Consider the following 72,089-nt stretch of genomic DNA (forward strand, 5'->3'; position numbering starts at 1 on the left):
TTTATGTGCTCTCCAGTTGCTTTTAGACATCCCGAAACCATCAAAAAATTCCTGTGCTTTAGGACCCCAGTCCTGTTAAAAACAGCAGGATTCCATATACATAACAATCCCCTGAATTACCCATAGCCCCAACAGTCTCGAACTCAAGACTCGATCTCCCCCAAAACCTGCTCCACCTGAAATTAGAACTTTCCCCCATTTTCGTTTCCTGCACTGCTAAAAAGTGTACCCCGTGTGACGTTTTCAGACCCCTCACCCAATCTACCTTTCTCGAGTCTCTGACTCCGCGTAGGTTTATTGTTAGAAAATTCATTGGACCACCTGGTTGTCACCCTCACCAGAAATTAAAACACTGACCTCTTTATGGAACCCATCAAGTTGGAATCCCACAGAAGATCCGACCTCGATTGTGGCACCAGTCTCTTTTTCTTCTGTATACATCGTTGCTGGAGCACTCGGAGGGGTCGATTGCACCCCACCCGACGCTGGCGGAATCTTTTGACCTATATCCCCACCTTCCATGCCCTGGTACCCAAAATCACAGTCGGCCATCTGATTATCTTGAGCGGCTTCGCTTCCAGCGACTGCTGGAGTATTTAAATCTAAAGAATCATCACTGTTAATAAAAACTTCACCCCCTTCCGGCTTATTATTTCCAACAACAGGCCGGTCGGGTGTTGGGCTAGGACTAGAGGATACCCTGGGCCTTTTCCTTGATTTATTTGCACTTATTGGGCCCGAGCCCATCACAGACCCCACTTTAAATTTTCAATTAGTTTTATCAGGGCCCACCCAGTGGTCTCCACCATCTGGCGCATGAGTTTCCCCCATGGGGTTTCGCGCTTCTGTCTTCCCCACATCCTCACGCAACCTAGTCCCTTCCCCATGCGAATGACGTGACTCTTCGTTTTCCGACGGAATTCGAATCCTCTCCGGCATGTTCCGGTCACAACTCATCGGTGACTCTTCATCATCCTCCCTAATCTCCCCCTCCTCCACTTCGAAGACCCCTATGTTAACCGAACTCCTAGATTTTACCGGCGAGCCCAATGCGGTTGACGAGAGGCATTCAAGAGCCAAGCCGAAGTTTGGATTCTTAAACTTAGTCACCCATGCTTTGTAATAGTTTCCCTGCCATACCACTTCAACCTCTTCCTCCACCCGCCTACCGGAGGTAACGAGGATACAACAACGCCCGCCCGAATTATCAGATTGTAGCCATGAAAACTCTGACTTTTTCACTACTTTCCCAATCGTCCCGACGATCTTATCGAACAAGGTATTGTCCCTAATCTGCATCGGAACCCCCAAGATGTGAACCCAAGCTAGCCGGTCAAAACTGACGATTTGACCTTCCCATAATACTGCCGAGGAACAAATTTCCTCCCACACTTCCTCCTTTCTTCTAATGAAATCAACCGCCACACGTTTTTCTTTAAACACGACCAGAAACTTCAGTCCTCCAATATAGCAAACTGGGCTTTCCACATACCCGGCTTTTTCCAACATCAGTTTTATAATATGGATTGAATGAGTGTCCTTTATCTCCACCACCACTGATCTCATCTTACAGTGGTCCGGATATAAGTCGCCCTTGTCTTCTGCTACCACTTTCTTTACCCCAGACGTCCCTGCCACTGCATCCAAAAAGGTTTTACCACCTGAGACATATCCACTACTCACTCCATGCATTCCTTTTCTAGCTGGATCAACATAACTAGGTTCCACCCTTCTATACCCTTTCTTCACATTCTGTTGAAAATCTTCACATGCTGGTTGATTCACAAACTTCTGATGATTCTTATCGAATTTTGCCAAAGCTACACTTAGCTTTGCTTCATAAATCTTTACCGTGTTCATACTCTTTAGCACCTCTCCCGTATTAGTCACCCCTTCGTATCGTATGAAACCAAAGAAATTTCCACGGGAATCCTTCTTTTTCGCCACGTATGCATCTTTGATTTTGCCGTACGTGTCACACCCCTAATTTCCACGTGTCACCGGTGGGCCCGGTGGGGGATTTCGTGACGTAGTTGATATCATCATATGTCAAACAACACAAATTAAATTTTGCACAGCGGAAGCAAATGAAAATAGATTTATTTCAACTATTAATTGTAATATCAAGTATCACAACCAGTCAAAATAGATCCACAGGCGGATCGAAGAAAAAGAAAGAAATTGTTCAACAGATATATGCATCCCAAAAGCTTGCGAGACTCTACGATGCTAAGGAGAAACCAACCTATTGCGCATAGCACCTGCACTTAATCTTTTTGGGGAAAATACGTCAGTTTGCACTGGTAAATACAATTTAACTGACTCATTTTGAAAATATTTAAAAATTGGTTTTAAATGCACAAGGCACAAAACATTTTATAACTTGGGAATATTTAATCAGAGTTAAACTTGTAAAAGATTTACATGTTTGTTAACCGTTCAGTCGCCCGAGTCGTATCGGGTTTAAGGTTAAATGACACACCACATGGTATAAGTCCGCGGCGGGAAGCCAACGTTAATACCTTAAAAATAATGGACATAATACCGGGTGTACGCCTACACCCGGGTGTCAAGGTCGTGGCCAAAAATGATGCCAAGGATATCCGGGACATGGTCATTAAGCTCCCAAAGGCATAAAAACAAACAACACCAAGTTTTTTAAACGGGTCCCATTGATAATATCCAACTACTAATGAGATGGGGTCAATCGCCCGACCAAGCGGTATTTTATATACCGTACCCCCAAGCCCGTATAAGGGAAACTAAGTTAAAAGTATTTACCTGAGCAAGTATAACCACAATTTCAAAAATGCACGTGTCTTTTACTGGGCTCCTATTCTGGAACAAAGGTTATAATAACCTATTAGAATCCTAACGGGTCTTTTAACATAGCCTAAGCTTAGACCGGTTAGTTCCGAAGAATAAATATGGTTTAATCGCGAGGAATGCGAAAACCGGGAAGGAATGTGATTTAGACCCTACAAGCTTGGATACTTGTATAATATGGGTAAACTAAACACATTCTGAATTTTGAGACTTAGATGATATGGTTTGACCCGTTTCGGCTAATATGCGTGAACTAGTCACACAAGCCGATCCGAACGCGAAAGTGCGTAACGAGTAACCATATAAGTCATATGCAAGTTTCCTGAGGTTTTATGCACCAAATATATTGTAATATCAGTAAGGTATGTCCAAATACGCCCCAAATGTTTTTAAACGCCATTTACGCCTCATAAGGGCATTTTGGTAATTTTACATAAGCTAAAAGGGTAAAAACGGAAAATCTGAGTTCCCAACTTTAGTCTACTGTTATAATATATATTTTTATAAAATATATCAGTAGGTATTATACCTTTTATATATAAACTCGTTTTGACATATACTATGTCGTAAAAATGCCTAAAAAGGCGATTTGGAGCCATTTCCGGGTTTTAAAAGGAAAGCTGATATTTTTATATTTCCAGAAGGCTCAAAATATCATATTTAATATAACAAATCAGTAGAAAAAGGTTTGGGTCAGAAGGTTATGTAAAACTCATTTTATGACCGTAAAGGGTAAAACCGGCATAAGCCGAAATAAGCTTAGAACCTCTAGTTATGCTCAGCCTAAAAATGAATAAAAATCTTTAAAATTCCCAAAATATTATTATATAACAGTGAGTATAAAGTTTTGGTATAAAATTTGGGTTTAGATAGGTTATGTGCTAAATACGCTACTTATTTATTAAGAAAGCTTCTAATTACGCTAACGGGCATAACTCTTAATCTAGACCTCAAACTGATGTCAAATTTTGGGGACAACTTTATATTTCAGTAACTAAGGTGTCTACCCCTTTACATTTTCAAAATTTATAATTTTTGACATTCGGGCATAATGGTCAACATATGGGCATTTAACGGAGACATGCATATGAACAAGATATCTAATGAACCACATTGTACAATCACAGGAGGATATACTAACATGTTAATAGGTTCAAAAGAAGCTCTAAGGTATTTTTAATCTTGACTAAAACGGATCAGAACTGAAAGTCAAAGCGAAAGTCAAACTATGCGACTTTCGGTTCCGAACCGGGTCTAAACAGAAAATTGTCGAGTTGAACATGTTGGAACATGTTCTTATACTTATTACCAAGTTATATTAATGTTCAAACAGGTTACATACAACCTACATTGCTAATTATGCGTTAATCCGAAATTAAGCATTCTGTTGACTTTTTATAATTAGCTTTGACTCGACAATTGACATGCTTAGAGTGGGAATCTGGAAATACCCTTTCAAGGGTTTGTTACCCACTTAATTACCTTCCTAAAGGTATCTTTAATTCGTGATTAGACAAAGCACATTATGCTTAATCACGAAGTCAAACCTTAATTACGACGGTTTGACTTTTACTTAATTAACTAAGCTAGAAAGGATTAAAGATGGTTAAGGACACTTACAAGAGTCCTAAGATGGATTAGAGAGCCTAAGAAAATGTGTTGGTGACCAGAGGAGTTCCAGAGAGCTTTTAGCCAAAGTTCCAAATGAGCAAGTTCATATGGTCACACTTCAAGCTCTTTATATAGTGAACTAGAAGCTCCAAGATCTTGACAAGCAAGTCTAGGGTAGTTACAAGATCAACCCAAATGTCCCTAAGGGTCTATATACTGCCTAGGAAGCCCATAGAATTAGAATTTTACGTTTTAAGTCGGTTAAAGGGCTGGACAGGCAGCTGTCCAAAACATACTGCCAGCAACGGTCTTACGGACCGTAAGCTTGAGGCCTTACGGTCCGTAAGGACCTCTTGCGGACCGTATGCTACATGATTTGCGGTCCGTAACAGACTTTACTGAAACATGGTTCAGGTGCCCACCTTACGGACCGTAAGCCTAGGGCTTTGCGGTCCGTAACCGATCCATGAGGAACATTCCCAGGTACCCTGCTTACAGACCGTAAGCCAAGGGCCTTGCGGTCCGTAAGCGATGGCCAGAAGGCAAAAGTTTGCAAACTTTTAAATCTTGACCATGCAACCACAATACCCGAAACATGCTGTCTCTTTTCAGATGTGGGGCCTTCAAGACCAGCCATTGCATGCCTTACTTCTTCTTACATGTTCCCCATTCATATCAACCTATTAAGGGACTTGTATTTTAACGGAGATTCAAAGAAGTGAGTCTTGGACTTTCATAGGAGTTGGCCAAGCTTATAACAATTCCTATTCATAAGAATCTTATTTAATTTATGAGTAGTAACAACCTATAATTCCATAGCCCTTAATAAAGATGGAACTTTATTTATTTGAGGCCAACCGGTTATCGAATGAGATGATCATCAATTGATTTAAGGATCTTGGGATTTATAAAAATTTCGGGTCGCTCAGAGGTGATTTAACAACGTGTCGCCCTTGGGTCGTTCAGAGGTATTTTAAATAACATGACGCCCCTTTTTATTAGAAATCCTACCACATATCTCTTTATTAAATCCGGTTTTTCTGACATGTCTGTCACGGAGGACACGTGTCTTTATTCAATTGGACAGGAATTTTCGAGGTGTTACATCCTCACCCCCTTAAAAGAAATCTCGACCTCGAGATTTATTGAAACAATTGAGGATATTTCTCCTTCATCGTGGATTCTAATTCCCACGTATAATCAGGACCTCTGTGGCCCTCCCATTTGACCTTGACAATGGGTACGTGCTTCCTCCGAAGCTTCTTTACCTGTCGGTCCTCAATCGACACAGGTTTTTCTATAAACTTCAAGCTTTCATCAATATGCACATCTGTACGCGGTATGACTAGCGATTCATCAGCCAGACATTTCTTCAAATTGCAGATGTGGAACACATTGTGAATACCACTAAGCTCTTCTGGTAAGTTCAACTTATAAGCCACTGATCCTACACATTCGATGATCTCGAATGGTCCAATGTATCTTGGGCTTAACTTACCTTTCTTGCCAAATCTCATTACCCCTTTCCAAGGTGATACCTTGAGCAAAACTTTATCGCCAACCTCAAACTTGAGGGACTTTCGCTTACCATCGGCATAGCTTCTTTGCCTATCATGGGCAGCTTTTAGGTGCTCAGTGATTTGGGTAACTTTGTCAGTCGTCTCCAGGACTAATTCGGGTCCTGATACTTGAATGTCTCCTACCTCTGCCCAACAAATGGGTGTTCTGCACTTCCTACCGTATAGTGCCTCAAAAGGCGCAGCCTTAATGCTGGTGTGGTAGCTATTAATGTATGAGAACTCGATCAGAGGCAGGTGTCTATCCCAACTTCCTCCTAGGTCTATCACATATGCACGAAGCATGTCCTCTAGGGTTTGAATAGTACGCTCGCTTTGTCCATCCGTCTGAGGATGATAGGCTGTACTAAAATTCAGTTGCGTACCCAGAGACCTTTGGAAACTTTTCCAGAAGTGTGATGTATATCTGGTATCCCTATCAGAGATGATGGATACTGGTACGCCATGCAGGGCTACTATCTTATCCACGTACAGTTGGGCTAGCATGTCAGAACTGAAAGTTTCTCTAATGGGTAGGAAATGAGCTGACTTAGTCAGTCGATCAACTATCACCCAAATAGTGTCATTTCCCTTCGGCGTTTTAGGTAACTTGGTAATGAAATCCATTGTTACCATTTCCCATTTCCAAGTGGGAATCTCAGGCTGTTGCAGTAAACCTGACGGTTTTTGATGCTCAGCTTTAACTTGAGCGCACGTCAGACATTTAGCCACATGGGTGGCTATAGACTTCTTCAAGCCTATCCACCAGTACTTTGCCTTTACATCCTGATACATCTTGTCCGCTCCAGGATGGACGAAATATTTGGAACTGTGGGCTTCCTTTAGGATGACATCACGAAGACCTCCAAAAATAGGAACCCATATTCTTCCATTCAACCTCAGGATTCCGTCTTTGCCATAGGATAACTGTTCTTCAGTCACTCCTAGCTTCTCATTAGGGTAGTTAGCTTCTAGCACTGCTTCCTTCTGTGCAGCTAACAACTTTTCATGCAGACTATTCCTGACCTTAATGCTCTTGGCATTGATTCTGATTGGCTTTATTCTTTCCTTCCTGCTTAGGGCATCTGCGACTACATTAGCCTTGCCTGGATGGTATCTTATTTCACAATCATAGTCATTTAGAGTTTCCATCCAACGTCGCTGCCTCATGTTCAATTCTTTCTGGTTGAACAGGTGCTGAAGGCTTTTGTGATCAGAATAGATCACACATTTGGTGCCATACAAATAGTGCCTCCACAATTTTAGTGCAAATACAACGGCACCCAATTCCAAATCATGAGTGGTGTAATTCTTCTCGTTCACTTTCAATTGTCGCGAAGCGTAGGCAATGCTTTCTGCATCAACACACAACCCATCCCGGTGTGTGATGCATCACAATATACTACAAATTCATCAATCCCATCAGGTAACGTCAACACGGGAGCGTTACTTAATTTCTGCTTCAACGTATCGAATGACTCTTGCTGCTTAGGCCCCCAATTGAATTTGCTATTCTTGCGAGTCAGCAAAGTTAGGGGTGTTGCAATTCTTGAGAAATTTTCGATGAATCTCCTGTAGTATCCAGCTAAACCTAGGAAACTGCGGATTTCCGTAGGTGTCTTTGGCTCTTGCCAATTCATGCCCGCTTCAACTTTAGCGGGATCCACTTGAATACCACGCTCACTGACCATATGTCCAAGAAATTGGACTTCTCTCAACCAAAACTCACATTTGGAAAACTTCGCATATAGCTTTTCTTGATGAAGCAGTTTCAGAATACAACGGAGGTGTTTCTCGTGATCAGCTTTACTCTTGGAATAAATGAGAATGTCGTCAATGAAGACGATGACGAATTTATCCAAGTAAGGTTTGCAAACGCGATTCATGAGATCCATGAATGCGGCAGGTGCGTTTGTGAGCCCGAAAGGCATCACTAGGAACTCGTAGTGGCCATAACGAGTCCTGAACGCAGTCTTGTGCACGTCTTCTTCCTTAACCTTCAACTGATGATATCCCGATCTCAGGTCTATCTTGGAGAAGTAGCTTGCCCCTTGAAGTTGATCGAATAGATCGTCGATCCTGGGTAGAGGATACCTATTCTTTATGGTAACCTTGTTGAGCTCTCGGTAATCGATACATAGACGCATCGAACCATCTTTCTTCTTGACAAATAGAATTGGTGCTCCCCAAGGAGACGAACTAGGTCTAATGAAACCTTTAGCTAGCAAATCGTCTAGCTGCGTTCTTAATTCCTTCATCTCCGTTGGCGCTAGCCTATAAGGCGCTCGAGCAATAGGTGCAGCTCCAGGAACGATATCGATTTTGAACTCTACTTGTCTGTCTGGCGGCAAACCAGGCAGTTCTTCTGGAAAGACTTCAGGGTATTCGGATATAACGGGAATATCTTCAATCTTGGGCTTTTGCTCATCAATGGTTACTTGTGCCATATAGATGACACAACCATTCTTCAAACATTGGGATGCTTTGAGCATAGACATCTGCTTAGGCAATCCATGACGCGTATCTCCTTGAATGGTGAGAGACTTACCAGATGGAGTCTTGATTATTACTTGCCTTCTACTGCATACTATCTGGGCTTGGTTATGCGATAACCAATCCATGCCCAATACTACGTCGAAACCGGCTAATTTGAGGGTAATAGGGATAGAGGAAAAGAGTGGTTCCTAATGGATATAGCACATCCATCTAGCACAGTCGAGACTGTTTCTAAGGTACCATCTGCTAACTCTACCTCATACTTAGCACTAAGGGCTTTAACAGGCAATCCTAACAGCTCACAGAATTTACTATCCACAAAAGACTTATCTGCCCCAGAATCAAACAATACTCTTGCGAAAACGTCATTAATGAGAAACGTACCAGTTATGACGTTATCGTTCTGGATGGCTTCTTGAACATTCATTTGAAAGACCCTGGCGTTGGTCTTCTTTCCATCCTCCGTCTTCTTGGCATTCTTTGGGCAGTTGGTCTTTATGTGCCCTTTCTCATTGCAACTGAAACAAGTTGCATCTTTTAACTTCTTGCATTCAAGAGTCCGGTGTTCAGAAGACTTGCATATCCCGCACATCTTAGACTGGGATTTCTGTTCAAACCTGCACCTCCCAAAATGGTGCTTTTGACAGGTCTTGCACTTGGGCTTATCGCCCGACCGATGCTCGTTCCTTCTGGCCTCAGAGCCCTTCTTACCGTCATGGTTTCCCTTATGTTTCTTGTTTGATCGACGTGAATTATCATCTTCACGTTTTCTCTTGTCAGATTCCGAACTTCTTAGAGCTCTCTGTCTCGCTGCATCCTGAGTGAGAGACAGAGATAAGTCGGTGACAGATCGGAATGTAACAGGTCGCGAGGCTTTCACACTGGCCTTGATTTCTGGGGCCAAACCCCCAATAAAACGCGCGATCCTTTTTGGTTCAGGGGTTACCAGATAAGGAACCAATCTGGATAGGGTGTTGAAACTGGTGAGGTATGCTTGGCAATCAAGGTTCTTCATAACCAAGGATAGGAAATCGGATTCAATACGCTCAACCTCATGCTGAGGGCAGTAGTTTTCCTTGATAAGAGCAACAAACTGCTCCCAAGACATACTGTACAGGGTAGCTTTTCCAGAAGCCTGGATCAATGCTCCCCACCAGGCTAGAGCCTCACCTTTGAAAGACTGGGATGCAAACTTAACCATATCCCTCTCAGCACATCCACTGATGTCTACCACTGTCTCAATCTCATCAAGCCATGTCATACAGTCAACTGCCCCTTTCTCCCCTGTAAACTCTCGAGGTTTACATGACACAAAATACTTATACGTGCAACCCTTAGCACGTGGGGCTTCATCAACCACAAGCTTCTTGGGGTGAACACTGTTTTCATTTGAGGAATGACGATCCTCATCTTTCTTAGGTTTGGGAGGAGTAGGTGGCGGCTTGTTGCGAATCTCAGAATGATTCTTTGGTTTCGCATGTGGTGCAGACAGAGTTCTACTGCGGGTTTCACTATACTCACTGTACTGTCGCGCTAAGGCTTTCTCAACCGCTTCATTCACAATCGCTTTCAACTCGGCACTAGTTACTAGGAACTTTGCATCATCACGGTTCTCAACCGGATGGCTATTGGCTTCCTCTGATCTGGTCATGTAGCTTCAACGCTACATATAATTAATAGACAAAGTTTTCACTTGAAGGCTCTTTATAGTATTTTATGTTTTATTAACCAAGGTTTTAAATTGCCATTTTAGGTTAATTTATTAAAACATTAGGATGTTGTTATTATCCTATAATACTTTATTATTAGCACATAAGGCCTAGTCACAAGGACAATTAGGATATTTAATAACCAAGATTTTACAGTATCTAGGTGTTTTAGGTCGAATCATAATTCTCTACCATTAATTAACAGGGAGTCATAAGCTACCACTGTCCTTAGTCACGGAGGACATTTAATTATTGCCCACAGGCACTTCACTTTCAAAGAAGTGGTTCAATAATTTTAAGGGAATTTAGAAATTAACCCAAATATACATAGCCTGTGTGACTTTACTGATTCACAGTTTGCCAAGAGCATTAACATACTAGATGTTAATAATTGGAATCTATTATGTGGGTTATACCATCTTGGCCAGGTTTGAATAACACAAAGGCTAGGTTTTACCTCTAAGATTCTTTTAGTAATTAACGCAGAATAGTCCTAAATTGAGATGTTAATTATGGATCTTAACCTAATTATGGAACTACCATCTTGGCCTTGTTTTATAAATTATAAGGCTAGGTCTTGGTTCACTTTAGATTTTACCAATTAATTATAATGGAAGATCCTTTTAAATATTTCATTTATTTTCATATTTTATGCATGCAATTAATAAAATGAAAACTTAATTAAATCATCTCACGATATTGTCTTAAACCAGTACAACAATTGCCCAAACGGGACTTCTACTAAAAATAAATGGAAATGCCCACGCAGGGGCGGGAAACAAGAACAAAACCCACGCAGGGGTTAACTAACCAAACTTGCTCACGCAGGAGCAGAATACAAACCACAAGCTCACGCAGGAGCTGAATACTGGAATAACAAGTCCACGCAGGGACTGAATTACAATACAAATAAATAACAAGGGTTTTCAATGACCCCTCCTTTTCGACTTCCCCTTAAGCAAATCTGATAGCCCTTTGAAGAAACCTTGCCGCTCTCTGCGGTCTTCACGAACTTCTTGTTCAACTTGGTTTAGCCTCTCAAGGACTTCCTGCTGAATCTGTGGCTGTGGCGGCTGATACACCGGTGGAGGAGGTGGCTGATGCTGGTACCCATAAGTCGGGTAACCAGTAGTCCATGGCCCTCCATATGGTCCTTCAGGATGAAGGGCATTGTAGTCCCGAGCTACTTGATACGGATCTACCTCCGCATAACCATAGTTGTAGTTGTAGTGGGTGTGCGCCGGATGCTCGAATGGGTTGTATGCTGCTGACCCAGCATACGCAGGAATGGGGTTATCGAAACCCAAAGGTGGTACCACAGGTACTGAGTTAACATCTGGTATAGGGCTTGACGGACCACCATCATATGGGTCCTCTTCCTCCTGAAGTGGCGGATAATGGCTGCCACTTGATGGCTGGGGAGTACTGATTCGAACTCCACCTCGCACAGACATCCGTGCATTAGACCTTCTCCGCCTTGGTGGCTCCGGAGGCGGCTGCTGCTCCACTGGCGGTGGTGGCGGCGGCGTGACTGCCACAAACTGTTGACCCACCGAAGGATCCTGTTGCTGCTGATGATGCGAGTGTTCAGACGGGGTGAAATACCAGTCAATGTTTCGGAACCTCTCCTCGTAGCTGTCTGGACCACGATAAGGCGATCCGTGGAAAGACGATCCGTCAGATATCTCTATCGGGTGGTTGGGCGTCCCCGTAGCAGGCTCCATAGGGTCAGTATCCTCGTCCATATTGTTATCCCCGGAGAAGTGGTCTTCCGGCCCAAGTGGGTTAAAACCCACGGGTTCTGGCAAAAGGTTAGCCGGGTTAAATCGGCTTTGGAAAACGGGTGTTGGGTCGCCAAAAGAATGGTGAGAATTGGATCTCTGAAGAGGTATGAAAGCTGGCGGCTGGTTGTTGGGCTCGTTTTTAGAATGGGGCCCAAATGAGTGTTGGTACGAAGGAGAGGAGCTAAGGGATACTGATCGCCTTCCTGGTTCGACATAGAGCCTCCATGGCTCTTGCGGGCTGGTGCTCATGGTGATGGAAGGAGTACGTCGATGCGACGGCCCGGCCTCGTGATCATGTCCTGACATGGGTCCTTTGCCTCTACCGCGAAGAAATCTGGGTGGCATGATGACCTGCATACGATAATCAGACAACAACAACAATATAATAAAAGACTCAAAAAAAATAAAACAATTCAGAGTTTGTCCTATGTTCAATGTCTAGACTTGGAACTCGAAGAATGCGCAATTTGTGCACTGAGATTAAACACAAAAGGCTAGTGTTTAATTCACTCAGTGTTGGCTCTGATACCAACCTGTCACACCCCTAATTTCCACGTGTCACCGGTGGGCCCGGTGGGGGATTTCGTGACGTAGTTGATATCATCATATGTCAAACAACACAAATTAAATTTTGCACAGCGGAAGCAAATGAAAATAGATTTATTTCAACTATTAATTGTAATATCAAGTATCACAACCAGTCAAAATAGATCCACATGGCGGATCGAAGAAAAAGAAAGAAATTGTTCAACAGATATATGCATCCCAAAAGCTTGCGAGACTCTACGATGCTAAGGAGAAACCAGCCTATTGCGCATAGCACCTGCACTTAATCTTTTTGGGGAAAATACGTCAGTTTGCACTGGTAAATACAATTTAACTGACTCATTTTGAAAATATTTAAAAATTGGTTTTAAATGCACAAGGCACAAAACATTTTATAACTTGGGAATATTTAATCAGAGTTAAACTTGTAAAAGATTTACATGTTTGTTAACCGTTCAGTCGCCCGAGTCGTATCGGGTTTAAGGTTAAATGACACACCACATGGTATAAGTTCGCGGCGGGAAGCCAACGTTAATACCTTAAAAATAATGGACATAATACCGGGTGTACGCCTACACCCGGGTGTCAAGGTCGTGGCCAAAAATCATGCCAAGGATATCCGGGACATGGTCATTAAGCTCCCAAAGGCATAAAAACAAACAACACCAAGTTTTTTAAACGGGTCCCATTGATAATACCCAACTACTAATGAGATGGGGTCAATCGCCCGACCAAGCGGTATTTTATATACCGTACCCCCAAGCCCGTATAAGGGAAAATAAGTTAAAAGTATTTACCTGAGCAAGTATAACCACAATTTCAAAAATGCACGTGTCTTTTACTGGGCTCCTATTCTGGAAAGAAGGTTATAATAACCTATTAGAATCCTAACGGGTCTTTTAACATAGCCTAAGCTTAGACCGGTTAGTTCCGAAGAATAAATATGGTTTAATCGCGAGGAATGCGAAAACCGGGAAGGAATGTGATTTAGACCCTACAAGCTTGGATACTTGTATAATATGGGTAAACTAAACACATTCTGAATTTTGAGACTTAGATGATATGGTTTGACCCGTTTCGGCTAATATGCGTGAACTAGTCACATAAGCCGATCCGAACGCGAAAGTGCGTAACGAGTAACCATATAAGTCATATGCAAGTTTTCTGAGGTTTTATGCACCAAACATATTGTAATATCAGTAAGGTATGTCCAAATACGCCCCAAATGTTTTTAAACGCCATTTACGCCTCATAAGGGCATTTTGGTAATTTTACATAAGCTAAAAGGGTAAAAACGGAAAATCTGAGTTCCCAACTTTAGTCTACTGTTATAATATATATTTTTATAAAATATATCAGTAGGTATTAGACCTTTTATATATAAACTCGTTTTGACATATACTATGTCGTAAAAATGCCTAAAAAGGCGATTTGGAGCCATTTCCGGGTTTTAAAAGGAAAGCTGATATTTTTATATTTCCAGAAGGCTCAAAATATCATATTTAATATAACAAATCAGTAGAAAAAGGTTTGGGTCAGAAGGTTATGTAAAACTCATTTTATGACCGTAAAGGGTAAAACCGGCATAAGCCGAAATAAGCTTAGAACCTCTAGTTATGCTCAGCTTAAAAATGAATAAAAATCTTTAAAATTCCCAAAATATTATTATATAACAGTGAGTATAAAGTTTTGGTATAAAATTTGGGTTTAGATAGGTTATGTGCTAAATACGCTAATTATTTATTAAGAAAGCTTCTAATTACGCTAACGGGCATAACTCTTAATCTAGACCTCAAACTGATGTCAAATTTTGGGGACAACTTTATATTTCAGTAACTAAGGTGTCTACCCCTTTACATTTTCAAAATTTATAATTTTTGGACATTCGGGCATAATGGTCAACATATGGGCATTTAACGGAGACATGCATATGAACAAGATATCTAATGAACCACATTGTACAATCACAGGAGGATATACTAACATGTTAATAGGTTCAAAAGAAGCTCTAAGGTATTTTTAATCTTGACTAAAATGGGTCAGAACTGAAAGTCAAAGCGAAAGTCAAACTATGCGACTTTCGGTTCCGAACCGGGTCTAAACAGAAAATTGTCGAGTTGAACATGTTGGAACATGTTCTTATACTTATTACCAAGTTATATTAATGTTCAAACAGGTTACATACAACCTACATTGCTAATTATGCGTTAATCCGAAATTAAGCATTCTGTTGACTTTTTATAATTAGCTTTGACTCGACAATTGACATGCTTAGAGTGGGAATCTGGAAATACCCTTTCAAGGGTTTGTTACCCACTTAATTACCTTCCTAAAGGTATCTTTAATTCGTGATTAGACAAAGCACATTATGCTTAATCACGAAGTCAAACCTTAATTACGACGGTTTGACTTTTACTTAATTAACTAAGCTATAAAGGATTAAAGATGGTTAAGGACACTTACAAGAGTCCTAAGATGGATTAGAGAGCCTAAGAAAATGTGTTGGTGACCAGAGGAGTTCCAGAGAGCTTTTAGCCAAAGTTACAAATGAGCAAGTTCATATGGTCACACTTCAAGCTCTTTATATAGTGAACTAGAAGCTCCAAGATCTTGACAAGCAAGTCTAGGGTAGTTACAAGATCAACCCAAATGTCCCTAAGGGTCTATATTCTGCCTAGGAAGCCCATAGAATCAGAATTTTACGTTTTAAGTCGGTTAAAGGGCTGGACAGGCAGCTGTCCAAAACATACTGCCAGCGACGGTCTTACGGACCGTAAGCTTGAGGCCTTACGGTCCGTAAGGACCTCTTGCGGACCGTATGCTACATGATTTGCGGTCCGTAACAGACTTTACTGAAACATGGTTCAGGTGCCCACCTTACGGACCGTAAGCCTAGGGCTTTGCGGTCCGTAACCGATCCATGCGGAACATTCCCAGGTACCCTGCTTACGGACCGTAAGCCAAGGGCCTTGCGGTCCGTAAGCGATGGCCAGAAGGCAAAAGTTTGCAAACTTTTAAGTCTTGACCATGCAACCACAATACCCGAAACATGCTGTCTCTTTTCAGATGTGGGGCCTTCAAGACCAGCCATTGCATGCCTTACTTCTTCTTACATGTTCCCCATTCATATCAACCTATTAAGGGACTTGTATTTTGACGGAGATTCAAAGAAGTGAGTCTTGGACTTTCATAGGAGTTGGCCAAGCTTATAACAATTCTTATTCATAAGAATTTTATTTAATTTATGAGTAGTAACAACCTATAATTCCATAGCCCTTAATAAAGATGGAACTTTATTTATTTGAGGGCAACCGGTTATCAAATGAGATGATCATCAATTGATTTAAGGATCTTGGGATTTATAAAAATTTCGGGTCGCTCAGAGGTGATTTAATAACGTGTCGCCCTTGGGTCGTTCAGAGGTATTTTAAATAACATGACGCCCCTTTTTATTAGAAATCCTACCACATATCTCTTTATTAAATCCGGTTTTTCTGACATGTCTGTCACGGAGGACACGTGTCTTTATTCAATTGGACAGGAATTTTCGAGGTGTTACAGTACGGTTGAAACGCCGTCCACAGAAGTGACCGCGTTACGCCTCCAGGAATATTTGTCACGAAAAAAGTTGTCACCGGCCTGCCGCCTAATGATTTAGGGTTTAGGGTTAAGAGATCCTAGTTAGGATTCGACGAGCCGGTTATAACGCCGCTAGAAGGAGTCCAATCGAAGTTCGTTTAAGTCAATTCCCCACTATTCCTCATTTTTTTAGTGTTCCCCAATAAACCTCACACTATTTTTATATATGTCATCGTAGTGTGATTTTGAATTATGTATGCAGATAGCATGAAATGTATTGTAAAGCAATGTACTAAGTACGCACACAATGGGCATACATAGCATGAAATGTAGTGAAATCATGTACTAATATGTACTAACGAACGTAGCAGGTATATGATGTGAAAACATGGAAAACATGAAAGTAACAGGTAGGCACATGTGTTTCACCCCAAAACAGTTTGGAAAACAGTAAAAGAGGGGTTCAATGTAAACCTAAAGCTAACCCTAAAGCGTCCCTAAAGGTAAACCTTAAACGCTACAGCTAAAGCTAAACCCTAAAAGGCAAACCCTAATATATTTAGGTTTATGGGTTATGATTTAGGGTTTAGGGTTAAGAGATCCTAGTTAGGGTTCGACGAGCCGGTTCCAACGCCGCTGGAATGAGTTCAATCAAAGTTCATTTGAGTCGGTTTCTCGCTGTTCCCCGTTTTTTTAGTGTTCCCCAATGAACCTTCCCCTATAAAAATATATACAATTAATGCATCAAAAGTTACAGTTAAAAAAAGGAAAACCGTAAACCAGACGCTTAAAAACCTAAATTAAAGTAGCAAACCATTTATTTAATCTACATGCAAAGTCATGAAATTCTTGCAGGTTCTGAAAGCACCATGATATGCATACATACACCACTAATATATTTACGTATACATATGCACATATATATATCACGTGTTGTTCACCTTGGCCACCCAAATATTTTCCTTCTATCACGCTAATCACGCAACATCACCACCCGTTTTCTTTCTCTCTCTAGATAATAAGTACCCCTTTTGAAATCGAAAAGAAGACAAATTTTTATGATTGCCTAATAATACTTATTTCAAGATCACATCATGCAAAATTATGATCATTAATTCACTCCTGGAGTTGATGGAGACCAGACATTCAGACTTCACATAAACCGGTCAATAGTTAAAAATAATAAATTTTTTGTTTGTTTGATCATATACATACTTCAAAGCTATCAATATATCTAGTTCGGATCTTATATGTATATATTGGTGAATGTTTTGTTGGGATATAAATTTATAATATGCATGCATGCATGCAACGTTATAACGGGAAAGGATCAATAATGGGAAAGGTTCACTTTTTTACGTTCATGAGGATTATAATAAGTTAATAACGCCTCATACAAGTATTATTGTTAATGGGTTATTGGATTTTATTATCGGCCATTGGTCGCTGCCACCCCCCAACTATCACTTTGACGCCTACCACCCTCAGCTTCACACTTATTGTGTTCTGTCACCAGATCACTAACTTTTGATCCTGTTACTATACTTTTGGTGGTGTCTTAAGATCCCTAAAACCTTCCTAAGATCCCTATGACACCCCAAAAAGTGTAGTAACATGATCAAAAGTTAGTGATCGGTTAACGACGTGGTGACAGAACACACTAAGTGTTAAGTTGGGGGTGATGGACGTCAAAGTGTTAGTTGGGGGTGGCAGCGGCCAATAGCCAATAGTTGAGGGTGATAAAATCTAATAATCCTTTGTTAATTAGCATCCTTTGCAATCGTTCTTATATCTTGGAAAACAATTGTATTTTTAGGAAACCCCTAAACGTACAGAAAATCACCGGAGTAACCCGTTACTTAAAAAAAAAAAAAGATGCAATAAGCTATGTATAAACTTTTTCATTTTGTGTCAGGTCACATGATAAAAAGATGAAATCAAATTAAACTTAGAAAATAACAAAAATATGTCAATTGTCAATAGAAATGCATAAATTAAAAAAATACAAATGAAGATTGTTTGGTAAATATATTCGGATGTTTTAGATGAAGGATAAAGAAAAAAACCCTCTTGGTCGCAATTCTATGGGGGTCGTTTATTAGTTTCCAATTTTTATTGGGGTTGTTAGATCGAAAACTCGTTTTTGTTATTGTAAGATCCTTACCGTATAATCAGATGAATCTAGATCAGCAGATTCTATTTGTAATACCCCAAAAAATTTTCTTCGAATTATATAATGACACGTGTCTCGAATCTCCAACTAATCCCGACTATGTGGAAGGAGAGAGGGACCCATACTGAATATACTAATTAACACATGTCTCAAATCTTCAACTAATCCCAACTATATGAAAGGAAAGAGGCCAATATTGCATATATTAAAGTTGAATATAAGTTGAGGGGGCTAAATCTGCCACTAAGGCAAAATTCATGGTATGACGAGGGTCCTTATGGACTATATGGTTATACCCTTCAGGTCCACACCGTGTTATAAAATAACCTATGCGTCCTAGGCCCATTTGATCAAACAGTTTAGACTTTTGCTTTGACTTTCGATTCTGACCCATTTGGTCTACTTTAGAACCCAATTAAGGCATGTTATATGTCACACCCCAACCGATGGCGGAATCATCGGGGCGCGACACTGAGCAAAACAGATTGTCCAGAAGTTTCCATAACAATTATCATTACTATTCAATTTAAATAATACGTCCCATACCGTATCTCAAACAGTAAACAAATTATTACAGACAAAATCCAAGCAAATGTTTCTGTTCTGACAACTCAGATTTTAATACAGCAATTGTTTATCTGCTTCTAGAGACCCAAAATTTGACTACTACAGACAACTACTTGTTGGGCTCTAGAGCTTTATTCTAGCCTCGCTTTCCTAGCAGATAAGCATCTTAAACACCTGTCACATACGTTAAAATAAAGTCAATACATAAAATGTAAAGGTGAGCATACAAGTTTGATAATAGCGTAATAGAGTTCGAAATAGTTTACGCATAACCAGCACGTACACAGAGGAAAACAAAGCATGTTAATTATCGACATGGATCTATCCATACCAATGACTGCGGGTTGACTGCCCGGGGCAGTTCGCAATACATGATTACCACCGTAATCCATGCAAGTAATTGTCCTTAACAACCCCCGTGTGAACGGGTGCTGAGTCCAAACTATAGTACTATCGTCGTTAAGGCAGGTAGACACCATTCCACGTGTAAACATAACAACAAGCATTCATTTAGTCACGTAATACATGCGATAACGGTTAGCGTTTAAAGTATTGCGTAGTGTGTTCGATTGTGATTTAGAATAAGTAACGTATGTAACACCCAAAAGTGCGAAAGCAAAAAGGGTTCGAGTATACTCACAGCGATTGATGGATTGAAGGGAGCGCTTGAGAGTAGCGTTAGCCTGAATAGTTCGATAGTATAATGATAAGCAACGCGTAAAACGGAAACAAGTGTTGATGGATCGGACAGCTGGTCGATCGGACGGTAGTCCGATCGGACGGCTGACCATTCGGTTGACAGTCCGTTCGGACAGTTGTCCGGTCAGACGGGAGCCCGATCGGATGGCTGTTCAAGTGGATTGTTTCTTCCTTTGAGAAAGATGTGTTTGTGTATGATGGTTTGACTTTTGAAGTTTTCGTTGTAGCATTTGAAAACATTGAAGTATCTTTACCTATCAGGTCGGTCGATCGAACGGTCGTTCGATCGGCCGGCAACCCGATAGGCTAGGTACTCCATCAAAACAAGTTCTCAGAAGGGTGTCACCTGGTCGGACGGCTGTTCGATCGGGTGGCACTCCTAGTGCGTCGAACATGTGAAAAATCGATTAAGTGTTGAAGTCAAGTATCTCATGATCCGAAGAGTAATCCAATCGGACGGTAGTTCGATCGGATAACAGTTCATTCAATACTCAAGCTTCAATGAATTGGTTAAGCGTGGGACCATGTGCTAGCCGATCGGCTGGCCAGTCGATCGGCTGACTGTCCGATCGGCTGGCTGTCCGTTCGGACAGCAGTCCAATCGGTCAGCACCCTGACCTGGTCGGCCTGTTCGTCTAACACTTGGTTGTTCTGATTGTTTGTCGATTTATCGAGGTATTTTGACAACGAGTCAAACAACAGAAACCTCGTCTTTACTTGGTTCTCCTGTTCGGACAGGAATCACCCAAATCCGGTTGGTGAACGGTTCGAGGCGGCGTTTAACGTTTAACCCGAAATCGGTGAACCTCGTGGATAGATTCCGGATCTTGAGTCACGCAACCACCGAAATGGTTAGTAAGTCGGCACAAGCTCCGTTCCTATCGGTTTTGGAGGTATTGAGTGTAAAAGAGTTGAAAGAAAGTTGGAAAACCATCTTTCAATCCCTTTTTACCGTGAATATGTTTAGATCCATGAAGGATCTTTGTTTGTTTATGTGGAAATCGGTTAGATCCAAGCTATTCTTGGTGGATTGAGGCCAAAGCATGAAGTTCTTCAAGAACCCATGATGACATCATCCTAGAACACTTGAATCTTGATGATTTCACGGTTTAAAGTTAAGATTTGAAAGATAGAAAGGTGTAGGAGTGCGTGTAGATCAAGAAAGTACAAGATTTAGGACGAAATCTTACCGGAATTGAGAGAAATCTGAGAAAAAGTGAGCTGAGCCTGCTGGTCGGACAAAGGTTTCCAAAAGTAGAAAGTTTAACAATGACAGGGGTATTTATAGGATGCCAAAAGAGGTAAAGGCTGGCCGATCGGTCGGTCAGCACGATCGGACAGCCTGTCCGATCGGCTGGCTGTTCGATCGGCTGGTAGCCTGATTGATCAGCTGCCTGATTCGAGTGTTTGGTGCGATGATTTTTGATATTTCGATCTCGATTGCGATTGATGAGAATTCGATAGAGTTTCCTATTCAAATTACTTTTAATCCCAATTACTATATCTAACATACAAGAATCTATATTTCGCGCTGTCTTTTCGCCACCAATTATCATAATTCGATTTCGATTGAGTTTGATTGAGTTTCGATTGCGATTCGATTGATTACTACACATAACATAAAGTAAACATGCAAAAGTAACACATAAGGCACACACACACACACATATTATTGGTGCATCCGTTTGTCGCCTAAGTCTTGTATCGAGTCTTATGTAGAATAGGCTAGAATAGGGCATGGAATCCAAGATACTGGATTTGAAGGTGATTCTGCTCCAAATGACATATTGACATTTGGAGTGAAACCACTTAACATGATGATTCTGCCCGTAATGTCTCTAGACTGATTCCGCCCGAAAGGTTAACATCTGATTCCGCTCGTAATGTGATTCCGCTTGTATGTGTTCGAGCAGAATCAGGCCGACTATATATAGGTGTTCCTTGAAGCGAAATCATAACGATTGTCTTCTGGTTAGCCACGAAGTGCTGCCGAAGTGTTGTCAGGCTTGTAAAACGTTTGCAGATCAATAAAAACAACAGTTTAAAGTGAATACGGCTGAGATTGCACCGAAACATTAGTTTCCGCCTCTTGTTTTGGGTAAAAACTCTTCTGATCGAGTCGTTCGGGTCGGAACACGATCCTACAAGTGGTATCAGAGCTCAGGAGGAAGAGTTCTTGCCATTTCAGCTGTGTTTATTCTGATTTTCTACTCCTTCTTCTAAAAACTGAAATTTTTTTACGGTAAAACAGGCTAAAATTTTCTCAGAACATGCGTAATCATGATTTGATAAACCCTTGAAACTTTCAGAGTTAAAATCAATCCAAAACTAAAAATTCTTGAGGTTCCGCTCGAAATTGATCGTGCACAGGATGACGTCAGCAACACTTTTGGCTGATTCCGCTCGGATTGGATTTTGATTCCGCTCGAAGATTTCAGTTGATTCCGCTCAGAACAGTGATTTCGCTCCAAAAATTCAAGTGATTTCGCTGCAAAGATAGTTGGTAATTCCGCTCCAAAGTTTGTTCTTGATTCCGCTCCAGCAGGTCATCAAAAGAGATTCCGCTTGAACTAACTTCGTGATTCCGCTTCAAAGTTTTAAAACAGAGATTCCGCTTGAATCAACTTGATTGTTGATTCCGCTCGAACGGCACTTGGTGATTTCGCTCCAGATTTTGATTTCGCTCGAACTTGAAATTTTGTGAACTTTTGAAAAATTTAAAACATGGACAACGAATTTTATAATGCCTTTGCTGGACCAATGAACATTACTCAGAGTGCTTTACTTGAAAATGAAACCGGGACTTCACAGAAACCGCCTAAGCTCTTGAATATTGATGATTATAATGCATGGTCCGAACGTTTTGGAAATTGGGTTGAAGCTTATCACTTAGATGCATGGGAACATACTGAAGAACCATATGTAAGGCCCACAAGGAATGGTATTCAACAAACAATCAGAGATATGAGTGCTGATGAGAAAAAGAAGTATAGAGATGAAAAATTGATGGTGAGTTTGCTTCAGCAAGCAATTAAAGAGGACATTTTAATCTTGCTTCAACATGATGGAAGTGCATATTCGATCTGGACTGAATTGGAAGCAAAATTTGTAGGAAGTGATGATATGCTTAAAAACAAGATGTCTCTCCTGAAGAAAGAATTTGATCTTTTTCGGGGTTTAAAATCTGAAAACACCAAGCAAATTATTGAAAGATATTGTAACTTGGTGAGAAATATGTCGAAACTTGGCATTAAAAAGGATACTGATGAATTGATTGAAAAACTTGCAGATGCACTACCACATGAAATCTGGGGAACTTTTCTGATGATGCTGAGAAACAACAGAAAAGAATATAAAAAGCTAACACTGGGAGAGTTCATCAAACACCTGGAAGCTCAAGAGATGGAGCAGCGAAAGATTGCCAGGATGAAGAACTACGATGGAGAACAGGACATTAGTCTGTATTTCAAAAATGGAATTAGTGAAAAGACAAATCTATCTCCAAAGGTTGAAACAGCTTACAATGCAAAAGGTTCTTCTGAAAAATCATCTCAGGGTTCAAGCAGCACAACAGGATTCTCTTCATTTCCAACATATGATCCTCAGTTCACTACAACAAAAAGTGGCAAAGTTCTTCAATGCAACATTGCCTTAAAGCTTGAAAATGATTAGAACTATACAGAGGAAGTTGCTAAAAGCCACATGTCTTTGTTGTTTACAGTGCTTGAATCCTATGGAGGATTAGTTGCAGGAAGGATCGGTAATCCAATGCTCACGAAAGAGGATTATGATCAAATCGATGTCGAGGAAATGGAATTGATGGATATTAAATGGTGCATGGCTAGTGTGTTGCGACGGGCTAAAAAGTTCAAACAAATTACAGGCAGAGATGATTTTCGCGAAGCTCATGTGTCAACTTTAGGTTTTGATAAGTCTAAAGTTACTTGTTTTCGTTGCAGGGAAAAGGGGCACTTCAAGAGGGAATACACAAATCGAGAAGCGAGTGGAGCTCAAAACCCTTTCGGAAACAACGACTACCACAAAAAGGCGATTTATCATCAAGTCACACCATAGCCGTATCAACAACAACAACAAGCACCACATCAGGCACAAACTGCACATGGGAGATGTGTGATTGAATATTTAAAAAGAGCGTGTCTAGTTAATCAAGGAAAAGATGGTGATTTTAGTTGGGATAAGTATATTCCAATGGAAAGCAAAGTGTGTTTGACAGATCAAGAAGATGAAAAGTTGGCTGAAGGTTTCAGTTGGGACAATTTTTGCCCAGACAAAGAATTCATGGCCAAAGAGAAGTCAAATGTTAAAGCTTTTATTGCTAATGCTTACGATATGAAATGGGCAGAAAAATGCAGAAAAGTCAGAGAAGCTGAAGAAGAAAAATAGAGAAAGATTGAAGAAGAGGAAGAAGAAGAAAGATTAAAAGCTGAAGCTGAAGCTGAGAAAAAGAGAAGAGCTGAGATGTTTCAATTGAGCAGAACAGTCAAAGAAGTTCCGGAATTTGAAATCAAAGTTGATACTAAAGCAGTCAAAGTTCCTGAAAAATGTTTAAATTGTGATTCTTTGATCAAACAAAACAACGAATTGCTACACAACATTAAAAGATTGAAAGAATCATATGATACTTTGAACAGAGAAATCAACAAGTACACTGAGTCGAACAGTGAACAAGCTGTAGCATTGAACACACTTAAAGGAGCTTACATGAGACAGCTTGATGATGTCAGTTTCTACACAAAGAAGTGTGCCGAGTTAGAATTGAAATTGGCAACACAAAGAATTGAAACTGAATGCGTTAACAGTTTATTAAAAAGTTACTCATGTTCTACTTTTGTTGTTGACAGGATTTATCCGATTGTAGAAGAATTGAAGACATTTGAAGAAGTAAAGACTTCGGAAGAAAAGAAATCTGTGACAGAAGACAAAGATGAAGTGAAAATTTCTGGTAAGAAACCAAGTGTGGTCTACAATAGATGTCCGCCCCCGGTCGAAAATGGATATTCGCCTCGAAATCCAAATTCCGAAAGAGTTAAAAAGGCAATTAACTTACAATGGGAGTCTGGGCCATCAGATAACTTGCCAGAAAATATTGATGTCACGTATACATCGTCTGACACTGATCATGAGTCCGAATTGATAAAAAGTGTGGTCGATCAGGTGTTGGATAAAGATGACGTTGAAGAGTCTAAAAAGGAATCAAAACCCGAGTCAAAGTTTGAGTCCGACACGTCAAAGCCAACAATCAAAAAGGACAAACGGGTTTATGATAAAGAATTTTTGCTATCAAAATTTAATTTGAATGACGAACCGATCAAAGTAGCATATACTTTGAAAGATTCTGACAAGTTATATTCTGATGAGATTTTTCCAATAAGAAGTGTTAGATTTGAAATGATAAAAAAGGTTTTCAAAATCACAGAAATTAATATTTCTGAAATAAAGGATTTAAATCTTTCTGAAAAACCTAAACAATATACTTCAAGAGACCAACAAAGAATTAACAAGAAAATGGGTTACAATTGTGGTTATAGTTTCCAAAAGAAACCAAACCATAATCGTAATTTCAAAAAGAAAGGTCTTGGATTTAATCAAACGAAAAATTATAAAAATGAAAAAGTTTATAAACCAAAAACTGTGTTTGTTTCAGGAAAAACGACAGAGGCTGAGAAAGAGCAAGCATTCAGAAAGCAGACGGATCAAGAGTTCCTTGCCAAGAAGCAAGAAGAACTGAAGAAGAATGTTGTTCAGAAAAAGACAGAAACAAGAACCTGTTTTTAGTGCAAAACTGTTGGGCACATTGCTAGAAACCAAAACAGGAAGTCTCTGGTAAACTGAAAGAGAAAATTGTTGAGAAAACTGAACTTACAACCAAAAATTTTACAGGCTTTGAAAATTCAACCTTTGAAGTGGGAGAATATTCAAAGAATGCCTTAAAAAGAAAAGATAATTTGAAAAATAAAAAATGGGTTGTTAAGGGTTCAAGAAACAGTTCTGGTGATGAATCTGATTCCATAAAATCAGAGGAGCCGCATGTTGTTGTGAAAGATGATAAGAAAGTTCTGACAGTGGATGATGTGAATTTTCCACCACTGAGTGCTAAAAACTTAAAATCTAAAATCGGAAAAATTGAAATTTCAAGTCAATTCTTTCCTAAAAAGAAAGAATTGGATGTTGAAAAAGCCTTTAACCCTGCTGTGAAAAACATTTTTGGTAAGATGATTGAGGGGAAGGCTAAAGGGGTAAAAGAGTTTTATCAAGCTAAAAGGAAAGATATAACCCCAAATGAGACTGAAAAGATTACACCCAAGGCTGGTCAGGCTTGGGTGGATATATTTTTCGTTGAATAGAAACCTGACTTGCCGGAGCTCCCAAGTTGGTAATCGCGGAGCATGAATCGGCATCTTTCTTGAAAAATTTGTTTTGAGAAGTGTGAATTGCCGGAACTCCCAGGTTGGTAAGTGTGGAGTAGGAATCGACACTTTGAGAATTCAACCATCAGATGGTAATAGGTTGAAAATGTTTGATAGTTGATTTTACAAGTGGTTCAATCATAGATTCTACAAGTGGTTAATCAAGGTCATTAAGTTGAACTTGATTTAACTATCATTTAAAAGATTGGTAAACAATGTGATGAAATGACCCCAAAACCTACAAGTGGTTGGTAAACGAACTTATTTTCCGGAAAAACCATTCTGATTAAAACAAACTTAAGTGTTTTGAAATCTTAATGGGAAAATAGTTTGTTGTGAGGGGGAGTTCTGATTGTTTATGCCAAGTGGATGGAGATTTGAGGTAATTCGATATCAGTTATCATGTTCTGTACAGTTTGTTTTCAATTTCATTAAATGTTTTTGAATTTTAGGGGGAGTAAGAAATTTTTAGAAAATCCAAAAACATTAGAAAATTTGAAAAAACCAAAAACATGATAAAATGAAAAATGAGTTTTTGTTGCATAAAAGAGGAAATGATAGTACATCAGTGGACTATCACAACACGCTAAAGATATGTAAAGTCAAAATGTGATAAACAATCTCACTGCGGATGTGTCAGTAGGTTTTTACACATTTAGTAGATTGTGACGAGATATAAACTTAAATTTCAAACTTGCTTAATTCGTGGGGAACAACTTCTTGGATATATAGGTAACCCCTGAAATCTTGTTTGAAAGGTCCCTCTTTCTGAGATACTAGGTCTTTATACTCAGTGATATCTGGGGTATTATACCGGGACTTTCGCTGAATGGAAATTCTGACCTAGTCCCCGTATAATACTTTCTGCAAATTTCTTGAAACATAGCGAAAGCCCTCAGCAATTATGATTAAACAATAAAATTGATAATCATTGCTGTTGAAGAAAAGATCCTCTAAAGGGGACACACCAAAAGTCAAAGCCGTCATCTCTCTGCGTATACGGAAGTATCGACCTGAGCTCTCATGGCCCTCGCAATTTAACCCCTTTACAGATATCATCTGTGGTATACTCACCTGTAAGACTGAATATTGGGATCTGGATACGGGAGTATATTCAAGTGGTGGGACACGCGAATAAGTTTAAGTCATTAAGACACTAATAGCGTATCTCGAATCAATTGAACTTTGTGTGAAAATTTAGTGGACAAACATACTGACAATCTAGGTGAATTGTTTAGAACTTAAAATGAAATCTAGCTTAACGGTGTTGGTGATGTGTCTCAAAAACTGATATGATCCTCTTGTACGAACTCACAAAAATATTGTCTGTAAATATTTCATTTCTGCATCTTCTTTTATTCAAAAATCCAAAAAGATTTTAGTGTGTTTTAGCATAAATTTTGTAAAATCCAAAAAGATTTTCGACAACTGGTGTTGAAAAGCTGATTTTCGAAATTCCAAGTGCTAAACTAGATGAATAGGTTTAGGAGAGAGTGTGTGAAAATGTTATGATTTCAAGTGATTTTCAAAGAATAAATCATTTTGAATGTTTATTTCAATAGTTTCAAAATTTTAAAGATTTAAACTTTAAGAAACTTATGTATGTGGTAGAGAACTTGCAGGATAAGAGCCAGGCAACGATCTTGAACCTGTGATTTCCAGACTACGATCCCAGCAGATTGAGAGGGAGAGTCTGAAGAACAAAGTGCCAGGTTCTGATTCTGAGATTGCCGATGCAAATGAATTAAAGATTCAACATTCAAGGGAGAGGTTTTGTTGATGATAGAGATTGATTAAGGATGCTTACAATGAAGAACATTTCAGAGAGAAGCACGAAGACCGATAAAGACTGAAGGTTCGACAATTGAAGACTCGACACTGAAGACTCCGTCAACATCCGAGGGGGAGATTGTTGGTGCATCCGTCTGTCGCCTACGTCTTGTATCGAGTCTTGTGTAGAATAGGCTAGAATAGGGCACAAAATCCAAGATACAACATTTAAAGGTGATTCCTCTCCAAATGACATATTGGCATTTGGAGCGAAACCACTTAACATGATGATTCCGCCCGTAATGTCTGTAGATTGATTCCGCCCAAAAGGTTAACATCTAATTCCGCTCGTAATGTGATTCCGCTTGTATGTGTTCGAGCGAAATCAGGCCGACTATATATAGGTGTTCCTTGGAGCGAAATCATAACGATTGTCTTCCGGTTAGCCACGAAGTGCTGCCGAAGTGTTGTCAGGCTTGTAAAACGTTTGCAGATCAATAAAAACAACAGTTTAAAGTCAATACGACTGAGATTGCACCGAAACATTAGTTTCCGCCTCTTGTTTTGGGTAAAAACTCTTTTGATCAACTCGTTCGGGTCGGAACACGATCCTACACGTATAACAATAACCAACATTGCGATATTCGAGTTTCGAGTTCGATGATGATTAGATTAGTTCGATTAGCGTTTAATTAACTTTATCGCATTGTTACTTCCTATTATTCACAGTCGTAAAGCGGTTCGTAGCGATAAACATTCGATTACTTCGATTTTAATTAATTACTCCACATAATACTACTAACGTAAAAACATAAAAATAATCTAACTACAGTCAAAGAAGTCAAACAGGGATTGAGCAAGGAGAGACAGATTGCTATTAGCGATCTTTTCCTCCTTTGACTTCAATCTTGACTTTGACTTTGACTTTCGAAACACTGGGGTGTTACAGCCTCCATGTTTAGGGAATTTCATCCCGAAATTAGGCTGAAAGCTGCACAACACCGTGTATCACTTTGGAGAACTTTCTCTCTCTAGACTTTCACTTAAACAACTGCGGGTACTTCGCCTTCATGTCGCTTTCGAGTTCCCAAGTGAACTCTGCCCCTCGTTTGCCTTCTCATCGGACTTTCACAATAGGAATGCGCGAGCATCTGAGCTGCTTGGTTTGGCGATCCATGATTTTAACAGGCTTTTCCACGAAGTGCAGTGTTTCGTTTATTTGAAGGTCGTCGAGAGGTACAATTAAATCATGCTCAGCCAGGCACTTTCGGAGGTTTGACACATGGAAAGTCGGGTGGACGTTACTAATTTCCTCCGGTAGTTCGAGTCTGTAGGCGACTTTTCCGATCCTTTCCAAAATCTTAAAAGGTCCAACATATCGAGGCGCCAGTTTCCCTTTCTTGCCGAATCTGACCACACCCTTTCAAGGTGATACCTTTAGGAGTACGTAGTCGCCAACGTCAAATTTAAGGGGCTTGCGTCGTCTATCGGCATAACTTTTCTGTCTACTCCGAGCTTTCAACAAGTTGTCTCGAATTTGGAGGACTTTGTCAGTTTTTTCTTGCAATATCTCAGGACCGGTTAATTGCGAGTGACCGATCTCGTGCCACACAATAGGCGATCGACATCTTCTTCCATATAAAGCCTCGAATGGTGCCATTTGGATGCTGGTATGATAGCTGTTGTTATACGAGAATTCGACTAGCGGCATGTATTTGTCCCAATTACCACCGAAGTCTATGACACACGAACGGAGCATATCTTCAAGAGTACGAATCGTTCTCTCAGTCTGGCCGTCGGTCTGAGGATGGAATGCGGTACTCAGGTTAAGCGTAGTGCCAAGAGCAGTTTGAAACGTTTCCCACAATCGTGAGGTAAACCGAGCATCACGGTCAGAGATGATGTCACGAGGCGTCCCATGATTACAAATGATCTCGTCGGTGTTGATTCGGGCTAATCGTTCCACCTTGTAGTCTTCTCGTATTGGCAGAAAGTGGGCTGATTTGGTTAAACGATCAACAACAACCCAAATGCTGTCGTGACCTGATGACGTATGCGAAAGCTTTGTTATGAAGTCCATAGCTATACTCTCCCATTTCCATATAAGGATTGGGGGTTGCTCGAGTAAGCCAGAGGACCTTTGATGTTCAGCCTTGACCCTTGCACAGGTCAGGCACTTCCCAACGTAGAGAGCGATATCTCTTTTCATTCCCGGCCACCAGTACTTGTAACGAAGATCCTGGTACATTTTATCGGCACCGGGATGAATAGAATACCGGTATATGTGGGCTTCGTCCATCAAGATCTTTCGCAATTCAGTCCGCTTAGGTATCCAAATTCGATCTAGAAAATAGAAGATCCCATTCGATTTGCTGACAAGCTGAGCTCCATCGTGATAGATTCTCTCCTTCTTCAAGGTGCGTTCATTAAAACAAGCATGTTGGGCTTCGCGGATGAGGGTTTCGAGATCGTGTTGGGCTTGGGTATTGCGAATGTTGAGCAAATAACTCCGTCTGCTGAGTGCGTCGGCAACGACATTTGCTTTGCCTGGGTGATAACGAATCTCGTAGTTGTAATCGTTGAGAAGTTCTACCCATCGGCGTTGACGCATATTAAGTTCTTTCTGTTCAAAGATGTGTTGTAAACTCCTGTGATCGGTGAAGATCGTACACTTGGTACCATACAGGTAGTGTCGCCAAATCTTTAACGCAAAAACAACTGCGCCTAGCTCGAGATCATGGGTTGTATAGTTCTTCTCGTGGATTTTGAGTTGTCGAGATGCGTAAGCTATAACCTTGTCTCGTTGCATGAGAACACAACCAAGACCAAGGTTGGAAGCATCACAATAGACAATGAAACCATTGTTCCCGTCGGGCAATGTTAGAATAGGAGCATTGCAAAGCTTATGCTTGAGGGTTTGGAAAGCAGACTCTTGTTCAGTTCCCCAAACAAAAGACTTGTCTTTGTGCGTAAGGGCGGTAAGCGGCACAGCGATCTTTGAGAATCCTTCGATAAATCGTCGATAATAGCTCGCTAGTCCGAGAAAAGAACGGACTTCAGACGGGTTCTTAGGCGTAATCCAACTCTTAATTGCTTCAATCTTCGCGGGATCGACATGAATACCTTGACTATTAACGATGTGACCCAGAAACTGAACCTCCCCTAACCAGAATTCGCACTTGGAGAACTTAGCATAAGGTTGATTCCCCTAGAGTAGTTCGAGAACCAAACATAGATGTTGCGTGTGTTCGACTTTCAATTTGGAATAGATCAAGACATCGTCGATGAGCACGATGACAAAACGGTCAAGGTATGGTTTACACACGCGATTCATCAGATCCATGAAGACCACGGGTGCGTTGGTTAAGCCAAAAGGCATAACAACGAACTCGTAGTGGCCGTAGCGAGTGCGAAAAGCGGTTTTGGGTATATCTTCTTCCTGAATGCGTAGTTGATGATAGCCTGAACGGAGATCGATCTTTGAGAAACACGTAGCACCTTGCAACTGGTCAAACAAATCGTCGATGCGAGGTAGGGGATAGCGGTTCTTGATGGTTAGCTTATTCAACTCTCGATAGTCGATGCACATCCTGAACGACCCATCCTTCTTTTTAACGAAGAGGACTGGCGCGCCCCAAGGAGAGGTGCTTGGGCGAATAAAACCTTTATCAAGTAATTCCTGGAGTTGATTCGAGAGTTCACACATTTCGGACGGCGCGAGTCGGTATGGAGCTTTGGCGACAGGGTTAGCTCCAGGAATGAGGTCGATACGGAAGTCGATATCACGACTTGGCGGTAGTCCAGGAAGATCATCAGGGAACACCTGAGGAAATTCACGGACCACTGGGACGTCTTTGACTTCTTTCTTCCTTTTCTTTTCCTTCTCCGCTACTACAATGTTGGCCAAGAAAGCTCTGTATCCCTTGCAGAGATACTTGCTAGTTTGGACGCAGGACATGAGTTTGAGACCTTTCGAAGCAGTTTCGCCATAGACACACAGTAAATCCCCATTCGCGAGCGAGAATCGAATCATCTTGTCGAAGCACACAACTTCAGCATGGTTTTCACGAAGAAAGTCCATGCCTATTATGACGTCAAAACTTCCGAGTTGCATCGGAATAAGGTCGATTGGGAAGATGTGATTGTTGAGCTCAAGAGTACAATCATGGAGAACAGAATTGACGGCGACGGTTCTTCCAGTACCGACTTCAACATCGACTGACGAGGGCAGATAAGAACGCTCACGACTAAGGAGCTTTTCAAATTCGAACGACACAAAGAAATTATCGGCTCCAGTATTAAACAAACACGATGCATAAATACCATTTACAAGGAACGTACCATTGACCACGTTGTTGTCGGTCTGGGCTTGGCGCGCATTGATGTTGAAAGTTCTGGCGCGTGCGGCTTGTTGCTGCTGCTGGGGCTGCTGCTGCTACTGAGGCTGTTGCTGGTGTTGCTGGGGCTCCTGCTTCATGACCCTGTTGGGGCACATGTTCGCAAAGTGGTTGGGGTCACCACATGCGAAGCAAACTCGGGCATTGACCGCGGGTGCCTGAGTTGCTTGATGGCCTTGCAGAGCCGGGAGCAGAGCTTGATGAGCAGCGGCTTGTGCTGGGGTGTTACGGGGACCATAGCGACAGTTGGCAGTGAAATGACCGTACAGATTGCAATGAGCACAGAAACGACAGGCGAGACCCACCGGATGATGATATGAGCATGTCGGGCAGAGCGGGTGGGGGCCTGTGTATGCACGCTTTGCTGGCGGTGCATGAGTAACTGGTGCTGGTCGATGATGAGACTGCTGCTGAGCCGGTACGGCTTGCAGAGGAGCAGCAGTAGTAGTAACAGCACAGTTCTTGTTGCTAGAGCTGCTGTTGTTGTTCTTCTTCTTGCGGCGTGATGACTTTGATGGTTGAGTAGTGGCGGTGTCGGCGGTCGGTGCAGTGGTAGCTTGATGCAGAGACTTCGAGGGCTTATCCCAAAAACCAGCTTTTACTCGCTTGTCGTTGATCTCGGTGGCAAGTAAGTAAGTCTCTTCAATTGATGATGTCTTCGCGGCGTGAACAAAATCGGCTACACAATCGGGTAGTGCTCGAATGTACTTCTTGATGGCCATGTTTGGCGTCTAGACTTGATCGGGACAGATAATGCTGAGCTGCTTAAAGCGAGCAGTTAGGGCAGCGTTGTCTCCATCCTTTTGCTTAATGTTCCAAAACTCGTCCTCCAGCTTTTGGCGTTCGTGGGGAGGGCAGAGTTCGTCCATCATAATGGCTTTCAACTCTTCCCAAGTTAGCTCATAAGCTGCATCATTCCCGCGTTTGTTTCGTTCGGCCGTCCACCAGTCTAGAGCGCGGGACTGGAAGACGCCGGTTGCGTTTAGGGTACGGAGATTTTCTGGACAGCCGCTTTGGCGCAGAGTGACTTCGACGGAATCGAACCAATGAAACATAGCTGTTGGGCCATCTTCTCCGGTAAATTCCTTTGGTCCGCATGCCTTGAACTGTTTGAAGCTGAAAACAGTCTTGGTAGCATCTTTGGGAGCTTCAGTTCTTGACTCCTCAGGTGACTTGCTGACGTTCTCATAGACATCGCTCACAGCTTTTGCTACTTGTTTACCGATGATAGCAGCAAGACGTTTGTCTCTCTTTTCTTGGCGGGTAAGTAGGTGACGGGATCCAGATGACATTGTCTGCAACAGACATCATCACAGGACTCATCACATCATAATCGAATCTCACCTCACACGTCTACTACTTACTAAAGCTTAGCAACACATCAAGACATGTATCATGTAAACACATAGGCACATAATCACAGATTCACATAATCACAGAAGCACATAAGAACGTAGAGCACAGAATCACAGAAGCACATAATATCACGTAATCCTCCTATCAGCACACAAAAGTAGTCAAAATACAGAAACCTATTATTCAAAGTTCGCGCGTCATTCGAATATAGCAATCGCGTATAGCCTATCGAGTACTATAGCATAATCGTATAGCGTGGCATAAGGTCATCCGTATTGTAGCGACTTGTTGGCGTATTGAGATAGTAGTGCAGTGCGAGTCGTGCGTATCGATCGAAGTGAATGCAAAAATAGAATAATTCCCCCAAAATTTAAAGCACATAAACAGGTAAATACATTTAAAACACATAAAATCGACGAATTATCAGAGTCAACAGTTGCGGGCTCAGAATCGAAACACATAAAAATCGAGAAATGGATCGTAGGCGGTTATTAGACATCGACTGACCAAAGCGATTCGACGATTCTCAAGGACTTGTCATCATATTCCGACTTTCGGGATCAGCCTCTGCCTCGATTCTTGGGCATTCGGCACGCAGTCCCTAGGCCATACTCGTGAGTTCAGGTCGTTGGAGTCCGTCGAGACTTTGGTGAGAGTTTTTGTAAAGCGGAATAAGTCACCAAGGTTTGGGTTTCACCCCTGGCTTAGCAACTCCTTCCTGGTTTTGAATAAAATGGCGGCGTAAATTCGCGTTAAAGTATGGATTTCACTCCTGGTCCAACGCGAATTCTCGCGTTTTACAGATAAATACAGATCAAACAAGTAATTAAATCGAGAGTTTGCGGTTTCCACACCTAATCTCAATCAATTTACTTGTTTGATTTTGAATAATTGTGCGGTGATAGTGTTGTGTAAGCGAGAATAACGAGATATAGCACATAGGCTTGGTCTGTTGGTTCCTAACTATAGTCTAGGTTTCTAAGACATCGACCCGGACTAGGTCGTGTCTAACCTAATTCCCTATAGTTATGGCTCTGATACCAATCTGTCACACCCCAACCGATGGCGGAATCATCGGGGCGCGGCACTGAGCGAAATAGATTGTCCAGAACTTTCCATAACAATTATCATTACCATTCAATTTAAATAATACGTCCCATACCGTATCTCAAACAGTAAACAAATTATTACAGACAAAATCCAGGAAAATGTTTCTGTTCCGACAACTTAGATTTTAATACAGCAATTGTTTATCTGCTTCTAGAGACCCAAAATTTGACTACTACAGACAACAATTTGTTGGGCTCTAGAGCTTTATTCTAGCCTCGCTTTCCTAGCAGATAAGCATCTTAAACACCTATCACATACGTTAAAATAAAGTCAATACATAAAATGTAAAGGTGAGCATACAAGTTTGATAATAGCATAATAGAATTCAAAATAGTTTACGCATAACCAGCACGTACACAGAGGAAAACGAAGCATGTTAATTATCGACATGGATCTATCCATACCAGTGACTGCGGGTTGACTCCCCAGGGCAGTTCGCAATACATGATTACCACCATAATCCATGCAAGTAATTATCCTTAACAACCTCCGTGTGAACGGGTTCTGAGTCCAAACTTAGTACTATCGTCATTAAGGCAGGTAGACAGTATTCCACATGTAAACATAACAATAAGCATTCATTTAGTCACGTAATACATGCGATAACGGTTAGCGTTTAAAGTATTGCGTAGTGTGTTCGATTGTGATTTAGAATAAGTAACGTATGTAGCACCCAAAAGTGCGAAAGCAAAAAGGGTTCGAGTATACTCACAGCGATTGATGGATTGAAGGGAGCGCTTGAGAGTAGGGTTAGCCTGAATAGTTAGATAGTATAATGATAAGCAACGCGTAAAACGGAAACAAGTGTTGATGGATCGGACAGCTGGTTGATCGGACGGTAGTCCGATCGGACGGCTGACCGTTCGGTTGACAGTCCGTTCGGACAGTTGTCCGGTCGGACGGGAGCCTGATCGGATGGCTGTTCGAGTGGATTGTTTCTTCCTTTGAGAATGATGTGTTTGTGTATGATGGTTTGACTTTGGAAGTTTTCGTTGTAGCATTTGAAAACATTGAAGTATCTTTACCTTTCAGGTCGGTCGATCGAACGGTCGTTCGATCGGCCGGCAACCCGATAGGCTAGGTACTCCATCAAAACAAGTTCTCAGAAGGGTGTCACCTGGTCGGACGGCTATTCGATTGGGTGGCACTCCTAGTGCGTCGAACATGTGAAAAATCGATTAAGTGTTGAAGTCAAGTATCTCATGATCCGAAGAGTAATCCAATCGGACGATAGTTCGATCGGACAACAGTTCGTTCAATACTCAAGCTTCAATGAATTGGTTAAGTGTGGGACCATGTGCTAGCCGATCGGCCGGCTGGCTGTCCGTTCGGACAGCACCCTGACCTGGTCGGCCTGTTCGTCTAACACTTGGTTATTCTGATTGTTTGTCGATTTATCAAGGTATTTTGACAATGAGTCAAACAACAGAAACCTCGTCTTTACTTGGTTCTCCTGTTCGGACAGGAATCACCCAAATTCGGTTGGTGAACGGTTCGAGGCGGCGTTTAACGTTTAACCCGAAATCGATGAACCTCGTGGATAGATTCCAGATCTTGAGTCACGCAACCACCGAAATGGTTAGTAAGTCGGCACAAGCTCCGTTCCTATCGGTTTTGGAGGTATTGAGCTTAAAAGAGTTGAAAGAAAGTTGGAAAACCATCTTTCAATCCCTTTTTACCATGAATATGTTTAGATCCATGAAGGATCTTTGTTTGTTTATGTGGAAATAGGTTAGATCCAAGCTATTCTTGGTGGATTGAGGCCAAAGCTTGAAGTTCTTCAAGAACCCATGATGACATCATCCTAGAACACTTGAATCTTGATGATTTCACGGTTAAAAGTTAAGATTTGAAAGATAGAAAGGTGTAGGAGTGCGTATAGATCAAGAAAGTACAAGATTTAGGACGAAATCTTACCGGAATTGAGAGAAACCTGAGAAAAAGTGAGCTGAGCGTGCTGGTCGGACAGAGGTTTCCAAAAGTAGAAAGTTTGACAATGACAGGGGTATTTATAGGATGCCAAAAAAGGTAAAGGCTGGCTGATCGGTCGGTCAGCACGATCGGACAGCCTGTCCGATTGGACAGCAGTCCGATCGGCTGGCTGTTCGATCGGCTGGTAGCCTGATTGATCAGCTGCCTGATTCGAGTGTTTGGTGCGATGATTTTTGATATTTCGATCTCGATTGCGATTGATGAGAATTTGATAGAGTTTCCCATTCAAATTACTTTTAATCCTAATTACTATATCTAACATACAAGCATCTATATTTCGCGCTGTCTTTTCGCCACCAATTATCATAATTCGATTTCGATTGAGTTCGATTGACTTTCGATTGCGATTCGATTGATTACCACACATAACATAAAGTAAACATGCACAAGTAACACATAAGGCACACACACACGTATAACAGTAACCAACATTGCGATATTCGAGTTTCGAGTTCGATGATGATTAGATTAGTTCGATTAGCGTTTAATTAACTTTATAGCATTGTTACTTCCTATTATTCACAGTCGTAAAGCGGTTCGTAGCGATAAACATTCAATTACTTCGATTGTAATTAATTACTCCACATAATACTACTAACGTAAAAACATAAAAAATAAACTAACTACAGTCAAAGAAGTCAAACAGGGATTGAGCAAGGAGAGACAGATTGCTATTAGCGATCTTTTCCTCCTTTGACTTCAATCTTGACTTTGACTTTGACTTTCGAAACACTGGGGTGTTACATTATATGACCATAATATTATAGGGAATAACTCTCTGAGGTTATACCTTTTAGTCATATTATTTGAAGGGGAAATTGACGAGTCAACTTTATATACTTTTAAAAATGTCAAAAACGCCCTTTTGGCGTAGAAATAGTTTTTAAACCTAAAAGGCGTATTATTTGACCTCAAAACTGATCATATAATATTTTGAAATACAATTTGACATAACGGACTCGTGATAGACCCATTCAACCTTTCGATGCCATGTTTACGCAAATAACTAGTTTAATATATATAAAGTATATTAACTAGTTGAATTGGGTTTAAACCTTTTAAAATCATCCCCAAATCAGAATTTTTGGTTAAATAACCTTTATCCAATGAGTCATTGCACTCGAATAGGTATAAACCAAATTCTATCCGGTCTACGTTTAATCTAGCGAAACTAAACCTATTCCTAAGTTAACGGGTCAAGTCTAAGGAACTTACCTATGACCCGTAGACATTCTAACGGATAGCTAATTCTGTTCATTCCATACTACAGAATCCCCCAGATAATCGGACTTGGGTCAATATTACCTAGACTTGCCGCTTTTGCTAAACTAAAATCGTTATCGGTTGGAAGCTAGCAAAAGGTAAATACTCTTAACTTATTCTATTTTTAAACTTGGGGTATCGCAAATATGCCACTTGGAGAGGGTATTATATAAATGAGTCCTGAGATCTGCTTATAAATATAATAACTCGTTTTAGTCTGTAGTACTTGATAACTGAAACAATTGGGGGTTAATGCTACCGTGTCCGGGCGTCCCGACTCATAAACTATCATGGCCATACTAAATAACGCGCCAGCGTAGGCATACTGACTAAAAGATGCGTTATTAAACTTTGGTGTGTACCTTATTCATTATAGCACTGAAAATGACCGGATATGATTTCTGGTTCCCGACTGTATGACAAGTATTGTAAAACTGGTGACAAGATAATATCCCAAGAAATATTAAATGATTACCTACAGTTTTTCTCTATCTATAAAACTCTTTTTTGAAAAACTATTTTCAAAATGAGTCGGTTAATTCTATTTACCAGCGAAAGCTAACGTATTTTCAAAAGGATTGAACCGCAGGTACCGAACCTTAATATTAGGCTGGAAATCCGGGTCGGCTATGACAAAAGCTATAGCATTTGCAACTCCTCAGCTTAAGACCTATGATGCCTAAAGCTCTTTTTTATATTGATCCCGACTGTGGGCTGTAACACCTCGAAAATTCATGTCCAATAATGTATTGGCACGTGTCATGAGCTTTGAACGTGTAAAAGATTTCTTACGAAGGACTAAAGTTGACAAACAAGGGAAGTATGTGAATATAAGAGTTCAAAATGTCAACAATGAATAAATATACTTTAAAATAGCCCTACATGATGTTTATACCCTTAAACGAATGAGTCATGGATCATACGAAGCTAATTGTGAAAGAAAGTGAGGAATTACAAACTACAGGGGTTAAATGAGTCAACATGTTTAAAAGTATACCTCTGAGTGACCTTTTAGCAAACCCAAAACTTTGTAATGGTTAATTATACTCACAAGAAGGTGTGATAAAAATTTCACAAGGTTTCGATTAAGTATGAGAAAGCTATGACAATATTCGTATACGAGGGGTTAAAAGCGCCAATATTGAAATTTAAGGCTTTTCGGGAGATCACGAAGTTAACCGAGGACTTAACGATGTTTGGTTATGTCTTGGAGCCCTTAAAAGTTAACTATAGGGGGCCAAAGTGCAATAAATGAAAGTTAAATAAAGATTGTATGGACCAGGGACCAAACAACAAACTTTGAAAGTTGAAAATCCGGTCAGTAGGGGCGTCGCGCTACGCGTAGGCTCCTTAGGAGACCTACGCGCGACGCGTGGGGTTATTTGTTGTAGAATTCCTTCACAGCTGCCATTTCAGTCCATTTAACCGACTTAAGAAGGTTGTTTTCGATTCTATGGGCTTGTTTAATGGTATATTAAGGCCTAGGGACACTTGTAATGATCTGGAATCAATCCTAGACTTGTTTGGCATGATCAAATTGCATCAAGAAACCTATATAAAGGCCATAATTTGAGTTCTTCATTTGCGCATTCACTTGAAAGTTCACAACTCACTTCTTGGAGGTTCCTGGAGCTCAAGACTCATTCCTAGTGATCATTAGTCGTGCTTAGGATTATTGTAAGTGTATTTAACCTTTCTTAATTCAGTTTAGCTTAGTTATTTAGCGTAAAGTCAAACCATCGTAATTAAGATTTGACTTCGTCATTAATCTTAATCCCTTCAGTCAAAATTCAAATTGAAAGTACCTATGAGTTGGTAATTATGTGGGCAATAAACCCTTAAAAGGGTATTATCTAATTCCCACTCTAACTAGGTCAATTGTCGAGTCAAACTTGATTATAAAAAGTCAACAGGAAGCCTATTTTCAAATAAATGCATAATTAGCAATGTAAAGGCTATGCAACTTGTTTTATCATTAATATACCTTGGTAATTAATGTAAGAACATGTCTAAACATGTTCAACTCGACAATTTTCAGTTTAGGCTCGGTTCGGGACCGAAAGTCGCATAGTTTGACTTATGCTTTGACTTTCAGTTCTGACCCGTTTGAGCATGGTTTAGTAATGCCTTAGAGCTTTAATAGGACCAAGTTACCTATAAGTATAACCCTCTGAGATTATACAACTTGGTTCATTAGTTATCCGATTCATATGCATATTTCCGTTAAATGCCTAAATGTTGACTATTATGCCCATATGACCATAAAACATGAATTTTGAAAATATAAAAGAGTAGAAACCTTAGTACTGATTTATAAACCTGTACCTAAAATTTGACATCAGTTTGAGGTTTAGATTAAGAGTTACGCTCAATAGCGTAATTAGAAAAATTTTTAGTAATTAAAAGGCATAAATAGCATATAACCTATCTAAACTCAATTTTTGACACCAAACTTTTTACCCACTGATATAAAATAATATTTTGGTATTTTTGGAGATTTTTATTTATTTTTAGGCTGATCATAACCTAGAGTTCTAAGCTTATTTCGGTAGTTGTCGGTTTTACCCTTTTAAGCTATAAAATGAGTTTTGCCAAACCTTTTGACACCAAACCTTTTTCTACTGATCTAATACGATAAATAGAATATTTTAAGCCTACTAGAATAGTAAAAATATCAGCTTTCCTTTAAGAACCCGGAAATAGCTCAAAATCGCCATTTTTAAGCGTTTTAAGCGTTTTAAACGCATAGTATGTATTAAAACCATATTAGATATATAAGACTTGATACCTACTGATGTTTTAAGTAAATTTTTATACTTTAGCAGTAAGCAAAAGTTTTAAACTCAGATTTCCAGATTTGACCTTTAAACGTTAGGTGAAATTACCAAAATGCCCCTTCAGTGCATAGTATGGTCAGAAATGATAAATTTCACATATAGGTTATACCCTACTGATATAACTTAGTAAATTAAGTATTTTTACTGATTACATCAGACCCAAAACTTAGAATTATATTTAAACTCTTTTATAACCTTTTAAATGACCAAAATGCCCTTAACGGGCATAATTGGAGTTTAAATTCATATGGGGCATAACAGAAGATATCTTACTGATGTCACAACATTTTTAAGGCATATTAACTTATGAAACTTGTATATGACTCTTATGGTTACTCGTTACGCACTTTTCGCGTTCGGATCGGCTTATGTAACTAGTTTGCATATATTAGCCGAAACGGGTCAAACCATATCGTTTTTGTCTCAAAATCCAGAATGTGTTTAGTTTACCCATATTTAAAAAGTATACAAGCTTGTCGGGTCAAAACCACATTCTAAACCGGTCTTCACTTTATCATGCGTTTGAACCGTGTCTTCCTTTTTAAAACTAACCGGTCTAAGTCTAAGCTTAATTAAAGACCCGTTAGGATTCTAATAGGTTATTAAAAACCTTCATTCCAGATTAGGAGCCCAGTAAAAGCTACGTGCACTTGCTGTATTTGATTTATACTTTGCTCAGGTAAATACTCGTAACTTATTTTCCCTATACGGGCTTGGGATACGGTACTATAAGAGTACCGCTTGGTCGGGTGTATGTAGTCATTTAAATCGTATTGTCATTGATGTATTTACATAACCTGTTTAATATGTATTATTTGGTGTATAGCTTTTGGGGGTTAAATGACCATGTCCCGGATATCCTTGGCATCATTCAAAGAAATGGCCACGACCTAAGCACGGGGTGTAGGCGTACACCTGACAGCTGCATTATGTAAAAACTGGTAGCCCACTTAAAGGAATCAACCTTGTGGGTATTAGACCTGTGGCGTGTCAGTTAATCTAGACCGGACCTACAACCGGCCCTGATAGACGACAAATAAGTAAAACTGTATACAAGATTATTTTTAAATAATTGTCCCAAGTTATAAAAGATATTTTTGCCTAAGGGCATTCAAACAAATTTTCAAACTCTTTTCAAAATGAGTCAGTTAAGTTGTATTTACCAGTGTAAACTGACGTATTTTCCAAAAAGGCTAAGTGCAGGTACTATACGTAATAGGCTGGCTACTCCAGGCATCAATAATCAAGTCTCGCAAGCTCTAGATGTCAAAGTCTGTTGAATAGTTTTCCTTTTTATTTTGATCCGCCTGTGGATCTGTTTCAGCCACTTTGTGATACTTAATATTACACTTTTATTTGGTTGAAATAAAAAAATCTATCTTTTTGCTTCCGCTGTGCATTTTAATTGTATTGTTTGACTATGATGATATCAACTACGTCACGATACTCCCCACCAGGCCCACCGGTGATATGTAAAAATATCGGGGTGTGACAGGTTGGTATCAGAGCCAACACTGAGTGAATTAAACACTAGCCTTTGTGTTTAATCTCAGTTACACAGTTGCACATTCTCGAGTCTAGACAAAGAACATAGGATTAATCCTAATTCGTTTAATTTCTCCTTTATTTGTTTCCTTTGTTATTTTTCTGATTAGCCCTTGCATGGAAAGTCATTTTCAGTTAGAAGACCCATTTAGGGCAACCATTTCTATTATAATATCATTCCTTTTTATAAGATCTACCATTATGATAAAATGGCAAAATCTAAGAGGACAAGACCTAGCCATGTGTCACGTTAAGACAGGGCCAAGATGGTAGTTCCTCAATTAGATTCAGATCCTTGTTAACATCTCAGTTTAGGATGGCTCTGCGTTGAACATTAAAAAGAATCTTAAAAGTAAAACCTAGCCTAAATGTCGTCGCAGACATGGCCAAGATGGTAAAACCTATTCAAAAGATTCAAATCCTTGTTAAACATCTGAAAGCATATTAACATGCTTGACAAATGTGACTCGATAAAATCACATAAGTCATTCTTAAATTTGGATATTCTAAATTCCCTTATTTATATGATCATCCTCTAAGGATGAAGTGCCCATGGGCTATAATTAACGTCCTCTGGGACTAAAGACAGTGGTAGCCTACAACTCCCTGTCAAGGAAAGGTAATGAACTTTTATTCAAACCTTAATACCTCGATTCTATGAAATCCTGGTTTAATAATTAAATTTGTTTACGTGACTAGGCCTTTCTGTGCTATTATTAAAGATCCTGAACAATTATATACTAATCAAATTAACTAAAACGTGCATTAAAAACCATGGTTAATAAATCGTTTAAAACGATAAAACTGTATAAGCTTCCGTATAAACCTTGTCCTTATTTTCTTTTATGTAGCAATTAAACCTACATGGCTAGGTCAGAGGAAGTGAACAGTCATCCCCTGGAAAACCATGATGATGATAAGATTAATATAACTAGAGGAGAGCTCCGTACACTGATTGATACAGCTGTATCTAAAGCTGTAGAGGAGCAATTCAAGGAGTTTAGTGGAACTCATAGTAGAACTTCTTCAGTACCCCACTCTAAGTCTGTTCCTAAGACTCATTCTGAAGCTCACAGCAAGCCACTCTCTAAGAAAGATGAACCCAAGAAAGAGAATGTTGAACATTCCTCAAACCAACACAGTATTCCATCCAAGAGGATAGTGTTCGATGATGGAGCGCGTACCAAGTCCTGTACTTATAAGTACTTTGTTTCATGCAAACCCCGGGATTTCACTGGGGAGAAAGGGGCAATAGATTGTATGACTTGGTTAGATGAAATGGACACTGTTGTTGATATCAGCGGTTGTGCTGAAAGGGATATAGTGAAGTATGTATCCCAATCGTTCAAGGGAGAGGCACTGGCATGGTGGAAGTCTCTCATTCAAGCTGCTGGAAAGATCCCACTCTATAATATGTCATGGGAACAGTTTGTAGTCCTCATTAAGGAGAATTATTGCCCTCAGCATGAGGTTGAAAGGATTGAATCAGATTTCTTATCGTTGGTGATGAAGAATTTAGATTGTCAAGCTTACCTCACCAGTTTCAATACTATGTCTAGGTTGGTTCCATATCTGGTAACCCCAGAACCCAAGAGAATCGCTCGCTTCATTGGGGGTTTAGCCCCAGAGATCAAAGCCAGTGTTAAGGCTTCAAGACCTACTACTTTTAGATCAGCAGCTGATCTATCCTTGTCCCTCACCTTAGATGCGGTCAGGCTAAGATCGCTCAAGAACTCTGAAGAGAGTAAGAGGAAGCGTGAGGATGATACCTCACGAAGATCTGAGAAGAAGCACAAAGGTAACACGGACCACAAGAAAGAGTCTGGGTCCAACAAAGGCAATCAGCGATCAGAGGAAAAGCCAAAGTGCACGACTTGCCAAAAATGCCACTTTGGAAAATGCAGGCTTGAGACCAAGTCTCAACCAGGATCACCTACATGTGGGTTATGCAAGTCTAAGGAGCATAAGACTATTGATTGTAAAAAGATTAAAGATGCCACATGTTACAACTGCAATGAGAAAGGGCACATTAAGACCAATTGCCCTAAATACGCCAAGAAGCCTGAGGAAGCCAAGAAGACCAATGCTAGGGTCTTCCAGATGAATGCACATGAGGCTATCCAGGACGACAACGTGATCACAGGTACCTTCCTCATTAATGATGTTTATGCAAGAGTACTTTTTGATTCAGGAGCTGATAAGTCATTCGTAGATGATAAGTTCTGTAAGTTGCTGAATTTACTTGTTAAAACCCTAAGTGTGAAATATGAGGTGGAATTAGCTGATGGTACCTTAGAAACCGCCTCAACCGTTTTAGATGGATGTTTTATATCCATTAGGAACCACTCTTTTCCAATGTCTCTGCTTCCTTTGAAGTTAGCCGGGTTTGATACAGTATTAGGCATGGATTGGTTATCGCATAACCAAGCCCAGATCGTTTGCAATAAGAAGCAAGTGGTAGTCAAGACTCCATCTGGTGAGTCACTTACCATTCAAGGAGATACCCGGTATGGACTACCTGAGCAAGTGTCTATGCTCAAGGCATCTAGATGTCTAAAGAAGGGTTGTGTCATTTATATGGCACAAGTGACTATTGATGAGCAGAAGCCCAAGGTTGAAGATATTCCAGTCATTTCTGAGTACCCTGAAGTTTTCCCTGAAGAACTACCTGGCTTGCCACCAGATAGACAAATGGAGTTTAGAATTGACATCGTCCCTAGAGCAGCGCCTGTTGCGAGAGCACCTTATAGGTTAGCACCAACAGAGATGAAGGAATTGAGGACGCAGCTAGATGATTTGTTAGCCAAAGGTTTTATTAGACCTAGTTCGTCTCCTTGGGGAGCACCAATCTTGTTTGTGAAGAAGAAGGATGGATCAATGCGTCTATGCATTGATTACCGTGAGCTTAATAAGGTCACTATCAAGAATAGGTATCCTTTGCCCAGGATCGACAATCTGTTCGATCAATTGCAAGGGGCAAGCTACTTTTCTAAGATCGATTTGAGATCAGGCTATCATCAATTGAAAGTTAAAGATGAAGATGTACACAAGACTGCATTTAGGACTCGTTATGGTCATTACGAGTTCCTAGTGATGCCTTTTGGGCTCACTAATGCCCTGCCGCATTCATGGATCTTATGAATCGCGTCTGCAAACCTTATTTGGATAAATTCATCATTGTCTTCATCGATAACATTCTCATCTACTCGAAGAGCCAAGCTGACCACGAGAAGCATCTCCGTTGCATTCTAGAACTGCTTCATCAAGAAAAGCTTTATGCCAAGTTCTCGAAGTGTGAATTTTGGCTTCGTGAAGTCCAATTTCTTGGACATGTGGTTAGTGAGCATGGTATCCAAGTAGATCCCGCTAAAATTGAAGCTATTATGAACTGGCAAGAGCCAAAGACGCCTACGGAGATTCGAAGCTTTCTAGGACTAGCAGGATACTATAAGCGATTTATTGAAAACTTCTCAAGAATTGCAGCACCCCTGACTCTTCTCACCCGCAAGAATAGCAAGTTTGATTGGGGGCCTAAGCAGCAAGAGTCTTTCGACATTCTGAAGCAGAAGTTAAGCAGCGCTCCAGTGCTGACGTTACCTGAAGGTATTGATGAGTTTGTAGTATATTGTGACGCATCACACACCGGTATGGGCTGTGTGTTGATGCAGAAAGGCAAGGTCATTGCCTATGCTTCACGCCAGTTAAAGGTGCACGAGAAGAATTACACCACCCATGACTTGGAGCTGGGTGCCGTTGTATTCCCACTAAAACTGTGGAGGCATTACTTGTATGGGACTGAGTGTGTGATCTATTCAGATCACAAAAGCCTTCAGCATCTGTTCAATCAGAAGGATTTAAATATGAGGCAGCGACGTTGGATGGAAACTTGGAATGATTATGATTGTGAGATAAGATACCATCCAGGCAAGGCAAATGTGGTTGCCGATGCCTTAAGTAGGAAGGAGAGGGTAAAGCCTATAAGAATCAATGCCAAGAGCATTGAGATAAAGAATAGTTTGAATGAAAGGTTGTTAGCTGCGCAGAAGGAAGCTGTGCTAGAAGCTAACTACCCTGATGAAAAGCTAGGAGTAACTGAGGAGCAGTTATCCTATGGCAAGGACGGAATCCTAAGGTTAAATGGACGAATATGGGTTCCAGTTTATGGAGGACTTCGGGATGTTATCCTCCAGGAAGCCCACAGTTCCAAATATTCCGTTCATCCTAGAGCTGATAAAATGTACCAGGATTTGAAGGCCAACTATTGGTGGATAGGCTTGAAGAATTCTATAGCTGCCTATGTAGCTAAATGTTTGACGTGCGCACAAGTCAAGGCTGAACATCAGAAGCCGTCAGGTTTGCTACAACAGCCTGAAATTCCCTCTTGGAAATGGAAAATGGTGACGATGGATTTCATCACCAAGCTGCCAAAGACGAGGAAAGGAAATGATACTATATGGGTGATAGTAGATAGACTGACTAAGTCAGCACATTTCCTACCCATTAAGGAAACTTACAGTTCTGACATGTTAGCCCAGTTGTATGTTGATAAGATTGTATCTCTGCATGGAGTACCAGTGGCTATTATCTCGGACAGAGATACCAGATACACGTCGCACTTTTGGAAAAGTTTCCAACAATCTTTGGGCACGCGCTTAAACTTCAGTACGGCTTACCATCCTCAGACGGATGGGCAGAGTGAGCGTACCATTCAAACTCTGGAAGACATGCTGCGTGCATGTGTAATTGATTTAGGAGGTAGCTGGGATAAGCACCTACCATTGGTCGAGTTCTCCTATAACAATAGCTACCATACAAGCATTCAGGCTGCGCCTTTTGAGGCATTTTATGGTAGGAAATGCAGAACGCCCATTTGTTAGGCAGAAGTAGGAGAAACTCAATTATCAGGACCTGAACTAGTGTTCGAAACGACGGACAAGATTGTCCAGATTCGTGATCGCCTTAAAGCTGCCAGGGATAGGCAGAAGCGTTATGCTGATAAAAGGCGAAAACCTCTAAAGTTTGAGGTTGGTGATAAAGTTTTGCTCAAAGTATCACCCTGGAAGGGAGTGATGCGATTTGGTAAGAAAGGTAAGTTAAGCCCAAGGTATATAGGTCCATTCGAGATCATCGAATGTGTTGCAAGTTAAACTTACCTGAAGAGCTCAGTGCTATTCACAATGTATTCCACATCTGCAATTTAAAGAAATGTCTAGCTGATGAGTCAATAGTCATACCGCATACAGATGTGCATATAGATGAGAGCTTGAAATATGTGGAAAAACCTTTGTGGATCGAGGATCGACAGGTTAAGAAGCTTCGGAGGAAGCAAGTGCCGATTGTAAAGGTTAAATGGGATGCCCGCAGAGGTCCCGAGTACACGTGGGAGGTAGAATCCACAATGAAAGAAAAGTACCCTCATTTGTTTCAGTAAATCTCGAGGTCGAGATTTCTTTTAAGGGGGGTGATGATGTAACACCTCGAAAATTCATGTCCAATAATGTATTGACAGGTGTCATGAGCTTTGAACGTGTAAAAGATTTCTTACGAAGGACTAAAGTTGACAAACAAGGGAAGTATGTGAATATAAGGGTTCAAAATGTCAACAATTAATAAATATACTTTAAAATAGCCCTACATGATGTTTATACCCTTAAACAAATGAGTCATGGATCATACGAAGCTAATTGTGAAAGAAAGTGAGGAATTACAAACTACAGGGGTTAAATGTGTCACCATGTTTAAAAGTATACCTCTGAGTGACCTTTTAGCAAACCCAAAGCTTTGTAATGGTTAATTATACTCACAAGAATGTGTGATAAAATTTCACAAGGTTTCGATTAAGTATGAGAAAGCTATGACAATATTCGTATACGAGGGGTTAAAAGCGCCAATATTGAAATTTAAGGCTTTTCGGGAGATCACGAAGTTAACCGAGGACTTAACGATGTTTGGTTATGTCTTGGAGCCCTTAAAAGTTAACTATAGGGGGCCAAAGTGCAATAAATAAAAGTTAAATAAAGATTGTATGGACCAGGGACCAAACAACAAACTTTGAAAGTTGAAAATCCGGTCAGTAGGGGCGTCGCGCTACGCGTAGGCTCCTTAGGACCTATGCGCGACGCGAGGGGTCATTTGTTGCAGAATTCCTTCACAGCTGCCAGTTCAGTCCATTTAACCGACTTAAGAAGGTTGTTTTCGATTCTATGGGCTTGTTTGATGGTATATTAAGGCCTAGGGACACTTGTAATGATCTGGAATCAATCCCATACTTGTTTGGCATGATTAAATTGCATCAAGAAACCTATATAAAGGCCATAATTTGAGTTCTTCATTTGCTCATTCACTTGAAAGTTCACAACTCACTTCTTGGAGGTTCCTGGAGCTCAAGACTCATTCCTAGTGATCATTAGTCGTGCTTAGGACTATTGTAAGTGTATTTAACCTTTCTTAATTCAGTTTAGCTTAGTTATTTAGCGTAAAGTCAAACCGTCGTAATTAAGATTTGACTTCGTCATTAATCTTAATCCCTTCAGTCAAAATTCAAATTGAAAGTACCTATGAGTTGGTAATTATGTGGGCAATAAACCCTTAAAAGGGTATTATCTAATTCCCACTCTAACTAGGTCAATTGTCGAGTCAAACTTGATTATAAAAAGTCAACAGGAAGCCTATTTTCAAATAAATGCATAATTAGCAATGTAAAGGCTATGCAACTTGTTTTATCATTAATATAACTTGGTAATTAATGTAAGAACATGTCTAAACATGTTCAACTCGACAATTTTCAGTTTAGGCTCGGTTCGTGACCGAAAGTCGCAGAGTTTGACTTATGCTTTGACTTTCAGTTCTGACCCGTTTGAGCATGGTTTAGGAATGCCTTAGAGCTTTAATAGGACCAAGTTACCTATAAGTATAACACTCTGAGATTATACAACTTGGTTCATTAGTTATCCGATTCATATGCATATTTCCGTTAAATGCCTAAATGTTGACTATTATGCCCGTATGACCTTAAAACATGAATTTTGAAAATGTAAAAGAGTAGAAACCTTAGTTACTGATTTAAAAACCTGTACCTAAAATTTGACATTAGTTTGAGGTCTAGATTAACAGTTATGCTCAATAGCGTAATTAGAAAACTTTTTAGTAATTAAAAGGCGTAATTAGCATATAACCTATCTAAACTCAATTTTTGATACCAAACTTTTTACCCACTGATATAAAATAATATTTTGGGATTTTTGAAGATTTTTATTTATTTTTTGGCTGATCATAGCCTAGAGTTCTAAGCTTATTTCGGTAGTTGTCGGTTTTACCCTTTTAAGCTATAAAATGAGTTTTACCAAACCTTTTGACACCAAACCTTTTTCTACTGATCTAATATGATAAATATAATATTTTAAGCCTTCTAGAATAGTAAAAATATCAGCTTTCCTTTAAGAACCCGGAAATAGCTCAAAATCGCCATTTTTAAGTGTTTTAAGCGTTTTAAACGCATAGTATGTATTAAAACCATATTAGATATATAAGACTTGATACCTACAGATGTTTTAAGTAAATTTTTATACATTAGCAGTAAGCAAAAGTTTTAAACTTAGATTTCCGGATTTGACCTTTAAACCTTAGGTGAAATTACCAAAATGCCCCTTCGGTACATAGTATGGTTAGAAATGATAAATTTCACATATAGGTTATACCCTACTGATATAGCTTAGTAAATTAAGTATTTTTACTGATTACATCAGACCCAAAACTCAGAATTATATTTAAACTCTTTTATAACCTTTTAAATGACCAAAATGCCCTTACGGGGCATAATTTGAGTTTAAATTCATATGAGGCATAATAGAAGATATCTTACTGATGTCACAACATATTTAAGGCATATTAACTTAGGAAACTTGTATATGACTCTTATGGTTACTCGTTACGCACTTTTCGCGTTCGGATCGACTTATGTAACTAGTTTGCATATATTAGCCGAAACGGGTCAAACCAAATCGTTTTTGTCTCAAAATCCAGAATGTGTTTAGTTTACCCATGTTAAACAAGTATCCAAGCTTGTCGGGTCAAAACCACATTCTAAACCGGTCTTCGCTTTATCATGCGTTTGAACCGTGTCTTCCTTTTTAAAACTAACCGGTCTAGGTCTAAGCTTAATTAAAGACCCGTTAGGATTCTAATAGGTTATTAAAAACCTTCGTCCCAGATTAGGAGCCCAGTAAAAGCTACGTGCACTTGCTGTATTTGATTTATACTTTGCTCAGGTAAATACTCTTAACTTATTTTCCCTATACGGGCTTGGGATACGGTACTATAAGAGTACCGCTTGGTCGGGTGTATGTAGTCATTTAAATCGTATTGTGATTCATGTATTTACATAACCTGTTTAATATGTATTATTTGGTGTATGGCTTTTGGGGGTTAAATGACCATGTCCCGGATATCCTTGGCATCATTCAAAGAAATGGCCACGACCTAAGCACGGGGTGTAGGCGTACACCTGACAGCTGCATTATGTAAAAGCTGGTAGCCCACTTAAAGGAATCAACCTTGTGGGTATTATACCTGTGACGTGTCAGTTAATCTAGACCGGCCCTACAACCGGCCCTGATAGACGACAAATAAGTAAAACTGTATACAAGATTATTTTTAAATAATTGTCCCAAGTTATAAAAGATATTTTTGCCTAAGGGCATTCAAACAAATTTTCAAACTCTTTTCAAAATGAGTCAGTTAAGTTGTATTTACCAGTGTAAACTGACGTATTTTCCAAAAAGGCTAAGTGCAGGTACTATACGTAATAGGCTGGCTACTCCAGGCATCAATAATCAAGTCTTGCAAGCTCTAGATGTCAAAGTCTGTTGAACAGTTTTCTTTTTTATTTTGATCCGCCTGTGGATCTGTTTCAGCCACTTTGTGATACTTAATATTACACTTTTATTTGGTTGAAATAAAAAAATCTATCTTTTTGCTTCCGCTGTGCATTTTAATTGTGTTGTTTGACTATGATGATATCAACTACGTCACGATACTCCCCACCGGGCCCACCGGTGATATGTGAATATATCGGGTGGTGACATGGTCATACACTGAACGCTTCGGCTACAAAGTCCATTTTTCCTACAAAGTGTACAAAGTCATAAAAAACCACAATTTCAACCATAAAACACACTCAAAACCCACAAATAACAGTGTGAATATCACTAAAATACAATATCCAAACCCTAACTTTCCATTAAAACTTCAAACACAACATCGTAGAACTATGAATATAAAACACAACATGATGATCATCATAAAACACACTAATGTTAGTTATTCGAAAATCAAAGCCTTATCATTCAAAACACAACACAAAACCCACAAATATGGCATTCTAGTAATCTTTACTTTATTATTTGTGGGGTTTGAGCGTGTTTTATGGCTGAAATTGTGGTGTTTTATGACTTTGTACACTTTGTAGAAAAAATGAACTTTGTAGCCAACTCCCACCCTATATATATAGAAACGGGATCAGGAGAAAACGCCCAAAAGTGTGAGAACGGTAAGAACGCATCCTGGCCCAATACGTGGCGCGGGACATGATCAGGGTCCGAGTGGTTTTTTTGTCTTTTCAATATTCTTCTCCTTTCCCGATTTTTGCGTGTGACATGCTGCTTCATTTTTGGCGTGCAAGATAATTTTGGCGTTAAATAGAATCATTAATTATTTGGCGTTTTACTGTTTTTCCCAGATTTCTTCTCGTTGAATTAATTCTTTTTGTGTCATATAGTTAATTTTTTGGCGTTATGGCGTTTTCCATGTCATTTTTTTGGCGTTCTGGGTCTTTTTGTTAATATTTGATTACCATAGATTAATATTTTATAAAATTACAATAATACGAAATCAAAATAAACTAATAGTCTTCCGTGGATGGGATTACATCAGAGATGTACACATCGCTTTGTTCATCACTTTCTTCATATTCATCATCATCAAATTTTAGATTGGCGTATAACGCCATTAGCTCGTCTTTTCTTTGCTGCAGCCTATTCTTAAATATAATTGCATCCCTGGATTTTGGATCGTTCGAAGGTGCTAAATCACAGAGTTGTTTAATGAGAGATAGCCTCCCTGTCTTCAACATTTCCTCCATTGGTAATGAATATTGCACCCCGTGTTGATAAGTGACTTCAACCGTTCCTGCTTCTTCATGCATCACCCAACTGCTAAGTGTTGGTAGAGGAGTATCGTCAATATCATCATCATCTTCTGTCGGAAATTTTCTCTTCAATCTTTTTATTACCGTTCCGGTTCTTTCATAATCATTGGCCATTGGAACGCCAAGGGTCAGGATATCCCATTGAACCCCTTCATTCATACCAAGCATGACTTTGATTGTCCTTACCTTCACCCTTCTCCTATCAGAGAACTTTATGATGAATCGTTTCTCTTTCCTTTCAAACCTTCATGCAATAACCTTAGCCATTTTTGAAGTTTTTGGCGTTTTGGACAATACGTGTCGTTTTTAGTCAATGTTTTTGGCGTGTTTGAGCTTGTCTTCTAATGGTCTTCTTTTATATTGACTTTTTCCCGCGCATGACAGGTAATTATGGTGTTTTGAAAAAGATAAATAAATTCAATTCCCCAAGTATTTGGCTTTCAATATAATAAATGTTAGTAATTATGTTTCCGTCGTTTCATTTTACTGTTTTTGCAGTTACCGTGTTTTGTTTTCAGATTCATCTGTTTTTATCGTGTAACACGTCTAATCTTGACGGCTGTAATTATGGCGTTTAGATAACGATGAGACTTTTTTGTTTTATTTTCTTTGCACATTGTTTTAAGCTTTTTTTTTAAATATATTATAATATTACTTGTTCAAAGTAATTTATTATAATTTGGTAGTTTCTGGGGCGTTTTACAAGCATTTGCTCGTTTGGCGTTTTATTATATTTTTCATTATAGGATTAATGTACTTTGTTGTTTCTTAGCTGAAATTACATAACAAACAACGGATAAAGAAAATAAAAAAAACTAACAGAAGCAATTTATGATCAAAATCTTCAGTGTCATCAGTCTATTTCTTCTTTTGAAACTACAAGAACTGTCACAAATAAATGGCGTTTTGGGTTTGACGTGGTTTATTTTCTTTGTTCATGTGTTGAAGTGTCTTTGTGGATGTTGGAGACATAGAACGACCCCGTGTGGGTGGATGCTATCTGCCCGTCGTCTTCATTATAATCATCGAAGCCAAAATAGCAATTACACTGGGATAGGTCTCTTCTAATCATTCAAATCTTCTTCAAGAACAAAGAAGACAAAATGACATATGGGTGTCATCAGTCTCTCTTTCTTGAATTTTGTCCATCTCATGCAGCAAAATCTTACTACACTCGCCTAACGAAACGTCATGCAGAACATTACTGAGTATCAAAGAAAAGATGTTTGCTATCGTTGTAGTTTTTGGCGTTTTACATTGAGTTATATTTTTTAGGAACCATTGTGTTTTTTGTGTGCCTTTTTTAGTGTGATAAACGGAGGTAATGAGACGTTTCTATTTATAGGATTTTTTTTTGCGCGTAGTTTAGGCGGGATATTATTTTTATAACAAAAAATGTAATTAATATTTATCCGGATGTAAGGCTTGGCGTTATATATTATGGCGTTTCACATTTTGTGGCGTTTTTGTAGACTGAGAGCTTAAATAAAAACACAGAAAAAAACTACGCATTAATAAAATTGGCGTTTTGTATTTATTTGGCGTTTTATATTTCAAGGGCGTTTTATGTGAGAAATGATGTTTTACCTTTTTTACCCTTAATGAAGCGCGTCCACGTAATAAAATTGATGTTATTTACGAAAACGCCACCGCGCCAATCTAGTCCATAGATTGTTTTGATCGGACGATCCATAACCGTTCTCACACTTTCCACCATTTTCTCTAAATCGTGACCATATATATATATATATATATATATATATATATATATATATATATATAAGGGAAGGATGTATAGAAAACCCACTTTAATTTAGAAAACCCGGGAAACTCAAAGCTCCCGATGTTTTTTTGTTTTGAAAAAATTTACACACGTTATATGCATGTTTTTTAAGGGTTTTGGGCAAAAAAAATCAAAAAAGCGCCGAGTAGATATTTTTTAAAAAAATAAACAAGTTTTGGTGTAACACATGTTATATTCATCTGACATATTTGTAACATGTGTTACACCAAAACTTGTTTATTTTTTTAAAAAATAACTACTCCGCGCTTTTTTGATTTTTTTTGCCCAAAACCCTTAAAAACATGTATATAACATGTGTAAATTTTTTCAAAAGAAAAAAACATCGGGAGCTTTGAGTTTCCCGGGTTTTCTAAATTAAAGTGAGTTTTCTATAGATACTTACATTATATATATATATAAGCCTTTTATCTAATTAAATATTTTTACTCCAATTTTTCCGTTACATATAACCATATAACTTATGATACTGTTATCCAATCGTCACGCTTAAACCCTATACTTCCGGGCCTACTGGAAATCTCGGTGTGACACTATTCTAATGTTGTAGTCTCTTTCATTATCGTTATTTTTCATGACAAATTAATAAAAAAATTTAAAGTTTATAAAAATGACATACTATTTTGGTGATACGAAGTTGATCTAAGAGTTAGCAAACTCTTAGTTGGACCAACTAAACATAGGTAAACATGTTTAAAAAGGGCCAAGTATAACAGGATCATAACTTGGGTTACGAGTAAAATTAGCAGTGGATGGAAATATCTCAATGCAGCCAAATCATGCGGCAAATGCCATAGGAAGTTTGGCCCTGCTCTCGGACCCAATTTCCTTCAATTAGCTAGGGCTTCGGTTTTAGCACTAAAGATCTCCAGATTTAGCTATTTCTAAATCATTTATCAGGTAAATCACTAACTCTTAATTTATTTTAGTTGTTAGTTAAGTTAACAATGCTTGATAACCCGAATTTCTTATAAAATTAGGACCATGATTTAATATTTTATTTATTAAAAGTTTAAAAAGTTAGGACCATGATTTAATATTTTATTTATTAAAAGTTTATCATTTTCACTCAAGAGTTATCCAGGGGCGGACCTAGTAAGAGGGTGGGTGGACAGGTGCACCCATTGAAAAAAAATAGTGTATTTTATAGGAAAAAATCTCATCCGCACCCCTTGAAAATTTGGTTAAACCCATCATCTGCATCCCTTAAAATATTTGCTGAGTACGCCACTAGAGTTATCCCAGTTATAATTCCGTGCTTCTGCTCTACATCATTGTGTGATGAGGTTAAAGTCTAAAATTTGCTTCATCATCAGGATTTTAAGAAGGATTGGCAAGTTTTCATTAAACAAATAACAAAATCATATCATCAAGGTCTTTATAATCACATGTGCTAGTCAATGTTTTAGTACCCAAAATATATTTCTTTTTTAAAAAAGAAAAAAAAAGTAGACTGTAGAGGGTGTGCAGGTGTTGGGGGGACAAGTAATTAAAAGGCATATATACCTTCCTTTGACGAACATTAGATGTAATCTGATCACTGCTTCTGTCTCAACAGTCAACATGTTCAAACTAGCTTCCTAAATTCTGAATCACCACCAAACACACACACACACACAAGTGTGTGTGACAGAACAATGGGGTAGTGTTAAACTTAAAGTGATAGAAAGTGGGTAGCTAGCACTTGTTATGTTTCATAAAAGCATCAACTATTAATACTGAGCGATCAGTTACTAAAAAACAAATCAAATGTACTTACGTAATTACGTCTTTCCAAACCATTGCCGTACCTCACCTCCCAAATGCATGTATCAAACAATACTAAGGGCAGGCAGGGCGGTAGATCTTTTGTCCGTGATGAAAATTATCACGCGTGAAAACACCACCGCCACCATCGACTATCACTCGTCGATTTTGTAACGCGTGAGAATTATCACGCCGTGAAGAATGGTAGGTGTTGTTTGATTTGTTGGGTTGTGAGGGTTTATTGTTGGGAGTTGTGAGTGATGACCATTTCCACTAAAAAAGGTTGTGAGCGATGGAATAATGGTTGATGATATGGCGGAACTTGATTGGATGTTGTAAGTGATGAGTGATCACCACCCCCTCCCCCCTAATCTTCTACACTAACACATTAAGTTTCAACTTAATTTCACCACTAATCTTCATTGGAATATTAAGACATATGGTAGTTGTTTGTTAATGACATGGTTTCATTGCCGACAAATTATTGTTAATGACATCAGTGGCGGATTCAGAAACTTTTTTCAGTGGGTTCGTTTTGGTAGACTTTCACTAAATTTTTCCATATCATACAAGATTCTCAATATTTTTTTCTATTTTTTCTATACTGAGTGGGTTCATGTGAACCCACAAAACAGGGCTGGATCCATCACTGAATGACATTAGTACCAACACAAAAGTAGACAAGATAATACAATAAGAAGTTATTCAAAAGAGCTACCTTAATTAGTGATTAATAAGGTTCTTTTATCCTCATCTGATCTTTATATGAATCTATGGAACTGATCAGCTGTATTGATTCAAGTGATTCCAAGATTGAATCCCGTTCCAGTTGTTCACGTTTCCGTTTTGATGATCATTCCCTGCACCACTGCTATTAGCTGAAGTCGTTGGGTTCAGATTCGCCGCTGCATGATAGCTGTTGTCGAAGAACCACTCGGTTGCCAAACCGCAGCCATCAGCGGTCACTTTTATTGAAGAACCTTCATTAGTGGATTGGGATGGTTTTGAAGTCTCAAGATTCTGAAACAAAATAGGTTGTAGTTTCTGATGATGTGGTTCAAGAACAACTTGTTGTTTTTGTTGTCGTTGATCGTTCTCTGCACCGCCACCAAACAACATAGACAGTCTTTGTTGCTGAAGCTTCCAATGCAAATCTTGGTTTATAGAACTCAAAGACTCAATGGAAGAAGCAAGATCAGTATTGTGATGAAAACTTCCCAACTCTCCATTTTCATTGTGTTGTTGAGATGACGAAAATGGGAGATTATACCCTAATGGATCAAGATTAGCCAGAGGAGAGAATTGGTTACTAACCCTAGGAGGGAAGTTTAATCCCCCAAGTGTCGAAAGACCAAGACCGAAAAACTTCATCCCTCCAATGTCCAAAGATGAACATTTGGAGGAAGAAGATTTTGTCTTCTTGTTTTTCCTGCAACTGCCCCCAATGGGGACGTTGCGAAGAGTCCCGCCCTTAGTCCAGTATCTTTTGCAAGCCTTGCAGAAGTGTCTGGGCTGGGCGAGGCTATAGTTGTTGTAGTAGCAAAACTTTGTGTTGGAAGAATCACATCTCGGGCACTTGAGGATTTGCTCCGGTGGCTTCCATGAAGATGTATTCTGTGCACCACTTCCACCGTCACCCATGCTTTGATCTTCATCTTTGTTGGCTTGTTTGGAAGCTATGTTTTGAGGCAACATAGAGATTGGTTGATGGTGTACTTATGATATTGATAGCAAACCCTAATAATAAGTTATGAGAGAGAGAAAGAGAGAGGTGTGATATAAGGTTGTTTGATCAGTTTCCTTTGGAAGAGGCAAAGATGCAGTCAATTGAATGGATTCATGCATGATCTTGATAGATGGAAAAGGGTTCTTGTGAACTTCATCAATGAGTCAGAGGCTTCTAATTCTATTATCTTTTGAGGAGTCTATATATGGTATCTTTGAATGTGTTAAGGTTTTAAGGAATGTAAGAGTATGGACACAAAGCAGATCTAAAAAAAGAGGAAAGCATGTACAATGAAGTTGGGAAATGAAGGGATAAGAGAAAAGGGTTAGGGCTATATATGCGGATAAAAGATTTTTTAATAATAAAAAAATAAAGATGATTGTTAAAAGAGTAAAGTTCTTTTTGAATTCATGTGGTTTGTGCATTTTAACCATTTGAATCCAAAAACCAAACTTGTCTTGATTTGAGTCACTCTTGTTTCTAATTTTAACCATTTGCATCCAAAACGTAGACAACATTCAAATTAGAAACATTTGGTTTTTAGATTCAAATGGTTAAAATTAGAGATCACAGGGACTCAAATGGTTAAAATTAGAGAGCACAGGGACTCAAATCAAGACAAGTTTGGTTGTTGGATTCAGATGGTTAAAATACACAAACCCCAGGGACTCAAAAAGGACTTTACTCGTTGTAGAGGAGGGTAGTTCTCAAAGGATGCTCTGTCACGTAGGCGTACACGTAAGCGGGTGTGAGGATGGTTCTAAAGGAGATAGACCTAGGGTGTGGAGGATGAGCCTAAATATATATATATATATATATATATGTGTGTGTGTGTGTGTGTGTGTGTGTATGTATGTATATGTGTATAAAGAAGGAGAGAGAGAGAGAGAGAGAGAGAGAGTGAGAGAGAGAGAGAAAATGAGACCAGGCGTGAACAGCACCAGAAAGACGCTAGGATGGAGACGCACCTAGGGGCTAGGGGGCGGTGTGCTAGGGCGTCGCCAGTCCTAGGCCGTCTCCATTACCATATAGTCTAAGTATTTAACCCGGGTGCAAACCCTGAATTCAAGCACATGTCTCGAGTGTTAAGTTTAATATATTTAACCATGGTTTCAACCCGTCGAGTATAATTTATTCACACATGTAGCATGCAGCCTGACCCACACATTTTAACATGCGTCACATGGAGGTAAAATCGTGGTCTCTATTTAAAGATAAACGGTAACTAATTAATATCTTTATATGGATATTCCATGGAGGTTGATTCGTGATCATGGAGGTAAATTAGTTTTGTTAAATGTTCTCAATCTTTATATCAAAATTCCATCTTATTTTTCTTTTCATATTATGATCCAAACAAATGTCAAGTTGACATCAAATGCAACACAGCAGCTCAAATACATTAATTTACAAACGCATTCAGATGTACTATAGTTATATTTCAAATGCATTTATTTTTGGGTGTACCTATTGGCACACCAAACCCTAGTTGAATCGGGGTTTACCGCTGCATATAGCTCTATACGCAGTGTATACGCAGTGTAGGTAAAGCATAGATCTCAGAGCCTGATCAGCAATCATTGCACAGAAAACAAGGGTTTATATATGCTGCGTATAGCTCTATACGCAGCGTATATAAACCATCTGAACTTTTGGGGTCGTTTTGGTGGGTTTCAAGCATCAGTTTTTCACAAAGTTTATATACGCTGCATATGGAGCTATACGCAGCGTATATAACCTTTCATAATTTTGTTTGGTTATTTGGCATATTTGTGGTATAAATTCTCACCCGGTTACAATATTAACTCGCTTAAAATATATAACAAGTTAAAAATATATAATGTTTTTTATTATTTAGTCGATGTCGTCGTTAATTTATTTAGTCAATGTCGTCGAAAAGCGTATAACGTTAAAATTTTTTGAAAAGCGTATATACGATTCAAATATATAATATCGTTATCGAGCTTTTGAAATAAATTATTATACCAAGTCTAGTCCCGCTAGAATACTATAAACGTTTAAATATTATACCTTTAATTATTTTTAAATACTCGTGTACGGTTCGAATATATTATACCGTGCGGTTCAAATACTATAATGTTAAAATATTATAGCGTTAAATAAGTTGAAATACCCGGGTACTGTTCGAATATGTTACACCGTTTACAGCAAAAGTTTTATATATACAACAAAAGTTTGATATATACAGCAAAAGTTTGTACATAAATAACAAAATGATAAAATACTATGGCAGTGGATCCTGCTGCTCCTCCTGCTCATGGTGCTGATGCCATTCCGCAGCCGGAACGTAGGGTCGTGGAGGTAACCCGTCACGCTGTCGGCGGTCCTGCAGCTCCGCAACCACCAACTCCATCATATAGTTCAGCCTGTCAACGTCGCGACGTAGCCGCTGATATGATGGGGCAGGACCGGGTCCAACATGTCGTGGGAACTGAGGCGCCCCTGGTGGTCCACGCGGCTGTTGTGGCTCCTGAATGACCATGTCTGGCTCATGCTCCTCCGGCACCTCCGGATCGCGCGGGGGATATACCAGCTCGAACTGTGCTGGTAGCTGTGTAAGCGCGTAAGGCAGGCCGTCCGCACCCTTAAACCGCTTCTCGCATGGTAATTTTTTGGTAACGTGCATTCCCGATATCGTGTTCATCCCCATCCGCTTCGGCTGTATCGCCGGGCCTACACGCGGGTGGTCATTCTCCGGGTGATAGCCCAACGAAAGGGCTATCCTAATGACGTAGGCGCCGCCGTATAACTTTTCGCGCTCCTGTCGATGATGCGCGAATGCGAAGTACTGCGCCAACCCGTGTGCGAGAGCTCACGACCTCGTGTACTAGAGGCAATATAAGAAAAACAGGTCACCGCTCGTACTCCAATCCCGGCTCTTGTTTCGAGCGGTGATGGAAGTGGATATCATCTTGTGAAAATACCTGCACAAAAGGAAACTAGTCAGTAAATAATAATCAGACGACATCGACTAAATAATAAAAAAACAATATACTTTTGACTCGTTACGGATTTCGACGCGTGTAACGGACCTACGCTCGTAACGGACAACGTCGACTAAATAATAAAAACACAATATTATTTTGACTCGTTACGGATTTCACCGTGCGTAACGGACCTACGCTCGTAATGGACGACGTCGACTAAATAATCAAAAGATTATATATTTTTGACTCGTTACGGATTTCGAGCGCGTACGTCCCTAACGAGCGTCGAAACTAAGATCGTCGTTAAAATATTTTTTTTATTATTTAGTCGAAGTCGAACCGTAAGGTGCGTAGGTCCCTAACGAACGTCGAAACTAAGTTCTTTGTTAAAATATAATAGTTTTGTTATTTAGTCGACGTCGTCCGTAAGTCGCGTAGTCGAAACTAAGATCATCGTTAAAATACAATTTTTTTATTATTTAGTCCAAGTCAAACCGTAAGGCGCGTAGATCCCTAACGAGCGTCGAAACTAAGATCGTCGTTAAAGTATAATAACTTTATAGTTAACCGACGAACTTAGTTTCGACTAACATTAGGGACCTACGCGCCTTACGATTCAACTTCGATTAAATAGCAAAAAAAAATATATTTTAGCGACGATATTAGTTTCGATGTTCGTTAGGGACCTACGTGCCTTACGGACGACGTCGACTAAATAACAAAACTTATATATTTTAACGACGAACTTAGTTTCGACGCTCGTTAGGGACCTACGCGTCTTACGGTTCGACTTCGACTAAATAATAAAAAAATATATTTTAACGACGATCTTAGTTTCGACGCTCGTTAGGGACGTACGCGCCTTACAGACGACGTCGGCTAAATAACAAAAAAATTATATTTTAGCGACGATCTTAGTTTCGATGCTCGTTAGGGACCTACGCGCCTTACGGACGACGTCGACTAAATAACAATACTTATATATTTTAACGACGAACTTAGTTTCGACCGCTCGTTAGGGACCTACGCGCTTTACGGTTCGACTTCGACTAAATAATAAAGTTACTATTTTTTAAAACAGAAAACTGTTTTTTAACAGAAAAGTTTTTTTTTAAAAACAGAAAAGTATTTTTTTTAACAGAAAATTGTTTTTTTTAACAGAAAACTGTTTTTTTAAATACAGTAAACTGTTGGTTTTTTTAAACAACAGAAAAACAGTTTTTAAAAAAACAGAATACAGTTTTTATAAAAAAATAAAGAAAAACAAAAAACAGTTTTCTGTTTTAAAAAAATAGTAACTTTATTATTTAGTCGAAGTCGAACCGTAAGGCGCGCAGTTCACTACCGAGCGTCGAAACTAAGTTCGTCGTTAAAATTTATAAGTTTTGTTATTTAGTCGACGTCGTCCGTAAGGCGCGTAGGTCCCTAACGAGCGACGAAACTAAGATCGTCGTTAAAATATAGTTTTTTTTTTATTATTTAGTCCATGTCGAACCGTAAGGCGCGTAGGTCCCTAATGAGCGTCGAAACTAAGATCGTCCTTTTATATTTTAACGACGAACTTAGTTTCGACGCTCGTTAGGGACCTACGCGCCTTACGGTTCGACTTCGACTAAATAATAAAAAAAATATATTTTAACGACGATCTTAGTTTCGACGCTCGTTAGGGACGTACACGCCTTACGGACGACGTCGACTAAATAACAAAAAAAATTGATTTTAGCGACGACCTTAGTTTCGACGCTCGTTAGGGACGTACGCGCCTTACAGACGACGTCGACTAAATAAGTATTGAAGTCTTGATGGCATTTAGAATTTGCACACAGATGCAACAAAACACATCCATGACATTCCATGTAAGTAGTTAATACAATTATACAGAGATGAGTTTACAACATGTTTTAACCAGCTACATAAATTGATAAATCAAACCACATAAGTTAACTGCATAACAAATCATTGTCAGACAAAACCTCAAGACATGGGACAAGTACATCTAAAACACAAGCATATAATTTTTTTGTTATTTAGTCGACGTCGTTCGGGTAATTTGGTTTATCAACAGGTGGAGTCGGAGTCTCGTTCAAGTCTGGCAACTGTATTTTTGATCAACAGGGACGCCAAACACAACCTCCTCCTCCTCATTAGCATCATTTACTCCCCATGCGTCGTTAGAATAGTGATTAAAGAAATAACACTCGTCACAAAATGATGACATTTTAACAATATTGTGTTTGACACAGAGGAAATGAATGTATACAGAACAAGTAAATTGAACAAGTGAATTCGTAGGCAGAAGAAATGAACAAGTGAACAAGTGCGTTAATTCGTGGGCAGAGATGGATGTCTAAATACACTTTTGATTTCACAATGATACGCCACGTATAGCTCTATACTCTGCATATGGCTTTATTCACGTGCCTAGACAACATCGTATCAGTGTCAAATCTGTCTGACATATGCTTCGTATAGGTCTATACGCTGCGTATCACTTTATGTACATACGCTACGTATAGACCTATACGCAGTGTATGTCAGACCGATTTGACATGGTACTAGGTTTGACTGTCTGGTCGTGTACCTACCCCTTACCTACGCTCCGTATAGACCTATACGCTGCGTAGAAGGGTAACCCTATACATTGCGTATAGGTCTATACGCAGCGTAGGTAAACCCTAAGTGTGTAGATAGCCAACCAATGTGTGCAGATAGTGTGAGCCTTATTTTCCTATACTTATGATATTATGTACACTTTCAAACACACTGCATACATGCATACATGCATACATGCATACATGCATACATACATGCATACATGCATACATACATACATGCATACATACATACATGCATACATACATACATACATACATACATACATACATACATACATACATACATACATACATACATACATACATACATACATACATACATACATACATACATACATACATACATACATACATACATACATACATACATACATACATACATACATACATACATACATACGTACATACATACATACATACATACATACATACATACATACATACATACATACATACATACATACATACATACATACATACATACATACATACATACATACATACATACATACATACATACATACATACATACAAGTATATCGTACAATATGACTTAACGTAAACTACGTACGCGATGGCAAAATCGCACGTTATGTTATCAAAAAATGAAAATCGCAAGTTACTAAAAACCTTGAAATCTCATGTATATAAGAAAAAAAGGAAGTCGCATGTTCAAAATTAACCCAAAATCGCATGTGTAAGAAAAAAATGAAATAGCATGTGGGAGAAAAAAAATGAAAATCGCATGTTAGTTATCAGATTCCGCATGTTGATAATCACTCGGGACTGCTTCCCGGGTTGTTTTTTTTTTATTACTTATTAAACATAGGTTATCACTACGGACTGCTTCTCGGGTTCGAGAATTATTTATGATTAATACATACTTAAAATCATACAAAAATTATTACACATTAATGTCTTTCCTATAAGAAGAGTTATTAACCTTTCATAAACTTAATTACAGGTTGTGAAGTTATACCCTTATGATTCATGTTTATAATTTACTTTGTATTAAAAATTTAATGATTAATAAAACGATGGAAAAATTAGTTAAAGTATTAAACACAAAGTGGAGAGTTCAAATGAGAAGAAACTTTTTGTAAGAAGAAAAAGAAGAAATTTCAACCAATAAAAATCCTTTATTTTACTTCATTTTATATAAGTATTTAATGTTACTATAAGGGTAATATGGTAAACCTACAAAGATCATTAATTAGAAGTATTCATCTTTAATAGGTAACAACATTAAAATTTGTAACTTATCTTCAAAATATATATTTTTTCAAAAAAATAAAATAAAATAATTTAGAGTGTAGGATAAATTACAATGTGTATATGATAAATTACGGATTGTGTAGGATAAATTTCAACATGTGTAGGGTAAATTACGAAAGGTGTAGGGTAACTTTTGATGTGTGTAGTAAAAAAAACATTAGTGTGAAGGATGATAGTTTTTATGACTAATTAATTAGTCAAAGATAATAATAAATGAGATAAATGAAAAAGTATTTAATGTTTTACAATTATACCCTTTGTTCTTTTTCTTCTCAATTAATTTTTCTTCTCAAATAAACCTTCCCCTAAACACAAAAAGGTTGTTCAAATATTTAAATGATAACAAAACAATGCGATACTAATAATACGTGAATAGACGAATCAAAACATCAAATTGCTTAGACAATGTTAAGCTAAAACATGTTTTGAAGGTTTTGCAACCAACAGCTTCATTTCACTCCTTGACCATTTAAAAACACAAAGATCACCAATTCACATTTCCTCGTCTCTTATCAAATCACTCCAACCAATGATATTATACCTAAATGTAATAATATATTATAGATAAGGATATATATTTAATAAATAAAATTATCATATACTTCAAAAAAAAAAAAAAAAAAACCACATACCTTGATTAAACGGCTAATGATACACAACTCCTACTTACTACTAAATATACACCAAATTATCACCACTGTTAAAATTGAAGCTATATCTCCACCAAGATATAAGAGCCTAATTTAACTAAATGGGATACTTTTTATGAGTGATTTTAGAAGTATATTTGATCTTAAAATCAGTTGTATTTTGTTTGAGGAAACAATCACAAATATCTAACCAGGTATTATATAAGGAAACAATACATTGATGTGTGTTTTCTTGAAATAATAGGATACTTTTATGTGTAATTTTAGGAGTATAGTTGGATTACAGTTTACATTTGTTTTAAGTATAAAATGGATTATTTATAAGTAGTAATATCAAAATAGTAGGATGTTTTGATGAGTATTCTAAAAATAATAGGATATTTTTATGTGTAATTTTAGGAATACAGTTGGCGATTTTATTAAGTCAACCTGGTATTACCGTCCGGTACAACATTTGGTAAATACTCATTAGTTAAGTTAATGATAAGGTAAAAGGCAACTTGAATCCATTATATATAATAAATAGATTATAACCCGGTAACTTCATGTGCTGAAAAATTATTAATCAAGATACTTACCGTGTTCAAAACTCAATAACATTTATATTCCATTTTTGTGCAAAACATAAACAATAAAAGTATAAAAACCTGATATATTAAAAGAACGATAATCTGGGTAAGGAAATGCTTACATAATCCCCAAACTTAACACTTATTCGGAATACATTTGCAAATTAAAAGTCTTCGCCTTAAACATTTCGGTTAGTTTCACTATTCTTGCAATAGAATCCCCAACAAATGTTGAAAGCCTAAAATCGTATGTTTTTTACAAAACTGATTTCATTTAGGAATTGAAACCTCTCTAGACTGATGCCTTTGGATTCTTTTTATATTATTTTAAAAGTTAAGTCTACGCTTACTCGCTTAGATGCTAAACTAAGTGCCGAGATGAAGTTCAAACGTCAAGCCAATCTTCTACCATATCTTCCTACTTTAGAGATTCTTTGCTTGAAGAGTCCATACCTGTAACTTAGCCGTTACCCCCAGTGGCAAATTTAATGTTGCCATAATGCCATTGAGTCCAAAAAGCAAGATGCAAGACTCCCTAAACCACCATTGCAAAGTGCCATATCTTTCTCTTACATTTGTAATAAATGGAACAAAGAAAATTCAAAATTAATATACTACTTGAACCATTTTAAGCATTTCACTTAATTTTCTGTGTCATACATGATACTATGATTGTTGGACAAAGGTGAAACTATTGTAGAACAAGTAAGAACATATTAATTGAGTTAATATTCAGAATGATTACCCGCTAACTTCGTGGGTAGGAAAATTTATTTTTAATTAACAGATTTATTTTATAAAAGAGAAAAATGCTCGGATAGTCCCTGTGGTTTGCTTTATTTTCACCTTTAGTCCCTAACTTTCTAAAATTACACCTATAGTCCCCAACTTTTGCAATTTCGTTCCCGGATACTCCCTGGCATGAATAGGGGTTAGTTTTTTTTTTTTTTTATGTTAAGTGGGTGCAAAATGGCTATAATGCCCTTACTAATACAAATGTTTTAATTATTTAATATTAAAAGAAATTTTAAATGGGGTCCACCATCCTATCTTCTTCATCAGTTCACCCCAACCCACCCCAAACCTTATCCCACCATCCTTATCTTCTTTACAAAACTCACCCCACCCCCAATCTTACCCCATCGGCTATCATCAAACCACCATCCTTAACTCTAAATAATACTTAGAAACTAATAACCAAATTGTCGCCGACAGCGGTTGGAGATCGGAACCGGCTCCGTCATCGTAGTAGAACTCGAAACCTCTGTCTCCGCCACCGGAATTATCATCGGCGACGCCGTCGCTGCCGCGGAGGACGATTACTGGATTGAACGGAGATCTATCGCCTCTGTTACGCTGGCGGAGCCTCAAATCTGACCGATTGTTGCCGGAGAGAGAGTAGGCGGAGGTTCTCCGGCGAGTTTCCAGTGGCGGAGAGGCGGGAGAATCAACGGCTTCGATGAATTCGTCGTCGCAGTACGGACAAATGATGGCATCTTCGGTTGTGACTTGTGAGTCTGACGATGTGAAGAAACACGAACTAATCTTAGGGATAATTAGTTTGGTTTATGTTTCTACCATAAGGGTTAATCTTCTTTGATTTCTTGAGCTCCTTAATGACTGATTATCCTGCAAAACAGAACACCGTTAGCTCGTTAAGAGGGGAATATGGGGGTTTCCCTCTTAACCAGGCTCCGGCGTGAGAATAAGTAACTATCTCGAGGAGATTAAAGTGAGTAATGAGTGAGAGTATAGGGAATAGAATGAATTAACCTGTGAATGAAGTGTTCTATTTATAGCCGGAGTGGTGTAAAGGATGTGGGCTAATGGGCCATGGGCCGAAAGACGACAATAGAACGGATATGCCTTTTGTCTCACTAGTGTCGACCGTTAGTGTGTTCTGGACGCTTCTCGGTGCTGGCGCACCATGAGTGGAGCCACGTGTCGCTGTTGTCGGTCTCTGTCATCAGCCAGTTAGTGGAAATCGTGGGGCAGGTGTCTCTGCCCCGTGATTGGTGCCACGTTGGCGTCCTTGAGTACTTTTTGTCTCCTGCATGTCAGATGATCATGGAGCACGATTGAGCAGAGCCTGGAGGATATGGATTGGCTCTTTTCATCTAACACTTGTACCTTTTGTACTCTTAAGATGTCTTTACGCCGCGTCCTTGCGCGTCCCATGTTTCACATGGAACTGGCCTGCGCAAGGTATGGGCGCTTGGAGACTCCACTTCTGGATGCTAAGTTGTTAGTTTGTCTCGTATGGACCCCACGCGATGTTGGCTAGTGTTGCTTAGCCCGCGCGACGTTGAGATCGGAAGTGTAATTGATTAAGGAGTATGGTCTGTCGCGCGACCTGTAGGAAGGCTTGTGCGGGTTTTTGGGACCATACCCCTTCAAGTCCCCCCGGTCCAGTGCTGCACCACGCGCAAAGTAAATGGTTGGAGCTCTGGACTTAGAAAAAAGAAGTTAAGTGCTCTGATGGTGCTTGCTTGACCCTGGTTGGTGGCACGCATGTAATTGCTTGTTGATTACTATGTCGCGGCTACCAGGCTTGTTCTTTTAACACACTGCCTTTGGTTGTGAAACGCGCAAGGTTGTTTGAGAAATTGCAGACAATGCGCGGCTTTAGTATCTTCTGCATGAAGTTTTGAGTAAATTGTGGGCGGGAAAATCCTCGAAATTTGAATCCTGACAGGTTGGTGCAAATGTCGTTGGTGGTGACGTTTGAGTTGACCGCTGACACGCTTGTCATCAACTTGTCCCTGACGGTTCGGCTTTCCGTCAGGCGAGTGAGGGCCACGCGCGCGTGGTAACCGTCGCTCCGAAAATCCCGCCTTACGTGGCGTTTTGTGATTGGGCACGCGCGCGGTGATCTCGACACGTTTACCCATCGCATTAAATGCGATGGGTATATATAGTCGATGAGATGAAAGAGGAGAACACTCTTTCCTTCAACTGCTCCCTTTTTCTCTCCTTCTTTCTTGTTGATCTTCAAATCTTCAAGTGATTCGAATAGATCTTTGAAGCAATCTTCATATCTTCAAACCTCCGTTCTAAATTCTGCACCTTAAGATACTCATGGCCGAAGAACACCATGAAGATGTTTCCAGAGAGGAAGGTCCCGTTCCCGTCCTCCGTTGGGATCTAGGACTTTTTGAGCAAATCGTTCGGAGCTTCCGGTTCCCACCGGAATGGGATGCTAGGTACCCCGGCCAGAATCAGACGGCCGCTGATGCACCACCTGGGTACATCACTTTGTTTGAGGACTTCTTTCATCAGGGCAACTTTCGGCTTCCAGCGACGAATTTTATGGCCCATATTCTTCAGTTTTATGGGTTTCATATCTCACAGATGAGTCCTCTTGGGATGGTCAGGGTTCGACATTTCGAGTTTCTCTGCCGATCTCATGGTATCGAGCCCACTGTTGAAAGATTCCGGGTCTTTTACCAGCTAATCAGGAATATGGGTTTTTACTCTTTCGCCAGTCGAGGAGCTGCGAAGAAGATACTGCTGAACCCTCCTAAGAGTTTCCATGACTGGAAACCGAAGTTCTTCTTTATTCGCGAGGAGGTGATACCCATCGCTATGACCTTCCGTGACTGGTCTAAGCCTATTCTGATGGAAGATCTTCTGATCCCTAAACAAGAGACCTGGTATGTGAAGCTTACCGCCACTCCAAACCGAGTATTTGGAGAAAACGTTCTAGTAGCTGTGGGGATGAGTGACCAATGGGCACCAGATAGCAAAGACGTTCCAATTTTGAAGTTTGAAGATAGAGGTTAGTAATTTTCTCGATTTTTATTATTATTTTTTTTTGTAAGGTAGCTTGTGCTTATTTAAGTAACTTGACGTGTAGAAGCGCATCTGTACCAAGCTGCCTTCCTTACTTTTGGTGTATCTATGGGTGTGCGCCCGCTGGAGGCTGGGGAAGAATATTGGTATGACCAGATTAAGGGTCGATTTATGTATCCGGTTGCTGATGCCTTTGCCGCTCCACCTACTGCAACCGAAGGTGCACATATACCTAACCCTCGACCCTTGCGCGCTTTGACTTCTGCTGGGAAAGAGATTATTTATCTTTCCAGCGAGGAGTCTGTCGGATCTTCCAATGGGGAGCTAAGTTCCTGGTCTACCATCTTTGCAGGTGTGTTGCGCGACTTAGGTATCGATCCTGAAGAGAAAAAGAAAAAACCGAAGAAGAAGGTTATCACAATTGATGCTGATGTGACCAGTAAGAGAGGTGGTAGCAGCCGCGCAACTTCTGGTGTTGCTGATAAAGGTACCCTTCGCCTTCGTCAAAGTAATTTAGAAGAATTACGTTATTATTAGTGACTCATTTGAAGGCTTATCGCGCATAGGCGAGAAGAAGTCTGGAGCTGCTGGTTCAAGAAGCTCGGGTAGCGCGGGTTCTCGCAACCCTGATGCTGGCGCCACTCCGTCTTCTGTCGCTCATGAAGAAGAAGAGAAGGAAGAAGAAGTAGAGGAGGAAGAGCCTGCTGCGCAGTTGATCCGGAAGAGAAGCAGGGAGGCTGCAGTTGGTGCTTCGATGATGTCACAACCTGGTGGGATTCCTTTGATCGGAAAGAAGAGCAACTTGCGCTCTCTTTACAGATTTTCCCTGGTTAGCCCCTTGGATCCTGCTTTCTACATTCCTCTGTCCACTTTCTTATTGACCCTTTATTTTTGCAGAGGCCAAAAAGAAGACCCCTGAGAAGAAGGGAGTCGTTATCACAGAGCCTTCGGAGCCGGCGCTTAAGAGGCCCAAGGTTACTATCAAACCCCTCAAGACTACTGAGTCTGAGAAAGAGAAGCTTGGTCGAATGGAGAAGGAAGTTAAGAGGAAGAAGGCTGCTGATAAGCCTGTTACTAGGCCCAAGAAACCCGAGGTTACTGCTGCGACCCTTCCTGAAAAGGCGCAGGGTCCGGAGGTTGCTCAAGTCACAGGGCTTGACCAGCCCATTCATGATAAAAGGAAAGAACCGGGAGTTGAGGAACCGGTGCAAGCTGCCAAAGTAACTCCTACTGGTGAAGGATCAGGCTCTGGCGCTCAAAAAGACCAATCTTGTGACAACCCGTATTCTCGTTGTCGAGAGTGGGATATTTTAGTAATGCGTGCATTTATCATTGTCATTATTCATATTATTATTATATATTATATTATCACTACTTATTAAATAATCACAACCGCGTCGCGAGGAACGTTTCGTTTAAGAAAACAAACCCGAGCCGAACATTCACCTTGAATGTATGATTTTCGTTGTAGTTAATTTTAAATTACTCGGGCTAGTTTGTTAATTGAGAGACCCATAATTTTACTTATGATCTATACGCACTTGGGCTAGGCCCAACCCAATCCCTCTACACACAAAACCCTACCATATATATATCCCTCATGAAACCTCACCTTCTCCAATATTCAAAATGCAAAACCCTAAAGGCCCTAATATCCAACCCAACCGTACATCCCGGTGCGACCAGAAATCTCCGGCGACCGGATTCCCTCCGACGACTCAGGATGCCGATGACGGACACCTCTCTTCCTCCGACTTTCTCTTCGTCTTCCACCTGCACACCTCGACAACCACCTTCAAACACCTCCATGTTTCCAGCCAACAACTCTTTTGTGACAATCTCTCCTTCAGCTCCGACCATCCGAGTTACTCCAGCAAGCTTCTCGGTCAAGCTCACTCCCATTTAACCACCCCCCCTCTGTTCACCAACAACTGCACACTCCAAATCCCTCATCCCACTGGTCACCCACACCCATCTGTAAGCGATGTGCAGCAGCGGCGACGACACGGTTCGGTCCGACGAATTTCTCCGTGTTCATGTCCGGGTCTCGGGTCATGACAAATCAGCAGGGCAGGGAGTTGACTCGCGTCCTGTTTTGGTCCTGGTCAGAAGCTCAGGGCAGCCGCTTACCCCTTTTTTTATTCATCCCTCGGTCAATAGGTATAATGTCTTTGAATAAGTTGTGTTTATGTTGAATCTTGATTGAATGTTACTGCTACTGCTAGTTGTGTTTAAATGTGAAAAATGGTACAAAAATGCTCTTACGGAAATAATGTTAAGTGGATAGCTATTTTGGAATTGCTTATGCTGTTATGCTTCTTAAACCTTGCATATAGCAATGGATGTGTTATGAAATTTCTTTATATTGTTGTGAATTATTTATTATATCAGTAGAATGTGTTCATTTAAAAATTCTAGTTAGAAACTCAGGTGTGTTGACTGTTTTGTACTAAGGGTTGTTTTTAGGTGGTCAACTAATATTGCACAATGAGATTTGAAGTTGTTTTATGCTAAATGAT

The 72,089-nt window shown here is 39.6% G+C and overlaps 2 protein-coding genes across 2 annotated transcripts; both read right to left on the reverse strand.

The window, feature by feature from the left end:
* Positions 1-11,124: 11,124 nt before the first annotated feature.
* On the reverse strand, positions 11,125-52,562 carry LOC118486546 (extensin-like). Its single transcript, XM_035983063.1, has 3 exons — positions 52,425-52,562; positions 11,741-12,333; positions 11,125-11,623 (listed from the first exon to the last, which is right to left on the reverse strand). Exons 1-3 carry the CDS (start codon positions 52,560-52,562, stop codon positions 11,125-11,127), a joined length of 1,230 nt encoding a protein of 409 aa, XP_035838956.1.
* Positions 52,563-55,970: 3,408 nt separating this feature from the next.
* Positions 55,971-57,984, reverse strand: LOC110909260 (dof zinc finger protein DOF5.7). Its single transcript, XM_022154292.2, has one exon. The coding sequence runs from the start codon at positions 57,688-57,690 to the stop codon at positions 56,779-56,781; it is 912 nt and encodes a 303-aa protein (XP_022009984.1). The 5' UTR covers positions 57,691-57,984; the 3' UTR covers positions 55,971-56,778.
* Between the last annotated feature and the right edge of the window lie 14,105 nt (positions 57,985-72,089).

Source organism: Helianthus annuus, chromosome 14 (genome assembly GCF_002127325.2).
Source record: "Helianthus annuus cultivar XRQ/B chromosome 14, HanXRQr2.0-SUNRISE, whole genome shotgun sequence".
Lineage (NCBI taxonomy): Eukaryota > Viridiplantae > Streptophyta > Magnoliopsida > Asterales > Asteraceae > Helianthus > Helianthus annuus.

What these genes read in the sequence shown, in the direction of transcription:
- LOC118486546 (XM_035983063.1), bottom strand. Translation starts at nt 52,562, where the DNA reads ATGGCCAATGATTATGAAAGAACCGGAACGGTAATAAAAAGATTGAAG. An exon ending in TGCATGAAGAAGCAGGAACG is followed by an intron (nt 12,334 to 52,424) that starts GTTGAAGTCACT and finishes TATCGTATGCAG; the next exon opens with GTCATCATGCCACCCAGATT. An exon ending in GATCCTTCGGTGGGTCAACA is followed by an intron (nt 11,624 to 11,740) that starts GTTTGTGGCAGT and finishes AGTTCGAATCAG; the next exon opens with TACTCCCCAGCCATCAAGTG.
- LOC110909260 (XM_022154292.2), bottom strand. Translation starts at nt 57,690, where the DNA reads ATGTTGCCTCAAAACATAGCTTCCAAACAAGCCAACAAAGATGAAGAT.